Source organism: Lygodium microphyllum, chromosome 7, assembly GCF_053477565.2.
Source record: "Lygodium microphyllum isolate KBCC chromosome 7, Lygodium_microphyllum_v1.1.10, whole genome shotgun sequence".
Lineage (NCBI taxonomy): Eukaryota > Viridiplantae > Streptophyta > Polypodiopsida > Schizaeales > Lygodiaceae > Lygodium > Lygodium microphyllum.
The window spans coordinates 105,551,898-105,623,986 of NC_141141.1; positions in this window are offsets into that span (position 1 = coordinate 105,551,898).

Below are 72,089 nucleotides of genomic sequence, written 5' to 3' on the forward strand. Positions count from 1 at the left end.
CCACCTATCGAAGCTGCGCAGTTTAATGTCATGCTAGCAAACGGTATGCGAGTGAAGCCATTCGGGGTCTTGAAAAATTGGCTAGTAAAGATTGCAGGAGTCCAGTTCTCTGTCGACTTTATAGTCATGAAGGGAGTGGACTATGATATCCTATTGGGTCGACCCTGGATGCGCAATGCTAGAGTTATCGAAGATTGGGGTAACAGCGTAGATCTGTCCTCACTCAAGGCTTAGCTCACCTTCAAACATCCAACTCTAGCCCTCCATCGATTCGGGAGTGATTCGGTACCATGTCGGACAAGTGTTCACCACCTGATTCTCTTCTTGGTTCTTCCCACATGAATTGCCTCTTGGAAGAGAGAGAGGGAGGAGAGAGAAATACTAAAACTGTATCTCCATGTCCATGTAGCCATTCCACATGCGAAGACTGGAGATGGAGAGCGTGGAAATACTCAAGAACTCTGATGCAATTGTTGGGAGGGGTTGCTTTTCAACCCCCATATCCAATTTTTCCATGGAGGAGGGGGGAGTCGCCGTTTTCCTGCCATGAGCAGAAAAAATGGTCCCCCCTTCCCCCCCCTCCCCCCCACGAAATCAAATTTTTGGTTGGGGGCTCCAAGGGGAGTCCCCCAAAGGTCACACCCCTTTAGCCCAAATCACTTTTACACTTGGCCCTCTTGGTCCATGGCCTCTCACGCATCCCCATTTCCACGTTCGACATCCGAATTACGATTTGAAAATTCATGGGCATCCGTCTCAAAGTTCCCCATTGTGGGACATCTTCAAAAGTCCCATCTGATAGTCAAAAAATTTATGAAAATTTCCCAATCGCCGCTCAGTGGGTCTTTAAAGCACTTTTGGGGCATTGCCACTTAAAATCGTACTGCTTGCAACTGCCACCTTCGACGAAGTCTATTTTTCCCTTGAAATTTAAAATTTTTGGCTATTTTTAAGCACTTCTTGGCATTAAAAAAATCTGTCATTGGCGACCACGGGATAGGGCGACTCAGCCCGTCAAATCCCATGTACAGATCTACACATACACAATCATAAAGAAGCATCAAACTGATCCAAAATAGATACGCATCAAAACACGTCACAGCTCTCACCCTACCCCCTAACAAAACCAAGGCATGAAATCCACAAGGAGTAGGCCTAGCATAATTTGATAAAAAGCCTAGAGCTAGTGACTTACCAACTGTTGCAACATAGCCAAGCTAAAAAGAACTATCAAAGAGGGCATCCTAAGTGGTGGTCTAAACTACCTACCTAATGACAACTTAACTAGGAGCTCCTACTAGGCAAGGACTTCTATAGCCTGATCAACAAATATTATCTTTTAGCACTTTGGTCATTTAGCCTCTTATTTGCCATACTTGGGCATGTAAAAAGGAGGGACCTGAGCGTAGTGACCCAAGGAGAATAAGGCATCAGCCTCAGGTCCTATCTTGGTACCCAAGAACCTACCAAGCCCTTGTGAGATGACACTTAATCCTTTTCTAGCGCTCACTTTTATTTTCTCTCCAACCTTCTCTTGTTCTTATTTTTCCAACTAGATGCCACCCCTAGGAAGACAAGGCAGCAACCCCGGGTCCTGACTTGTCCCTAGGAACCTACCCAGCCTTCACAAGGCGATAAACAACTGCTCAAGGATTTTTCTTTCTTTCCTTTTCTATATTTTGTTTTTATAGGGGTTAGACCCCTTTTTACACACCTCCGTATATTCGTAGATTTTCTCATAGATATTTAGGGTTGTGCTTCTTTATATCATCATTTTAGTAGGCTTCTCTAATTGCCTCACACTAACAAAACCTCCTAGAACGATGGCCTAGTAGGTCAACAAAGCAAGGTCACTAGAACTTCCTTTGAAAATAGGTCTTTCAGTGCCTGCCTTTACAGGAGGCAACGGCTACTTAGGCCTCCCACAGACATACCGAACCTAAACCTGGGACATCATGCCTTGTTGGTCCCCAACAAACAAAAAGAAAGTACCCTCTTACACATGTATTGTTATTTGCTCAAGGGAAAAAACTTGAAAAGGGGGCGAAACCACCTGGAATGGCCACAAGAAGCTTCTCTGCAGCAAAGGCTCCCTCCAGCGACTTCATCAACCTATATGATGCAATCATTAAAACAAGAAACCATTAAACGTACTTGCACCAAACAGACATAGGGCCCTCTTGGCCTAAAGAAATCAAACAAACCAGCTCATATAGATCCCTCCTTAGAAGAAGGCAGATATACGAAAATACGCTCTATTCCAAGGGGAAAAAATAGGACTCTCAGCCCTAAACTAAATGCATCAAGCGTGACCCATACCTCCTGCATATATCAAGAGGCGTACGCATAACATGTCATCTGACCAACCTATGGGTCCAAGATAATAGTGGTAGATGGGTCTCGGCTACTCTTCGCATTACCCATATCAACCATCGCTTGCCATATAACACCTGGTCTGATAACATTCCCCACAAATGACCAGGTCCTGTCTCATTATCAAGAGCAACTCTTAACCCCAACACGAAGAAAGCAAAAGAAAGTGGAAAAGACGCAGGGCAAAGGCGGAAAAAAGGTAGCCCGACTGAAGAAAGAAAAGGAGAAAAGGCCAAAAGCGCAAGGGCAACCTTAAAAGTCCAAGGCAAATACAAAAGGGGAAAGGCGCATTTTTAAATAAAAAGGCGCACCCTAAAATCTTGTAAAAGAGCACCGGGCTCTCACCCGTGCAATTTGTAAATGTAGAGGGGCGGTGAAAAGGAAGCTAGGAAGATAGAAGGACAATGGAAAAAAGGGCCTAGGCTATGGCCGGCCATGTAAAAAGGGGAAAAGGGGATGACCGCCCAAAAGGGATTTAGGGTTTTGTATATAAAGTTGAAAAGTGAATGAGGAGCTCATTCTTTGGTGTGTGGCAAAATGAGTCTTCTTCTTCCTCTCTTCTTCTCTCCTTCTTGCTTGTGTGTGCTCTTGAGAGAGGGAGTGTGAGAGTGTGAGGGAGTGAGGGTGTGTGAGAGTGAGGGATCGAGAGGGTGAAGCTCTTCACCATCTCCTCTCCCCTTCTTCTCTTCTCTTCTCTTCTCTTCTCTTGTGCGCGCGGCTATGGAGGATGGAGCTTGGAGATGGAGGAGGCTTGAGGATGCTTGAGCTAGCATCTAGGATCGTGGAGCTACCGGAGTGCAAGAGAGAGGAGGGTACTCAATCGAGCATCAAGGTAAGCTCACTACACTCGTAGGATCGACAGCGCGTCGGCTAGATGAGAGATAGCCATTAGAGCTCGCTTGGAACGCTTGAACAATAAGCGGTCCGTGGGTCTTGGCGGTTGAGCGAAAGCTTCCACATTTTGGTTCCGTTGCCGGGACATACGGATTCAAGCTTGAGCACTTGCGTGCCTCATATCGAGCATCGAAGTAGGGGATTCATCCCCGAAGCAGAGCTTGAGATAGGTAGAAAGTTGGGTGTTTTTGATCTTCAGAACAGGTAAGTATTTTGGGATATTCTGGTTGTTGATGATTGGAAAACATGGAGAAACTAGTTCAGTGTTTTTCTTTCGATTTATGTTGTGTTTAGGGTAGATTAACAGTAGGAAATCACACACGAAGAGGCAGAGGGTTGCTGTGAAACAGAGGGAAAATCGCAGAAAACAGGGGGAAAAATGGAGTAAATGCGAAGGTAACTGCGTAGGAAACGCCAGGAAAGGGATCTGTAGTGTTCAGGGAAGAACCAACAGGGTATAAACTCTGGGAGGGCAAGAGAACCCCCATTTCCAACCAACGGAGAGTGAGAGAGAGAGAGTGAGAAAGAGAGCGAGCTTGGCAACCGTCCGATCGACCAGGGCACGGAGGACATTGCGTTCGGCGATCCCCAGGTAACCGATCTCCCCCTCACCACTCCAACTCCATCGTTGGTGAATTTCGTGGTCAATAGTAATAGACATCTGGAGATATTTGGGCGAATCCGTGTGCGCAAGCCCATCAGATCGGCGGACTCGGACGTCCGACCCAGTGTTCGATTCCCAGAATCGGACACTCGGACACTCGAACTACTAGAAATCGGACCAACCCGTTCGACTCGGACGCTTTGAATCGGATCCACCCTGTCCAATCGGACGAATTAATACACGTCACCAATTGGACCACCTGCCCAATCCGATTCCCAGAATCGGACCCGCCCACAATCGGACCACTAGGATCGGACACTCGGACCAGTCTGCCCGATTCTAGAAATCGGACCACCCTGTCCGATTGGACCATTCGGATGAATCGCACCACCCAAAATCGGACCAGCCCAGAATCGGACCCCCCTTGTCCGATTCATCTTGCCTGTCCGATTTTTGAGAATCGGACACTCAGACCTTAAGACTGCCACTCAGCCCTGATACACCTGGTCCGATTCCCAAAATCGGACCATTGGTAAATCGGACCACTGGTAAATCGGACGTCCGATTCCCAGAGTCAAACCAAAACAAAACCTGACCCATCCAGGGACACACTGGGGCACTCCCTAGCGACCCACCCCCGCGAGAATAGCAGGAAGCAGCACAAGACCCTAGAACCCGTTAGAACGGCTAGGACTGGAGTAGCAAGCCTATTAGGCCCGAAATGAGCAAGAGTGAGTGAGACATCGGGGAATCGCTCGCAGCACTCATGTTGAATTTCCGCACTTGAAGTACACTTAGGAAAGCTGAAAGCCTGATTGAGCACAAGTGTACGAGGAACAACACGCACTCACGAGTGACCATAAGTTGAGCACTGCATTCAAAGTTAAAGAAACTCACTCAGATAAATCGCCAAAAAAAAAACCCACCACTAGGAGAAGACCCAAGGTATAGGCAAACGCGCGAAGCGCAGGGTAGGATCAAGCAAGGAGCGTCAACGATAAGGATCTGACTCACGACCGAGCGCAAGAATTCAACCATGACAAAGGGAGGCTTAGACCATTGGTTTACAGGGGAGCTCGATGTGAGCGCATTCCCAAACGCTATACAGCAGATGGTGAGCAGTTACGATGCGCATGCCCGGTACGAGCACCGTGGCAGGACGACAGATGCAATCATTGTAGACTTAGAGGAGGAGAGAAGGCTAGCCCGCAAGGCATTGCAGGGCATAACCGAGTATAATAGGGACCAACAAGCCAGGAGCCTAAGGCAAAGCCTGAGCTGCATGAGGTGCAGCGAGTGCTGAACTTGGCTGGCCGGAACCGACAGACCAGGAAAGAGCAGTAGAGGAAGACCTGACGTTGGGCGAGCTCCTCATGAAACGGCTGCTCGATAACACCACGGTAGAACAGAGTGCCACTGCGCTAGCAACATCGCTACTTCAGGGCTGGGGGCAAACCAGGGCTCAAAGAGCCAAGCCAAAATACCTATTGTTGCCAAGCAACTCGACAAGTACCAGCCACTTGACGACCCGTACAGCTTCGTCGAGCAGTTTGAGCAAGTCTGCGAGGCCAATGGCCTCAACAACCAGGCTCAACGTTCGCAAGCATTCGGACTTTTCTTAAGCGATAAGGGTAGGACGTGGTATACAAGCCTGGACACCATAGAACGAGCCAACTTCAATAACCTCAAGGACCTTTTTGTCAAGAGGTTTGCCGAACCCGGATACTCTGACAACCTGCTAGTACGCCTGATGAACGTCAAGCAGAAGGAGAAGGAGGGCATCCGCGACTATGTGACCCACGTGAGAAGCCTCCTTAAAAGAATCCCCTTAGGCGAGAGACCGACTCACAGGGCAGTATCGACCGTATTCATCAGCGGGATTCGAGATGAGGAATTGTACAAGGCACTGGCAGGCAACTCAAGCTTGCAACGAGACGGGTTTTTGAGGAAGCCATCAGGGTCGATGACCAGCTGAAAGAGCGGAGCTCCAGGAGCTCAAACCTAGAAGAAACCAACCCACGGAGTTTAGAGCAAACGTCAACCTCTAGCGAGCGATCAAACCCATCATCCCAAGATAAGGGAAAGACCACCGAGACGGACCACGGCTTGGCCGAGGTTAAGATGGAATTGGCCAAAATACAAGACATGTTGAGGCAACCGACGCATCCGCACGTCCAGTGCGTGTACTGTGGAGGAAACCACCTGCCAGCAGAGTGTCAAGACCCTAGGTCAAGACCCTGCGCTAACTGCGGTAGGTTCGGCCACGATGCCACACACTGTAGACTACCACGAAGACTACCATACGCGCAACCCTACGGCCAGCCTTATCCGGCTAACAGGCCGCAGGCATTCTTCGGACGGGGAGCCCCGCTAGCCCTACCTGTGCCTAACGATATGAAACCAGCTGTCCCTAGGCTGGACATAAATCCCACTGGCATTCCAAGGCCGCTTGGTCCCTATGTGACCCACCCATCGAGCGACACTCCCGTACACTATGTAGAGGAGCTCAGTGATGAAGAAACCTACCTATACCCTTACGTCTCGCATGACGACGAGGGCAATGCGGTCCTCATGGATTACTGACATGTGCCGGTGATGGCATTAGGACGAGGACGGGGTAGAGGCCTAAGAGGGCAGCCACAGGATCCGGTCACCTGTTGGACTTGTGGACATCCCGGTCATGTCTCATCACGCTGCCCCAAAAGAGAGCAGCAAAACAGTGACAAAGCTGACCAAAGGTGCGCAGAGTGCGAAATCACCCATCTTTTCATAGACTACCCAAAACGGAAGTCGCCCTCCAGTTCAGCTAATTTGCTATCCATCCCATTAGGGCTGTTTGGTGTTGAAAACCCCGATGGGGAGACCACACCTATTTCCTTGCGAGTTATGACCCGAGCACAAATGAAGCAAGCTGGCATCTCTTTGCCAGGACCTAGCAATCTTGACGCAACCTCAGTAGAAAAGAAAAGCCGTAGGCGGAAGAAGAAGAGACCGGAGGCTAAGGTCGCACTAAAAACTGACAGTATTACGACCTTACCTCAGGGGAAGAAAGTCTCAGACGCTGAGGCAGAGGCTTCAGCCCCCCCTAAAACAGCCCAAAGGGGAAGCGCTAAGGTAGGGGAATACCCACACCCCAAGCGGCAATTAGAGGCCATAGAGAAGGTGAAGGAATGGGTGAGGGAGGCTCAACAACACCTCAAGGATATTGAACCCATCATGGAGGACGAGATCGATGATCTCTCCAGCATAAGCACGCCAATATCACCACCTCAACCTAAGATGGCCGAGGCTACTATGCCACAAGCAGTGCCATTGAGGCCAAGCCTAGACGCAATAGAGCCGCAGATCAGCCGCGGCAATTGGCCCGGACAGTCTAGACTAAAGGAAGGACGAGTGTTTAGCAATCTCCTGACCACGCTAGTGACCACCCCGGTGACGTTTGGCCTGGGAGATCTGCTTAAGCATCACCCTACCCTATGGCAAGACCTCAAGCAGTGGGTCGAGGGACCTCAAGAGCTGGCCCCGACAGATCCTCAAGGCCAGGGTGCGGAAACACAATTGCCGAGTCTGATGCTACACTCCGGGCCTAAATCCTTGCACATCAACGCCTTCTGGGAGGGCTCGGAGATGCATGCAGTCCTGCCGGTCCTAGCCCTGGGAGACGCAACGAGGAAGGGAATTGTAGACACAAGAGCTGGGGTTAGTGTGCTTAGCCACACAGTGCTGCAGACATGGGGAAACCCACCTATCGAAGCTGCGCAGTTTAATGTCATGCTAGCAAACGGTATGCGAGTGAAGCCATTCGGGGTCTTGAAAAATTGGCCAGTAAAGATTGCAGGAGTCCAGTTCTCTGTCGACTTTATAGTCATGAAGGGAGTGGACTATGATATCCTATTGGGTCGACCCTGGATGCGCAATGCTAGAGTTATCGAAGATTGGGGTAACAGCGTGATCTTCCTTGGCAACCGAACTGAAACCGCTCGTCCTCTGGGCATGGGATACACTTGGAAGACCTCACCAGTTGATATACTTAGTTAAGGACAAGGAACCCTATGGGTCCTTAACTAAGTATATCCCATGCCCAGAGGACGAGCGGGATTGGATGCACGTTCTCGCCTGCCATTCTCAGACCATGAGGCATACGAGCAGGCAGTCAAAACCATTGGCAAGCCAAAAGAAACACTCCCTACACCTGTCTACATGATGGCAGCAAGCCTCCATGAAGGGCCTAAGCCTGTCATCCTCCAAGTGCCCACCAACAAGAGGGAACTCCAGGGAATACTGGAGCACTTAACGGACCGACTGGCGGGCAACGCAGCTGCCAATCTCAAGCCACTCTAGGACCTCTTGGAAGAGTCCGAGTGGAAGTGGACTAGGGTACATGAACTGAACCTCAGGTATAACTGGGCTTTGGTTCCCGACCAACAAGACGAGGCAGAGCAGGCCTTGGGGGACGATGAGCAGTCGAGCGATAAAGATTCCTGTGATGAATACGAAGATTTCCAATCCTTCGATGATGAAAGTGAGGGTGAGGTAGATATCATAGAATACGACACCAAAGGGCGAGAAATTGAGCAAATTCGGGCAGATGCTAAGCCATAGAAGAGACAGGCCCTTAGAGTGGACCAAGGAGTTATGTGTACGAAATGTAATCGTGCTTGGTTGGAACGGATGGGAGCAGTAGACCTTGAGCAAGCCGGCCTAGCCCAACCAGGAACGACAGCACTGCTTAGAACCGAATTGCCATCTGAACTACGGCCGCTAGGGGAGACCACCTCCTCTAGTGAAAATGGGGGGTTTAACTCTGAGTCGGAAGTTACTTCGGATAGTGACCCAGAAATCCCTAGGCCACCCATGACTAGACGCACCAAAGGGGACTTACCTGTCCACCTGAGGCACAGACGGTTGCGGAAGGATGAGGCTAAGCGTCCTAAGGATGCACGATCAGAGGAACAAAGGAAGCTGCAAGACCTCCCTAAACGCTTTTCTAAATTCAAAAGAGGGGACAGGGTAGTGGTTCTGCTAAGTGCCAAGCGCCAAGGGCAAACCAGCAAACCAATTGAAGGGCCAGCCAAGGTCAAGGAGGTAAACCTAGCCCTGGAAGGGGAAGTACCCTGACCAGGGTTCATTGCTGAGGACTTGACCACTGAAGAAGAGTCCAGTCTTGTCACTCTTTTGCGGGAGTACATGGACGTATTTGCTTGGTCCTTAGATGAGCTACGAGGGGTAGATCCGAGTGTTGTGACTCACAACATACCCATGACAACGGATGCAACGCCAGTCAAGCAGCGACCGTACCCCATGAATCCAAAGCACGCTCATGCTGTCAAGGAGGAAATCGACAAGCTAATGAGAGCTGGATTCATTTACGAAATTGAGCACACAGACTGGGTGTCACCCATAGTCATTGTGATGAAGAAAAACGGCAAGATTCGAGTGTGAGTCAATTACAAGAAGGTGAACGCCGCTACAAAGAGAGACAACTACCCCTTATTGTACACCGAGCACATGCTTGAGAGAGTGGCAGGTAAGGAAGCCTACAGTTTCCTGGATGGCTTCTTGGGGTACAATCAGGTGCAAGTGCATCCTGCAGAGAGGCACAAGACCGCCTTCACCACTGAGTGGGGCGTCTTTGCGTACGTAGTCATGCCCTTCGGGTTAACCAATGCCCCCGCCACCTTTCAACGCCTCATGTGCACCACATTCAAGGACATGCTTCGCAAGGAGTTAGAGGTCTTTGTCGATGACCTGTGTGTCCATTCGACCTGGATCAAACATCTAGACAAACTCCGCGCGGTCTTTGAACGGTGTCGCTTATACCGTCTCTCCCTGAACCCCTTGAAATGTCAGTTTTGGGTGAAGCACGGATGCATCTTAGGACACGTGGTGTCAAAGAATGGCATTGCCACGGACTTCTCAAAGGTCAAAGTTATCGTGGACCTTCCACCCCCAGGTAATTACAGGGGAGTTCAATGCTTCTTAGGTCACACAGGATACTATCGGCGGTTTGTACTGAACTACGCGCTGATCGCTAGGCCATTGTACAAACTGCTAATTGTCTTCGAGTGGACTGAAGCATGCCAACGGGCGTACGAAGAATTGAAAAATGCTCTAACAACGGCACCTATTCTACGAGCCCCAGACTGGACCATTACTTTCCACGTACACATTGACGCCTCTAAGTTTGCCATGGGGGCAGTGTTGTGCCAACCTGGTGAGCATAACCTAGATTACCCAGTGAGTTTTGCTAGCAGGCAACTCACTGAGACGGAGATGAATTATTCGACAACGGAAAGGGAGGGATTAGCCATGGTGTTCGCCGTGAAGAAGTTCCGGCATTATCTACTGGCCACCCCCTTCACCTTCTTCGTAGACCATCAAGCTCTGCTCTATTTAGTGAACAAACCTTGTGCTACAGGATGTATAGCTCAATGGCTTCTCCTGCTCCTAGAGTTCGACTTCTCCGTGGTGGTGCGGAAGGGAAAACAACATTACATGGTTGATCATTTGTCCCGTATACCCACAGGAGAAGCCGTTGGACAAGGCATCATGGACGAGTTACCGGACAGCCACTTATTCCATCTGTCCAGCGAGGGAGACCTATTCAGGGCCGATCTGACACCATACTAGGTAGATGACATAGTCCAAGTGCTCGAGCATGGGCTGCCCGAACGACCAATAGAACGGGCACGACTTAGGCGCTTAATCCTGAAAATCCAGCCCTACCAGCTGATTATAGGCCAGCTCTATAGGCTGGGGCAAGACGGATTGCTACGTAGGTGCGTATGTGAGCATGAGATGCACGATGTGCTCTCAGAGCTGCACAATGGTATTGCAGGAGGACACTTTAGTGGAGACATGACAGCACGAAAGGTGCTGCAGTCCCAGCTATGGTGGCCCACACTTTTCCGCGATGCTACACAATTCGTCAAGCATTGTGACGAGTGCCAACGGACAAAAGTCTCGGTTCGTAAAGATCAGATGGAGTTAACCCCGGTTATTGCTCGCCAACCCTTCGAAAAATGGGGGATTGACTTCATAGGACCCATCAGCCCCGCGGCACAATACTCACAAGCCAGGTACATCGTGGTGGCCACGGATTACCTCACCAAGTGGGCGGAGGCGAGAGCCACGCGGAGAAATGATGCTAGGACGACTGCCAAGTTCTTATGGGAGCAAGTAATCTCGCGTTTTGGTTGCCCCATCGAACTAGTTAGCGACTAGGGGACGCACTTCATCAACGAAGTGATAGCCCATCTCCTATCCACCTTTCTCATCATCCATCGCAAATCCTCACCATACTACCCTCTAATGGCCAAGCAGAATCAACCAACAAAATTCTCATCAATGTCCTAACTAAAGTGGTCTCAGTCTCGCGAAGCAACTGGGATAACAAATTGATGGCAGCCTTGTGGGCCTACCGAACAGCTTATAAGACGGCTGTCGGTCAAACACCTTTTAGGCTAACCTATGGGACTGAAGCCATTCTCCCATTAGACTTCTTCGTCCCTAGCCTGAGGATAGCACTCCAAGAACGATGGGAAGGGAAGGAAGCATGGACGCAACGCTTGGTTGAGCTAGAGCGCCTTCTGTCAGAGGTTCGTCTTCTAGCCACCCACGCACTTATCTGCGAGAAAGCCCGACGCAAAAGCTGGTTTGACAAACATGTCAAATAATGGGAGTTCGAGCAGGGTGACCTAGTGCTCCTCTACTCAGTTAAAGGACATAAGAAAAAGATGAAATTCAGAGGTCTCGGACCCTTCAAGGTCCGGGCAATCAGCCAAACTGGTAATGCCGAGCTGGAAACACTGGATGGTGAAGGGATGGGCTTCTTCAATGGCAGCCGGGTCAAGAAGTACTATCCGCCCACTCATCCCTTGCATGAGCCACCAATGGTAGAACCACCCATCAAAATACGAGTAGCTACAATTATGAAAATCTACGAGAATGAGGAGGAACCTGTAGAACCCACCTACCTCCGTGTCACGGTCACTGCCAAGCAGACGTGCTCCTTCGACGCCCTGATTGATGAGGGGGCGGATTTTAACGTTTTAATGCACAAGCATTGGATCCAGCTTGGCGCCCCAATACTTCATCCCACAACAGCCAAATTAAGCCCATACGGGGCTCAATCCTACCCGATCCTCGGCACATGCCGAGTCGCCGTTTCTATCGAGTCTAAAACTATCCCCATGCTGTTTTACGTGTTGCCAAGTACCATGGATGCATGCACAGAGTCATTGCTCGGGCAAACCTTTAAAAAGCAGACCCACTGCAATGTTGATTATGAGTCGCAACGCATCCACTTAACGATCGGCAACGTGCATATTGTCACGACTTTCAGCAAGGGCCTCGTAACCCTATCACCGCTCACAGGGCCACCGATAGAAACAACCGTAGCTAGGACTAAGGAGGGGGGCCATGCATATCTACCACACCCAGATCCCCATAAACCGCGGCCCGCAGCACCCAAAGCAAAACCCCAACAGCCTCACTTGCAATGGGTACCTAAGCAGCCTCGAGAACCGCCTAGAACTAGATGCGCATGCCTGCAGAAGACCTACAAATCTAAACCTAGGAAACCAAGACGCCATCATCGCAAGTGCCGTGTGATTAAACAAATATGGGTCCCTAAAATCCTCCTGCATGCACAAGGCTACTATGAGGGGAATGCCTCGCTGTGGATCCCTAAAATCCCAACTGTCAAACGCACTAGTTCTACGTCGACCTCAAGTCTAATCAGTCCTTGTCCCCCGATGCCTCAAGACCATGAATCGCAGGGCTCACCCCACTCATCCGACCCCTCTACGTGTCAACCCAAGAGTGCCACACACGCCTATCGGCCCAAACAACGGCCATCACCACAAGTGGCATCATCCAACCAACTCAACCCGCCGCTTCGTAACCTAGCTGACTGCAGCAGCATAGCCCCTGAGATCAAACCCGACCCATCCATCTTGCCAACACCCAGGTTGCCGACTCAAACTGTCAGAACCTCTAGCTCCAGCCAACCCCAACCACCCGCCGGCCTTAAGCCCTCCTATGAATGAAAGTCATTTCTAACACTGGCCGCTAACCTCACAGAGGACACTGGAGATGATGTGGTGGACTGCATCAAATAGCTCGATGCCACCTTTGTTGCACTGGCCCTCAGCTATGATCGCCTGGACTTGGGACTATTAGCAGAACCCTTTGCAACAGACGTGCGCAATATGCCTTGCTCTTGGGAGACTTTTGAATTCGCCTTTGCACAGGCTTCTCGCTCTGCCGCCGAGTTGCTCGCTAGCGAGGTCTCCAAAGAGCAAGCCATTAATAAACGCCTCATCACATCATTTGACACACGAACAACATCTACCATCACTGACCAAGAGCACGCAAGGTTGTCCCACCTGGCGGATACGGGATCACCCTTCTTGAAGCAGTGGTACGCTCTTAGGTTGAAATGGGAAGTCGACGGATGCCGCATAATGACCAATGCCGAACAACGCCGAGCCATCAAAACGGCCAAGTATGATCCCACCTACGTCGCGCCTACCTCATATAGAGTGTTAACCACTCTTCGGGGTATCTCAGGGCACCCCTATCTCGACCGCCTCTTAACAGAGGAAGAGCTCCACATCCCAAGTCGGGTCGACTCCGGTGATTTGCTCACAGATGTCCTCACGTACATCACACATGTAGGCATTCGACCCTGTGACCTGGACTGCGCTGCACACCTGGAATATAACCCCAACTTCTACGTTTGGCTCCTACACAAATAAACATGAATGCCTTGGCCCCACAACCTCCAATCCTGGGATGGATTCTTCTCTTCCAAAAGGGGGAAGGGGCAGTAAGGGGATAAACGGAGTTAAATCTAAAAAGTAAACCAAGTGTGAAAAGCTCAAAATTGAAATGCCATATAAAAGGAGGTGATAGAAGTCTGAAAGGAAAAGTTAGGGCTATGAACAATAAAATCTGCTATGTTTGTGGTCGTCCAGCAAATTGGTTGCCAAAAAATACTAAAAAGGGAATTGGCTAAATGTACAGGTGGTGACCATGGCAAGCCAAGACAAAGCAGGCAAGCTCCCCTTCTCGGAGGAAGAACAAGTGAAGTACGGCCTCACGGTGGAAACAAGAGCGTTCAACCAGCTGAAGTTCCGCCACATATTCAACCTGGAAGACGTGGTCATCGAGGAACCGGTGGTACGACAAATTATAGAGCAATGCCACCTACAGAGGTACCTGGACGCAGTGGGCCAGAGGATAAACTACACCCTGTGCGCCGAGTTCTTGCGCACCTTCAACAGAAACAGGGGCACCATCACGGTGCGGGACAGGGAAGCTACCAGACAAGTGCAGGTCGAACTGACCCCTGAACTAATAGAAAGGGCACTAGGGCTCCCAAACAAGGTGGAGAGGAAACCAAAAAGAGACGTCTATGCCATGTTGGGGATGGACAAAGTGAAGGTCCACACCAACGACAGAATTAGCCTAGCAGACATCCCCAATCAAGAGATTCAGCTGCAGGCGAAGATGATACATGCCCTGTTCTCGAGCCAGCGGTACAACAACATTATGTCCAGAATCAATGTACCTCTGCTCGAAAGCATCGCTGCGCAATCGCTGGACGAGGTGAACCTCAATGGGTTCGTAAGGAAGATAATTGAGGCTTCGGCAAAGGCCCTGGCGATAGGAGGAAGAGCTGTGGCAGGAGAATCCCCTTCACCCCGATCGACTCACAAAGCCTCATCCTCCAAGGCCTCCCCCATAGGGTTTGGAGGTGCCCTTACCGCAATCATCCACGAAGCGATAGGGCAGGGACAAGCAGGAGAAGACAAACAGGGAGGTGACGAGAAAAGTGGCGAATTGCCGTCGCAGTCCCAGCCTCATGAGGAAGAGCAGTCTGATGAAATAGAAACGGACACCGACGAGGAGGGAGAACCCCAGGCTACACAAAAAAGAAAGGCGGAACAACGGACTAAGGCCCTACACGGAAAAAGAGAGGAGCGAAGGAGGAAAGAGAAGGAAGAGCTCGAATGGGCCTAGAGGGAGTCGGTAAGGGAAGAGGAGGAAAGAAAAAAGAGGGTCGAGGAGGAGCTGAGAAGGAGGGAAGAAGAAGATTTGGAGCTGGCAACCCGTCGCTCCATCGAGGAACAGCAAAGAAGAGACGTGGAAGGAGTAGGGGTCCGTACCAACCTGAGGCACCCGATCCCAGCACTGGTGTGTCGGAAATTGTGCACCTGCCTCCTGCAGAAGGAAAAGGAAAGGACCCAATCAGGCCAGCCTCCCCTCTCCTCATGCCACCCATGCAAGCCACCCCTATCATGGTGACACCCCCTGCCACTACCACCCAGGGGCACACCCCAAAAATCGATGAGAGCAACATGGTCACCTGGCTGCACTTTCTGGTGGAAAGGGAGCTGGCAAGGGAAGCGGCCGTGGCCACCCCAGCTTCAGGTGCCAAAAGGGCAGCCACGGCTGAACTGGAGCCAGGGTTGGAAGTGAAAAGACAAAAATTAGAAGAGGTTGCCACCACTACAACCATGCCCCACCCCCCACCTCCAGCAGGCCACTACGACAAGTATGTGAAGGAGCTGCTCGCACAGTTGCAAAGAGCCAGGCAGGAAAGGAGGATAGCCATGGAGGAACTGGCAGCGGAACACGAATCACAAGCCGCCCTCCAGCTCGACAGAGTGAAGCAGATAACAGAATATCAAAGGAAAATTGCTATGCTCAGGGAGGAGGCCAACACTAAGGAGGCAGAAGAACTAAGAGCCCTGAAGGAACGCGACGCTGCCTGGGAGGGAAGAAGGAAAATGCTGATGGAGCACCTCAACGGGGAGAGGGAAACGAATGCCCACCTTCAGCGCAAGAATGATCAGTTATCTGCAGCCAACCTGGAAGCGCAAAGCCAGCTTGACAAAATCAGATAGGAGGCTGCAGAGCTGGATCAATTAAGGGCAGAACAGGTGCAAAGGATGCAGGTGAATCTGGACCAGCTCAATGCGCAAATCGCAGAGGAACACCAGGAGCAGTCTCGCCTGCACCGTGAGCTCGAGGCCCATCAGCAACAACTCATGGCAATGACCCTCCATCAGGGGGAGAGCCTGGAAGATATGGAGAGAAGGGCAAAAGAATGGTCTGATCATAACGAGCATAGAGTACGGGACTTAGCACGCCGGCTAGCGAAGGCCGAAGGAGACAGGGTGCTGGCTGAGAATCAGGCAGAAGCAGCCCAGCTCTCCATGATAGCTCAGCATCACACCTTCCTCAATACATTGCTCCATGCCACCAGACCAGAAGGAGATGAAGCCAATGATCAGCTGCAAAGGAAACTAACCATTGCACGCAGAGCTCTCATAGTAGGCCTGCACGTGCCACTACAGCTAGGAGGCCCGCCGCAGAGCCTAGAAGAGCAGAGAAGATATCTTGCACAGGTAGGCCTGACGGCATAGGAGATAGACGACCTCGGTTTCACTGAGGAGAAAACACAAGAAGACGAGCAAGCAGAAGGGGGTGAACCGGAGCTCGATCTGGGACCTCAGGAGGAGGAATATGTCCCACCACCCCCTCAACCACAACAAGCCAAAGTACAGCCCCCTGATACATCTGCCAAGCGAAGAGCGGCCCAAACCAACCGTAGGAAAGAGATGGTGGAGAAGGCAAGAAGAAAGCTGAAGGCCAGACCTGTCCAGAGACAGCCTGCCCCTCTCCTACTGCGCACCCAAGATTCCCCTACTGAATTCTGTGCCGAAATGATTATCTGGGAATAGTAGGAGTACAACCGCGACCCCTTCGACCTGCGCTTTGAGTTTCCCACTGCCTTGAATAGGGTGCTACCCATTCAGCTGGTGGAAGATGTCATTGCCATGGGGGCCAAGCTTAAAGCCAAATGGTTAGCGGAGCGTGAGGCTCACCCAACTACTTGGGGAGCCGAGGACCGCGAGTTTTGGCAAGATAAAGTCCTCCAGGTGCCTCGATTAGTGGAAGGCTATAATTGCCAACCCACCTGGAGGAGACGCATTTTTGACGTCAACCTGGAAGCGTGGATGGCATTTTGCAACACCCTCCCTTCAAAGAGAAACGACCCCACTTTTATGCCGTATCCTCGGAGGGTAGGAGTGGACTTCAACCCGTCCATCCATGGCAAGTTCGATTTCCCCATCATCTATAATACCAATAGCACCTCCCATAGAAACGCCCTCCTTTTCACCCTCCCCGACTTGTATAGCTCTATAGATAAATTTCTTAGCGAATTCACCTCTTGCCCCGACCCCGCATTCATCACCACTTGTAATTATCTTAGGCTAATTAGGATCCTAGTCCACCAAGAACCCGCACCCCAAGAATGCCACCTCCCACCCCTCTATTTTGACCCCAACGCCATAGACAGCAACACCATGACTCGCCTCATGATGCGTGCTTCCCTTTTGCCATCTTTCTGTGGTGCACTACTCGAAGACATGAACGACAGCAAATTCACCCAGTGTAACCACCCCTTTCTTTCTACCACCACCCTCAAAACCCGCCTCCACATCAAAGGCTACTTGTTGAGTCGAAAATTCCTTAACAAGGCCCCCCGCCCTCCACCAACCCTTACCCACTATTCAGATGACGAGGAGTAAAACTCCTATCATGCCCTTGTACCGTTGCCTCCATGTATGTGCCTCCTCATGCTATTATATATATATATATATATTTTTTTAAAGAAAGAAAGAAAGAAAGAAAGAAAAAGCACACACGATCACAGCATCGCACCTAGGGGTCCTCAAATTAGGTATGACTAGTGACCTTGGTCAGCTGGCTCCGTCCTTAATCCCCTAGCCCTTTCATACATCCCCCACAATTTTTGAGGGCACATTAAGGGCGGGACATACCTAGGGAGATCGCCTCGCCCATGATATTCCTTTGCACTCATCTCAACGCCCTTATAACCCACCGAGGTAAGCAAGGCTTGAAAGACAATGGAAAGCCCATAATGACGTCTCCAGCAATCTTCAAGTGTACTCCACGTCTTCATTGACACATTTTTCCATCAACTTAGCCCCTTGCTATACAAGGAACCAGGCCGACAGTCTTCTAACTAAGTAATATCTAAGTATGCACAAGCACTCACATAATGCCTACACTGAAGTATATTCATAGTTTGGGTCCTCAAGTGCAGGACAATACTCTCAGCTTGCTTAGAGTTCGACCTGTCTCCCAAACTAATTAAATATATCTTGTGCACAATAGGGAAGACTAGCACTACCCTTAGGGAGAGACCACCTGAAAGGTTTTCAATTGCAGGTGTTGAAGACCACAACAGACGTGTCATTCGTTCTTCATCAACACCCAACTCTGACTGCTCACTCCTCACCATCCGACAAGCCCGGAAAGAATAGTCCTGTGCAGAATCCCCAACAAACCAACATGCGTGCCGGCCACCAATGCAAACCCCACGAAAACGACAGGCGTCCTTGTCACCCACGTCTTCGGTGCATGCTACCATTTGCTACCTACGACAATGAGTGCCATGGGACTGGCACTCGTCTAGGAGGGGGTAATGTTAACCCCAACATGAAGAAAGCAAAAGAAAGTGGAAAAGACGCAGGGCAAAGGCGGAAAAAAGGTAGCCCGATTGAAGAAAGAAAAGGAGAAAAGGCCAAAAGCGCAAGGGCAACCTTAAAATTCCAAGGCAAATACAAAAGGGGAAAGGCGCATTTTTAAATAAAAAGGCGCACCCTAAAATCTTGTAAAAGAGCGCCGGGCTCTCACCCGTGCAATTTGTAAATGTAGAGGGGTGGTGAAAAGGAAGCTAGAAGATAGAAGGACAATGGAAAAAAGGGCCTAGGCTATGGCCGGCCATGTAAAAAGGGGAAAAGGGGATGACCGCCCAAAAGGGATTTAGGGTTTTGTATATAAAGTTGAAAAGTGAATGAGGAGCTCATTCTTTGGTGTGTGGCAAAAGGAGTTTTCTTCTTCCTCTCTTCTTCTCTCCTTCTTGCTTGTGTGTGCTCTTGAGAGAGGGAGTGTGAGAGTGTGAGGGTGTGTGAGAGTGAGGGATCGAGAGGGTGAAGCTCTTCACCATCTCCTCTCCCCTTCTTCTCTTCTCTTCTCTTCTCTTCTCTTCTCTTGCGCGCGCGGCTATGGAGGATGGAGCTTGGAGATGGAGGAGGCTTGAGGATGCTTGAGTTAGCATCTAGGATCGTGGAGCTACCGGAGTGCAAGAGAGAGGAGGGTACTCGATCGAGCATCAAGGTAAGCTCACTACACTCGTAGGATGGACGGCGCGTCGGCTAGGTGAGAGATAGCCATTAGAGCTCGCTTGGAATGCTTGAACAATAAGCGGTCTGTGGGTCTTGGCGGTTGAGCGAAATCTCCCACAGCAACATTCGGACTAGGACCACAGTTGAAGAAGAGGTCCTTTTCATAAGCAAAATTGGCTAGTGAATCCGCAAACTGATTCCAAGAATGTGGAATCAAGTGAAGAGATACGCTCTCAAATTCATCAAGTAGGATTATAGCACTTCGATGATACATACGAAGGATAGGGTTTCGGACTGTATATGTCTTATAGAGTTGATTTAAGATCAGCTGGGAATCCCTTTTTACTAACAACTGTCGAATACCACCTTTCTTGGAAATATTCAGTCCCATAATCAAGGCTTTAAACTCCGCCATGTTGTTAGTGAATCCTACCTCAAGATAAGCAGCTAGTTTCATTGTAACTCTAAAACATCTACCCCTTGCCGATACAACGTGCCTGCGATTAGTGTGAATTTTAAAGCCTGTTGCTTGATCTTTCACTTTTCTGACTTTGATAGACCACCTTCAGTCTCTCCCATCGACAAATAATGCATTATCGTCGCATACCAAGAGGGAATAGATGCCGTGTCAATCTTGAACAATGAGTCCTAGTCATTGCCTTCAGCCAAAGCTTCCTTTGGCTCCCCAAAGTCCACAAGGCGCTCTACGATACCCTACAACACCTGGGTGGCTTACTCTTAACCTCATAGTCAAAATCCTGCAAAAGTGATTAACCACTTTGCCAAATGGTTGGGCGGTTGTAGCTTATTCATCAGCAGTCGTAGCCCTTTCGCCTTCGTATAAAGGACAACCTTCTCATAAAGGATGTAGTGCTTGAACTTTTTAGTAGCAAAGACCATCACAAGGCACAAATTTTCCATATAAGTATAGTTAATTTTGGATACACCCAGCTTCCAACTAGCAAAAGCAATCGTGTGATACCACTTCTCTTTTCACATCTGTGCTAAACAACAACTAATGCTATGCATGGTAGCTACTGAAAAGATATAAAAAAATTTGGCCCTCTTCGGTGCTTTCAACATAGGTGCTCTTGTGAGTTCCTGCTTTACATCCTTGAAAGCCACCTTACAAGGGTCACTCCACATAAACAAATAGTTGAAGGATAATGTATTTGTCAATGGCAATGTTCTTTATGCCAAAGCATTTATGAACCGTCGATAATATCCAAATGATGACAAAAAGCTATGAACTTCTTTGGGGGTGCGTGGCAGACTCATGGTGACTATAGCTTTGATCTTTTCAAGATCCGTCACAATCCCTACCGAGCTAACTACATGGCCCAGCAAGAGCCCATAAGGTACGCCAAAAACACACTTCCTCGGATTGAGAGCTATGCAAAATTGTCTGCATCACTCAAAACATTTTTGTAAAATAATCAACTGCCTTTCTCTTATGGTGGCTGCCCCTAAATCGTCAATAAATACCTTCAGCTCCTTAGGGGAAATGTCACCAAAGGTCTTATCGGCAGTTCGTTGCCAAGAACCAGGCACATTGCATAGACCAAATGCCATCACATGATATGCAAAGGTCCGAAGATTGTTATCAATGTCCTTTTGAGCTTATCCTCTTCTGCAATCACCATCTAATTATAGCCTACAAAATAGTCCATGAATGAATATATCTCCCTACCCGCCAACTGATCCAGAATCTGGTCGATAAAGGGCAGTGGGTAGTAATCCTTAACTTTTTGTTTGTTCAACTCTCGAAAGTCCACACACAACCGGATTTGATTATTTTTCTTATTCCTGATCACAACTGGTGAACACCATTCAGTGTGCTGCACAAGGAAGATCAAACCCACTTTCTGTAATTTCTGTAACTCCTCAAGCAGCCCATCCCGCAACTCAAACGGCATATGCCTGACTTTCTGTCGCACAGGACGGCCTCTTTCCTTCAACGGAATTGTATGGATAGCGAGGTTGGGAGGAATTCCCCTAAGTTCATCGTAACTCCAAGTAAAAATATCACGAAAATCTTAGATCAGAGTGACATAATCCTCCCATTCCTCTACACCAAGCATGGACCCTAGCTTTATTGGCCGCTCATCATGTGGCATACCAAGATCTAGCTCGATAACATCTGCGTCCCTTATTCTATCTTGAGCTTCTAATGGCTTGTTCAATGTTACTTGATAGACATCTTTTGTGGTCGATCCCTCTTTGGATTCGTTAGTCGATGATGTCTCACTTGCAGACACATCTTCCATTGTCTCTAACTTTGTAAAAGACAGGGGATCTCGCTCACTTTGAGGTGATTCAGGATATGCATCGATACCACACGTCTAGCACCTTTGCCAAATATCAATCTACCAGCAGGTATATCTACTTGACAGTCTGCTTGCAAAATCCAAGGTTGACCAAGCAATACTTGGTAACTCGAATGCCCTGCAAACCGGATTACCCTTGATGCCAGGAGGCATATTCCATGGTGGATTCCGTGAGGTTTTGCGGTGGATTCCGTAAAATTTTATTATTACCGGGGCTCATAGACAAAGTGGATTCTTTGTGCGAAAAGTCGATGGGGACGCCTATCCTTTTCGGGTGTTTTGTTAATTTAATGTGTAAGTGGGTGATTCCATAGCGGGTGGTTCCATAAAATACATATTTAAATTAATAAAAGTTTATGAGTTTAGAGTGCGCACTCGTAATAAATTAAGGTTAGGATTGATTTTTAACCAATTTATTTTTGTAGCTGAAGACTGCTAGGTATTCACTTTTGTCGGTTTAATTGTATTATTTTTCTAACAATTGTGAATGCTTCAGTTGATGTGTAGAGCAAGCAACGGTGGCAGTGGGAAGCATTGGATGATAGCGTGTATCCAAATTATCATCAATTTTTGATGGGCGTGTATCTTAGGCATGGCACCTATATTTTGTCACGCTTATTTATTAAAGCGCTTGATATTTATTTATTATTTTTGTATGCGCATGGACGCACGATTTAAATATTTGTATTGGACATTGTATTTGGGTACCGCCTGACTTCTTGGGCGCCCAATAGCTTTAATTCTTTAATGACACAAAAGCTAAAGCATACTATTTTGTAAATTGGACTATTATTTGAGCTTGAAGATGAATAATATATAAAATATATGCTTTGTGAAGTGCTCACACAAGGCATGGGGGGAGATTGCACCCAATTGGTCTCTTGTTCATGTCACGCAAGCTTTCTTCATTGGTTTTTGTGTAAAAAGTAGAGTTTTTTTGTTCTTGGGGACCTTCTGACGCTCACTATGGCGACCGATCTCTGTGCACCAGTGGTATCAGAGCGAAGCTGAGATTGAGAGCTTCCAATCGCTTACCATCTCGTGCAAAGGCGGAGCTCCTGGAACGATCGAGCTCTACAGTCAGTCTCATGGCGAACGGTCGATATCAGTGTGTTCTTGGCAGTCAAGAACCCCCTACTGTACACTCAGATCGCAAGGGATAGGCCTCTGTAGCAGGCGAAGGACCACGTGGATAGTTCCTTCATCAAGTGGTTGATTACAGATAAGAGATTCTCCTCTATAGCTTCAAAGCTTTCAAAGTTTTAAGGATAAGCTTATTAAGCTTTACGAAGCATATTAAAAAGCTTCATTAATCGAATTTCTGCGTCCGCGGCGGCAGCATGAACTCGTTGTCGTCAAATCGGTCGAAAACATCCTCTAGTCCACGAAAATTAAGCTTAGTCACTAAAGTTTAAGCTCTAAGTTCTCCAAGTTCCTCAAGTCTCCAAGGTCATCAAAGTCATCTTCACTAACTACCATAGAGGCAGTTCATACTCAGCAATACACGATTCACTGTACTACTCTCAAGAAGTCCTTGTTCACACTTGCAGTCTTGCTGAACCAGTTTCAGCAAAAGCAGAAGTTTACACGCAGTCTATATGCAAAGTTATTTCCTTGGAAGATGATTGTGACATCGAATTTCGCAATCGTAAAGGAGAAATACTATAAAAGCCAAACAAAAAATATACAAGCCTTGTAAACCCGCCTTTGAGCTATGCTCATCCCACTAACAAGGCTTCGAGTGTGTGAGGTCTTTTGAAATTTTGCAGGATGACCGATCAAAACATGGACGATCTTATGTGGCTAAAGGTGATTTACCTGAACCAACAATGGAGCAAAAGTTGGATTTGATTATTATGCAGCTTCAAGAAGAATGAAGAGTACGACAAGCTTTGCAAGCTCAATTGGCCAATCTGCAATGATCTACCACCGACCAAGATGGATCGCAACCTAAAGATCTTATACGATGTACCATCGATGCAACACTTGAAGCTCAATCTCTTTGCAAAGAAACAAAGATAAGTAAAAGAAACTTCAAATTTCATACTTTCAATGGATCACGCGATGGAAAAACTGTTCTTGCTTTTATCAGTCAATTTGATGATTATTTCCATGAAGAAACATATGCTGAGAAAGATAAAATTAAATGTGTCACTAACCATTTAGTTGACTGAGCATCCTTATGGTGGACTGTGGTTCACAAAAGCGTTGATTATCCCACTACTTGGGAGACTTTCCAAAAGAAATTTTTGTAGAATTTCCTTCCTCCTTAATTCCACGAAAAAGCAATCAAGCAATGGGATCTTTTACAACAAAGGGATCGCGAACCTATTTCCCAATACACTGAACATTTCTAGAATTATCTAGTGCAACTACGTATGCTCGATGATGTACCTGAAGCAACTCATAAACGCAAGTTTATGTTTGGCCTACTTGGACATTTCTATGCGAAAGTCAATATATTCAAGCCAAAAACCCTTGAAGATGCAATTTCCTTGGCCCATGACACTGAAGATAAAATTCGCGGATGAGACAAGCGACCACAACAATTTCCAACTAATGGTAACTATGGTTCCAAACAATTCAATTCAAATTTTCGAAGATTCAATCAAAGTCTTTTTCTTCCATCTTCATTTCGTAAATCTTGGACATGACCACCTGCCTTGCCATCAAACACAAATCCAAACCCTAAGCCATCCCCACAGTCAAATCCCAACATTCCTAAACTTCCTGCCATTACCAATCATGTATCTAAAGAAAAACCCATAGTTTGTTACAAATGCCATCAACCTGGACATCTAGCAGCCAATTGTCAATCTAAAAAGCCATCCATCCATATCACTTATCTGGGAGCAATAGAAGATGAAGAACGTGAAGAAATGCCGGACTTTACGGAAAACGATGACGACATTGGTACTACTTCTGATACTTTGCCAGGTATGCCAACTCCCCATTCTTTATTAACAATGAAATGTTTTGTGCATGGTAAAGAAAAGACTATTTTACATGATGATGGGAGCACACATGATTTTATTTCTACAAAATTAGTCAAAGAATTGAATTTACACACTATTTCTACACATTATCGCATCAAGGCTGCATTCTTAGGTACGAGGTATAATGGAACACAAGAGGTGCATAATTTAGAAATTAAAATTGGTGAATATATTGAACGAAGAAATTTTTTAGTTGTACCTTTGCAGTCTACTGACATTATCTTAGGAATGCCCTGGCGTCATCATTACAATCCTGATATAGATTATTCTACGCATTCAATTAAAATTTATTTTCAAGGAAAACAAATCACACTGCATGGTATGCACGCTTCCAATAATTTTCCATTGCTTACTCATACTCACGCTAAACGTGCATTACGTAAAACTAGTAAATCCTATTTAATATGGGTGAATGAACTTCAAGCTAAAGAAAAACAGATGCATCCTAGGCATACACAATTTCTTGCCCAATTTCAAGATTGTTTTGCTGCTGATTTACCACCTGGATTACCACCTTCATGACCTGAAGATCATAAGATAGATTTCATTCCTGGAACACAACCACCATGTAAAGCACCATATAGACATAACCAAATTGAACAAAAAGAAATTCAAAACCAAATAGAAGAATTGCTTAACAGAGGATTAATTAGACCTAGTAGTTCTCCATTTGGAGCACCTGTCTTATTAGTGAAAAAGAAAAATAATGCATATCACATGTGCATTGATTATTGTGCCCTAAATAAAATTACTGTTAAGAATAGATACCCGATACCTAGGGTAGATGATCTTATGGATAAACTACAAGGATCTGCCATATTCAGTAAGATATATCTTAAATCTGGATATCATCAAGTAAGATTGGACAAATCTAATATATTTAAAACTGCATTTAGAACACAATTTGGACACTATGAATTTCTGGTTATGCCTTTCGGTTTAACTAATGCACCAGCCACATTCAGTTGTATGATGAATCGCATATTTTTGAAACATCAGTATTGTGTCATTGTTTTCTTTGATGACATATTAGTTTTCAGTAAAAATGAGAATGAGCACTATGAACATTTGTATTTAGTTTTTAAGTTGTTAAAAGACAATCAATTATATGCTAATCCAGAAAAGAGTGAATTCTTCCAAACAGAAATTGAATATCTAGGACATATTATTTCATCAAAAGGTATTAAAGTCAACCCTAAAAAGATAGAAGCAATTTTAAATTGGCCCATATCCAAAAATGTGCATGAATTACGTTCTTTTCTAGGTCTTGCTAGCTTTTACAGAAAATTTGTGAGGAATTTCTCATTACTTGCATTACCTTTGACAAAACTCTTAAAGAAGGGTATCATATATAATTGGTCTGACAATCAACAAAAGTCCTTTGATTTGCTGAAACATGCTTTAACTCATGCTCCTGTATTACAATTACCTGACTTCAATAGATCATTCTTCTTAGTAGTTACTGACGCTAATGGATTTGGAATAGGAGCAGTCCTTATGCAAGATTCTCATCCCATAGCTTACTCTAGTTGCAAACTCAAACCATCTGAACTTAAATATTCTACCTATGCTAAGGAATTGTTAGCCGTAGTACAAGCCTTACGTCAATGGAAACATTATTTAATGGGATCTGAATTCATGATCAAAACTGACCAACAAAGCATTAGACGTCTCCTTAGTCAACCACAAATATCTGACCGACACATTAAATGTGCAGCTTTTATTCAAAGTTTTCATCCCCTTATACAATATCAACCTAGAAAAGAGAATGTTGTAGCTAATGCTTTGAGTAGAAGACCGACAATTCAAAATATTTCTGTGATATCATTTGATTCCCTTATTCCTATGAAATATACTTATCATCAGGATCCTACTTTTCAAGCTGATTGGAATAAACTAGTTGCAAATAATTGGATTCCTATTGATTCATTGTCTTACACTAGTGGATTTATGTTTTATGAAAAAAGATTATGTGTGACAGTTCCATTTCGATCATTTGTTTTGTATGAAATTCATTGTCTCCCATATCAAGGTCATAGAGGAATTATATCTACTTTGCGTACATTGATTGAAGATTTTTATTGGCCACATATGGACACTAGTGTATCTAACTTTGTATCTGAATGCTTAATTTGCCAACGAGTTAAAATTCACCATGGTAAACAATATGGTTTACTAATGCCATTATCCATTCCATCACAATCATGGGAACAGATTTCAATGGATTTTATCACTAGTCTACCTAACACTAAAGCTAATCATGATATGATTTGGACTGTTGTGGACAGGTTTAGCAAACAAGCATATTTTATTCCATGCAAGAAAACTTTAAGTGCATCTCAAGCTGCTCAATTGTTTTTGAAAACTGTTTTCACTAATCATGGTTTACCAAAATTCATTATTTATGATCGTGATTCTAGATTCTACAATAATTTTTGGATTACTTTGTTTGCTAACTTAGGAACAAAGATTGATTTTTCATCTGCATTTCATCCTGAAACAAATGGTCAAACAGAAGCTACTAACAGTACTATTTTAGATCTTTTGCATGCTTACACCATTTCAAAACCACACACATGGGATACATATCTACATTTACTTTACTTTGCATATAATAACACACCACATACAGCTACAAAGAAAGCACCATTTGAAGTTATTTATGGATATCGATTGCCTACACCTGTTACATCATTGTCAAACAAAATTCAAACTGCTGATGATATTGCTAACATGCATGCTACTATTTTTGATGAAGTTAAAGATATGATCGCCAAAGCCCAGCAATCATATACAAAACAAGCAAACAAGAAAAGACAGGCTATGAATTTTAAAGTTGATGATTACGTTTGGTTACGAATTAAAAAACGAAGATCACAAAGTGTAGATAAACACTCTGTTGTCAAATTAGCACCTAGATTTTATGGACCATTCAAGATCATACATAAAATCAATGACAATGCATTTAAACTAGAATTACCACAACATTGAAAAATCCACAACACCTTCCATATCAGTTTATTATGACCTTTTAGAGGACAATTACCTGTATACACTGTCTATGAAAACCCATCTTTACTAGATGATGAAACTGAAATCCTTGAGCGTGAAACTATTATAGATACTGACTTTATGACAACTAGAACTGGCTGTAGATATTCTAGATATTTGGTCAAGTTTAAAAATCATCCTGTTGAAGAGGCCCAATGGATGCACGCTAGAGATCTAAGTGCTTTACCCACACTGTTAGCTCCACATTGAGCTAATAGCAATTGAGGACAATTGCTATCCCATCCCAGGGGGTATGATGCCAGGAGATATATTCCACAGTGGATTCCGTGAGGTTTTGCGGTAGATTCCGTAAAATTTTATTATTACCAGGGCTCATACACAAAGTGGATTCTTTGTGCGAAAAGTCGATGGGGACGCCTATCCTTTTCGGGTGTTTTGTTAATTTAATGTGTAAGTTGGTGATTCCATAGCGGGTGATTCTGTAAAATACATATTTAAATTAATAAACGTTTATGAGTTTAGAGTGCGCACTTGTAATAAATTAAGGTTAGGATTGATTTCTAACCAATTTATTTTTGTAGCTGAAGACTGCTAGGTATTCACTTTTGTCAGTTTAATTGTATTATTTTTCTAACAATTGTGAATGCTTCAGTTAATGTGTAGAGCAAGCAGCGGTGGCAGTGGGAAGCATTAGAGGATAGTGTGTGTTCAAATTATCATCAATTTTTGATGGGCGCGTATCTTAGGCATGACACCTATATTTTGTCGCGCTTATTTATTAAAGCACTTGATATTTATTTATTATTTTTGTATGCACATGGACGCACGATTTAAATATTTGTATTGGACATTGTATTTGGGTACCGCTTGACTTCTTGGGCGCCCAAGAGCTTTAATTCTTTAGTGGCACAAAAGCTAAAGCATGCTATTTTGTAAATTGGGCTATTATTTGAGCTTGAAGATGAATAATATATAAAATACATGCTTTGTGGAGCGCTCACACAAGGCATGGGGGGAGATTGCACCCAATTGGTCTCGTGTTCATGTCGTGCAAGCTCTCTTAATTGGTTTTTGTGTAAAAAGTAGAGTTCTTTTGTTCTTGGGGACCTTTTGACGCTCACTACGCGCGCATACGGTGACTGATCTGTGCACCAACCCTAAAGTCCAGCAGGCATTCTACATTGGCAACTGTCACGTGGACTTTAGTAATGCAGCCCTCCGGTTATCTCAGACTATCGTCAGTCATTCTAAGGATTGTGGAGGCATCTTTTTGAATTGCAAGATCCAACCTCTCCATCAATTCAGAACTCATGATATTAATCGAGGATCCTGTGTCGATGATAGCATTATCCACTAGAATCCCATCAACATAGGTTGCAACCCTTGGTCAGTGCTTTTCGGCATGTTCAAACCAGTGATCCCCTACCCATGCTATTCCCAAGGGCTCTACGATATAACCAGTACATAAGATCTTTTTAAATTCTTTGTGTACTCTTGGTGACAGCTTGATTAGCTGCAAGAGATTCACGTCTGGTTTAACATCGCAAAGGGAGCTATCAAATTCGTGATAATTCGCTAAAGCTTGCTTCTCGTGCCAAACCATTCGCTCTTTAGGACGCTGCACCGGCTTTATTGCCTCTTTTTTAACTCTCACCTTCTTTCTCGACACCTCTTTATCTCTCTTGGAGTCATCCTTACTCTCTACGGGCTTCAGAGGTCCCCCTTCCTCGTCAGGATTTAGAACTTACATTCCTTTATCATCATTCATAGGGTTTCCGTGTCTCGACAGGTTTTATATTATCTTTATTGCATTCTCTATTTTTTTGGCCTCTTATTACGGCATGTAGGCTAGAAGCTTTAGTGCCAGTAACTTGCAGAGCCTCAATGAGGCTCACCCCATTGCCGCTTGGTAGTTCTTCGATAGTAGACTTACCCCTTCGGAGTATTTGTTTCAGCCCATCATCTTGCTGAAAATTGCTTCCTTGCGCATGATGATTAACAAGCCCTGGTTGCCGACTGCCTTGTTGAAGGGAACTGATCTTGTTCCAACACGTGGCTGCTAAATGGCCGGACTTCCTGCAAATGTCACACTTGCGATTTGGGCAATTATGTCAATAACGTTGCCCACCACACCATTTGCAGCTGAATCTAGAGGGTGCACCCTCTTCGCGGTGTCAACTCCCTATCAGATTCTGTTGTTTCTTTAAGAAATTAACATCAACGGCTATTTGCTGATATTGTTAAGAGATCATATCCTTGTAGTGCTTCATCATGCCCTTGACTTCACTAAGGAGATTTGACAAACTTGACTCATAGCCCTGATTGTCTACTCGTCGGTCCCTTGGTTAAGCAATTTGATTAGGCATTGGTTGCTAACCGAGAGGAACGATGTTAGGGTTTGCTGCTTGGCCTCCCACATTTCGAGGCATCTGACTAGCCATAGGCATAGTCACACTAGGCGGAGCTGGCAATAAAAGCACATTCAATGCCATGTTCCCTCTCTCGTTAGGGTTGGCCATCCCTATCCCTTGGCTTCCATTGCCATTGATCGGTTTTGCGAATTATTTCCCAATGCTAGACCCGTATTGGGATTGGTTCGAGAAGCATAGGCCACTTGCAGTCGGGATTGTATTTATTGCGCTTGTCTAATGGCAGTGTCTATATCCGCCAAGGTGACACTACTCAACTGCACCTGGATGTTAAAATCAAGACTATGCAAGAAGTATTGTAACTAGGTAGCAGGTGGGATAGGGACAGAGGCATCCAATTTATGAAAAACCTCTTTAATCTTCTTGGCATATGCTCGTATATCTTCATGCAATTCTTGGTGTGTCGAATTCGCGCAGCCAATATTGGCCACCCCTCTTAGGGGAAAACTCCCTTCGGAAGGCTTCATAAAATAAGTCCACGGTGGTTATGGTTTCGACCTCAAGGCTGTGATACCATATAGCTGCCCTTCCCTTCAGGGTCATGTTGAAGAACATCATTAGATGCCCTTCCTCTTGGATGCAGCAGTTAAACATATGCTTTTGGAACTCCCTTATATGAAGCTCCGCATCCTCTTCCACTAACCCATTAAAAATGGGTAGGGGGAAACTTAAGCCTAGCAAATCCGCTATTCTCGTAGGAATTGCGATAGGTTGCGCCATGGCAACGATCAAATTTGCTAATGGAATCACGACATAAAAAGTTGTCACACCACTCGAAATGGGAAGATTAATTGGGAGGGGGGAAGTACTAGAACTTCCACCTCCTGACGGACTTTGATTCAGGCTAAGGTTACTAAAACCCCTCCCTTGAATAGGTTCAGGACTACTCCTTTTAGAAGAATAACGCCTATTGATTTTGGCCCTCCGTCTAGCCCTCTCGGCTCTCTCGTGTTTTTGGAGTTTGGCTTGACGGATCTCTTCAAAGGACATCAACTAACAAATAGGTTCCAAGAGATCCTAGATTTGAAAACCACCACTTTGAGGCGGCTCTTGGCAGACACACCACTGATGGGACCGAAAATGGGCCAGCACTGGCTATGGCACTAGTCAGTGTTGAGAGATCGAGCTCCACTCGCGATATGCCAGGGTGACCGTTGTGCATTTATGTCACCGACTTGTCAGTTTGCAGATGCGGTTGGTACACCGCCCATGAATAATAGCTAAACGATAGCTATCCTTATCTACTCTAGTTCGTGGCTCAGTTAGTATGCCACCTTAGTTAGTTGTCTTTGGTTTGAGACCCATATATAGGGTTCTTCTATTTCTTTGTATGAGAGTTCTTTTTGGCTCACACAACTAAGAAGAGGAAAACTGTTTTCAGCCTCCACCCTTGTGTGTATTCCCCTATTTGTGCAAGCAAGAAAGCTACAAGTGAGACTCCTTCCTTCTCTCCCACAATCTTGACATGGTATCAGATCCTTATTCGTGGTAAGGAGCTCAAGAAAGCGAGCCAAGCTCGCGGTGTTCTGGTAAGAGGAGCACTGTTGCTTTCATTTTCTGTTTTGGGAGCAGATCTCTGCAGGTAGCATAGCCGGAAATTGCAAGAGAGCTCAAGCAAGGTTGAGACGCCCTTCGCGGTGAAGCAAGAGGGCAGTACAAGAGGTTAAGACGACCTTGTTTTTTTTATTTGAGGCCATTTCGGGGCCTGTTTTGGAGGCGGAAGTTTTCTGCACGCACTCAAGAAAAAGCCCTGTTTTATGCTGTGCGACCACTGTTCTACAGGTCAGTGAAAAGTTACCACAGATATTGCATCGTATGCTCGTGTGCAGAGACATTGGGAGTTACAGAATCATCCTTGGTTCCTGTATATGCAAAATCGTCACTAGGAAGTGACTGTGTGGTTAAATACCACTTTCGTCAGTTTTGCAGATTTGCCCTTGTGAGGCTGAAGCTATGTTCTCTGCAGTGACAGAATTTTTTGCAGGATTCTGTAATGGCGTCTGATTCTCTTTCACAGATTGTAACTGAAAAGCTTGACAAGAACAACTTCCAAGCATGGAAGTTTAGAATGACGAATTTCCTTATGGAAAAAGGATATTGGGAATTTGTTGCAGGAAATGAAGAAGAACCAGTTCTTCCTGATGTTCCCAATCAACAGCAAATGCAGGCATTCAAAGCATGGCATGAGAGAGCCAGGAAAGTTATGTACTGGCTGTCTATCAGTATTTTAGACTCTATGATTGTGCATATTCAGGATGTAAGTACGCCAAAGGAGGCATGGGATACTTTGTCAAAAATGTACAGCACAAATACTCAAGCCAGGAAAATGCAGCTCAAGCAAGAGTTGCATAATGTGCAAAGAGAAAATATGAGCATCAATGACTACCACATGAAGGTGAAGAAGATTGAAGATGCACTTGCTTCCATTGGGGCGCCAGTGGAAGGTGATGATTTAGTTTCTGTGACCTTGAATGGTCTAGGAAAGGATTATGCACAGTTTCGGACATCCATTTCAGTTCGTGAAAGATTTCCTGATTTTGAGGAGTTGATTGCTCTTCTAATTTCTGAGGAGCAGAGAAATGGTGGTGCATCTTCTTCAGGAGGAACTTCAAACGAAACTGTCTTCTACTCAAATGCTGGAAGAGGTAGAGGCAGAGGTAGAGGAGGCCGATTTGGAGGCCGTGGCAGAAATCAGAATATGCAGCAAACTCGAGAAAACCAGTCCTATGGAGGAGGACGTGGTAACTCTAGAGGTAGGGGGAGCCAAAGAGGTCGTGGTGGATGGCAAAGAGGCCAAAATGCAAACAATAATGTTGAATGCTACTACTGTGGCAAAATGGGTCATATGGCTAAAGACTGCTATAAAAAGCAGAATGACATCATGAATGGAAAACTGCAACAAGGGAATTATGCATCTTCTAGTAGATAGGGTGATGATAGAAATGAGCATTTGTTCATGGTGCAGCACATGAACAATTCTGTGACAAGTGCAGAAGAAAGCAACAATGTATGGTATGTTGACTCAGGTGCATCAAACCACATGACAGGTCATGCAGAATGGATGGAGGATGCAAGGAAAATGGAAAAACCAGGATTTGTGGAACTGGTGATGATACTGCACATCCTATTGTGCAGATTGGAAAAATTCCTTTGTCTATGCAGGATGGGAAAAAGAAATACCTGTCCGATGTATTTCATGTTCCGAATATCACCAAGAATCTGGTTTCTGTTGGTCAAATGGTTGAGCAGGGCTTGCAGGTCAGATTTAATCCTCATGGATGCTTTGTTGAGGATATGAAAAATAAAGGTCGCTTGATAGCAAAAGGAAAGAAGAAGGGCAGAATGTTTACATTGGATGCAGACATGTCTGAATTGAGTGCAGCAATGTTTGCACATGGGACCGGTGTAGTTGCAGATATTGATATCTGGCATAAACGCATTGGTCATGTTAATGTACAGCGACTTAAATCAATGCAGGCCCAAAATATTGTTGCAGGATTGCCTAAATTCAAGGTTGCAGAAATGCATAAGGTATGTGAAGCTTGTCAGTTTGGAAAACAGGCAAGGAAACCATTTCCTAGACATGTTCAAGAGAGTAAGAAGCGATTGGAATTAATCCACTCTGATGTGTGGACTACTAAAGCTGCATCTCTTGGAGGCTGTCATTATTTTGTCACTTTTATTGATGACTATAGCAGAAAAATTTAGGTGTATTTTATGAAAAAGAAAAGTGAAGTTTTTGGGCATTTCAAAACTCTTAAAACTATGGTTGAAAAAGAAGCAGGCCTGCAAATAAAATGCCTAAGGTCAGATGGAGGGGAAGAGTACCTCTCAAATGAGTTTGCAAGGTTCTTGCAGGAGCATGGCATAAAGCAGCAATATTCATGCAGTCATATCCCACAGCAAAATGGAATTGCAGAAAGAAAAAACAGGCATATTGGAGAGGTATCTCGTGCCATGCTTAATGAAAAAGACCTGCCAGATTTTTATTGGGCTGAAGCAGTTGCTACAGCAGTCTATATAATGAACAGGACTCCCACTGCAGCAATACATGAAATGACTCCAGAGGAGAGGTATACTGGTAGGAAACCAGATATTTCTCATTTGAAAATTTTTGGCTGCATTGCCTATGTACATGTGCCAGATGAGTTGAGATCCAAGTTGGATCCAAAAGCTGAGAAGTGCATCTTTATTGGTTACTCTCTGCAGTAAAAAGGGTATAGATGCTATAACCCTTCTACTCGTAAGTTTACAGTGAGCAGAGATGTTGTTTTTGATGAGATGAGTAGCTGGTATAAACCAGTTAATGTGATTGATGATGTAGATGCACAAAATGGTAATGCTGCACAGAATTCACAGCAGCAGTCACAAAATATTAGTGGACCTGGAGCGTCCTCTAGCAGTGGTTCACATTCTTCGCCATGGACAGGCAGATTGAGATCAGGAGAATCTTCTCAAAGCAATGCAGATAGTGGTATGCAGGTATCACGAAAAGGAAAAGAGAAGGTTGATCAGCCCATGTTTGATGTGAATGCAGGTCACTCTTATGTGGATGGTGAATCCAGTGGCTCAGAACAGAGCATTGATGATGAGTTGGGTATTCCTTCTATTGTTACACCTGGAGTAAGGAAGACCAGGGATGTTTTGAGAGCACCTGGGAGTGAACCTACTTTGCGCAGGTCTACGAGAGCTAGGTATCCTGTGGATAGGCTGAAATATGATGGATTTACAGCCATTCACTATGCATATATGGTCAAAGTGATACAGGAACCAGAACCCACTTCTTTTGAGCAAGCCATGGGAAAAGAAAAATGGGAGAAAGCCATGAACGAAGAAATGGATGCCTTGGAAGCAAATGCTACATGGGAATTGGTACCTTTGCCTAAAGGTAAGAATGCAATTGGCTGTAAGTGGGTTTATAAGGTGAAGCACAATGCAGATGGTTCTTGAACAGATACAAGGCAAGATTAGTAGTCAAGGGGTATGCATAAACATATGGCATTGACTATGAAGAAACATTCAATCCGGTTGCAAGGATGGCAACCGTAAGAGCAGTCATTGCTATGGCTGCATCAAAGGGATGGTCTTTACATCAAATGGATGTAAAGAATGCCTTCTTGCATGGTGATTTGCAAGAAGAGGTCTATATGGAGCAGCCACCAGGTTATGTGCATGCTGTTCATCCTGAGTTTGTTTGCAGGTTGAAGAAAGCTTTGTATGGCTTGAAGCAAGCACCTAGAGCATGGTCTGACAAGATAGGACAGTATCTTGTCACTATTGGCTTTCAGATTTCCAAGGCAGATTTCTCACTTTATGTGAGAAAAATAGAGAAATATATTATGCTACTTGTCATTTATGTTGATGATTTGATTATGACAGGTGACAGTGATGAAGATATCCTTCATGTGAAAATGCTATTGAAGCAGAAGTTTGAGATGAAGGATTTGGGAGAGCTGCGCTCTTGCAGAGGCAGTATGGATTAGACATGCTGTCCAAATATGGGATGACAGGCTGTAAGCCTATTTCAGTTCCTTTGGAGCAGAATGTGAAGCTGAGCGCAGATGCAGGTGAGCTTCTGGAAAACCCTACTATGTACAGACGCATAGTAGGAAGCTTGATTTATATGACTATTACCAGGCCAGATTTGAGCTATGCTGTTGGATTGGTAAGTCAGTTTATGCAGGCTCCAAGGAAATCGCATTTGGATGCGGCTAGACGCATACTCAGGTATGTGAAGTCCACATTGCAGCATGGACTATTTTATGAGACTGGGGTTCAGATACAGTTGCATGGATACACTGATGCTGATTGCGCTGGTAGCATTTCTGATAGACGATCTACCAGTGGATATGTGTTCTCTTTTGGGAGTGCTGCAGTCACTTGGAGCAGCAAGAAACAGCCTACAGTTGCCTTGTCGAGCACAGAGGCCGAGTACAGGGGTGCAGCAATGGCTGCATGTGAGGTAGCTTGGTTGCATAAGCTACTTTATGATATCCATCAGCCTACAGATGGGCCAGTTGTCATTTATTGTGACAACATGAGTAGTATACACTTGGCAAATAACCCAGTCTATCATGCTAGAACAAAGCACATTGAGGTGCATTATCACTATGTGCGAGAGAGGGTTTTACTAGGTCTTATTGATCTAGTTTATGTCAGCATAGAGGATCAGCTAGCTGACATATTTACGAAGGCATTGGGCGCAGAGAAGCTGCGCAAGTTCAGAGACCTGCTTGGTGTGCAGGAATTGGGATTGAGCTCGAGGGGGAGTGTTGAGAGATCGAGCTCCACTCGCGATATGCCAGGGTGACCGTTGTGCATTTATGTCACCGACTTGTCAGTTGTTGCAGATGCGGTTGGTACACCGCCCATGAATAATAGCTAGACGACAGCTATCCTTATCTACTCTAGTTCGTGGCTCAGTTAGTATGCCACCTTAGTTAGTTGTCTTTGGTTTGAGACCCATATATAGGGTTCTTCTATTTCTTTGTATGAGAGTTCTTTTTGGCTTACACAACTAAGAAGAGGAAAACTGTTTTCAGCCTCCACCCTTGTGTGTATTCCCCCATTTGTGCAAGCAAGAAAGCTACAAGTGAGACTCCTTCCTTCTCTCCCATAATCTTGACAGTCAGACCTCATGCACACAACTCATGTACACAATAGTCAACTCCACCACCACACGGTCTCATGGGCCAGGAGCGTCTGTAATAACTAAATGCACACTAGATACATCTAATATTGTGTTTGTAGCTGGATAAGAGTCCAATGCCACTTTCCCCAAAACCCCTCAAAGGGGGTATCCCACACATATTCGCAATAAGTGCCACGTATCACAAACATAGGAGGCAGCCCATCGGCTGATTGATGTGGCCCCACTGCAGTTCTCCTACACCTTGGGGATTGGCCCCTCGATGCGCTGCTTTTACATATAAACACATTCGCACAAGACTCCTCTCTTTTTAGCGAGATCCAGGAGATACCATGTTTCCTCACTAATAATTTTCCCCAAGAAACGAATGGCTAACTTATGGCAAGGGGAATCTCACCCTCTCAAGCGTGGGTCAACTATAATTCAAACAATTGCTATGCATTTCCAGGAGTTGATACCATATATATATGATCAATGCAATAGTGGATGTTTCATCATGCACAAACAGTTATGTTTCAAAATTAGCCTATGTGCTAGTATGCAAACAGTCTTTTCATGAATTCCAACTAATACATATATGCTTTGTTGTAAGAATCTAGCACGAAGGTGAACCTTGTGCTGCTAGGTCCCTTATTTCGAAATAGGTCATTTGGTAAATGCTATGTATAGAAAAAAAAATCAAAATTTGTATTATTTCAGCCCTCAAACTATTGCACAAAATCCTCCTCACTGTTTAAGTTTTGCTTCGTTGCATAGGTATATAAAGGTTGTTTTGTCATGATTTAATGTATAAAAAGAAATAAATCACACACTGTGATAAAAATATAGGGCAAACAAACCTCATGCTTTGCCACTACCATACATCCACAACCACTTATTATATTTTTCCTTTTTTAAAGGTGTATTCCTATTTTTCTCTTATTTTTCCACATTTTACTCTATTTTTCTAATAGAAAATTGATATATTTTCAAAGTTGTGGCTCTTGATTCTTAGAACAGTAGAAATATAGGTTTTATTGGCATTTTATCCCATGTGTGTTGCTTTATCCCACCCGAAAACACCAAAAACCCCATTTTTCGCATAAAAACCGTATTTTGCGGGTTTCTAAAAATTATTTCCAGCATTTTGACTTTATGTTTTCTAATTTTTTCACTATGCGAGCATAGAACAAATAGTAAATGACATGTCTACCAATTTTCACTCCATAAGAACAACATTAGCTCAGTCAAATATAAAAAACAAGCAATTTTCCTTTGTAAAATAGAATTACCGATTTTTTCCTTCTTTGCCGGTTTTAAACTCTAATGCAGGACTATAGATCAGCCCTCATTCAAGGCTTAGTTCACCTCCAAACACCCAACTCTAGCCCTCCCGATTCGGGAGTGATCCGGTGTACCAGCGTTCACCACCCGATTCTCTTCTTGGTTTTTCCCACATGAATTGCCTCTTGGAAGAGAGAGAGAGAGGAGAGAGAAAGACTAAAACTGTATCTCCATGTCTAGACAGCCATTGCACGAGCAAAGACGGGAGATGGAGAGCATGGAAATACTCAAGAACTCTGATGCAATTGCTGGGGGGGTTGCTTTTCAACCCCCATATCCAATTTTTCCATGGAGGAGAGGGGAGTCACCGTTTTTCTGTCATGAGCAGAACAAAATGGCCCCCCCCCCACGAAATTAAATTTTTGATTGGGGGCTCCAAGCGGAGCCCCCAAAGGTCACACCCCTTTGGCCTAAATCACTTTTACACTTGGCCCTCTTGGTCCTTGGCCTCCCAAGTATCCCCATTTCCACGTCCGGCATTCGAATTACGATCTGAAAGTTCCTGGGCATCCGTCTCGAAGTCCCCCACCATCAGGCATCTCCAAAAGTCCGGTCCGATAGAAAATTTATGAAAACTTCCCAACCGCCGCTCGATGGGTCTTCAAAGCACTTTTGGGGCATTGCCACTTAAAATCGTATTGATTGTAGTAGTTGCCTTCGATGAAGTCTATTTCTCCCCTAAAATTCAGAATTTTTGGCTATTTTTAAGCACTTCTCGGTGTCAAAAATCATCTATCACACCGAGATTAGATTTGATCAAGTAGTGGGGGCCTTCAATGTCAGTGGTGCTTGATCACCATTGTTGAGTATACTTGGAAAAAGAAAAAGGAAGTGCACTACCTGGAGGTGTATCCACATCACTATGCAGTGTGTGCATGGTGTCCATGCTAGTAAAACTGGGAGTTGGGTCGGAACCTCAGGGGAGCCTGTGGTGTTGTCCTACACTTGAGGACCTTGTTTGTGTATAGGGGAGGTGATGTGGGTGTCACTTAGGGAGACAGATCTAACCATAGGCGAGCACAAACTCCCTAGGTGTGTCCTGCCCTTCATATGCCCTAAGTGTCAAGTGGGGGGACATGAAGGGCTGGGGGGTTAGGCATAGAGCCGGTTGACTAAGACCATCGGTCATGCCTAACCTGAGGACCCCTAGGTTCAATGTTTCTAGCACTTTGATATACATGGAAAAGCCCATTGTTTCTTTCCTTTTTCTTTGTGCGAGTCTTTGTTTGTTTGCTCTTTTTTCTTTCTTTCTTTCTCTTTTTTTAGTTTCTCCTTTTTTTTTTGTTGGAAATGCATTGGGAGAGGACATGTGAGACATCATCCTAATTCTCTACAGCAGTTACGTTCCGAGGGGGCCTAAGAGATTTACCAAGGAATGCATGGCTTGGCATGGAGCCCTTTTCTCTTCTGACTATACTTGTTGTGGCCACAGAGGGGCTTTGTTCCTACACTCGTTCTTTCTTTTGTTGATCTGATTCAGAGTCATGCCCTTCTTCATGGACCAACTCCAGTAGCCCCTATTGAGGCGGCTACATTTGCTGTTTTGGCTCCCCACATCGCTACCAAGGAGAGTTCCTGTGAGGTTCATCTAGTTGAGATTAGGGCATTGCTCCTCTACTCCTAAGAGAGTGTTAGTCTTAGGCGTCATGGCATGGAGTCCATGTTGCAACGATGTGCTAGCTTGTAGGCTAAATATTTAATTCCATCTTCATTAGAGTAATCTCCTCCTCCCTTTTTGCCTTATTTTTTCTTCCTCCTCTTTTGGTGTTTTCTTGCGCTCTTCTTCTAATCTCTTCGATTCCTCCTCCACCCTTTGCAGCTCTTTGGAGGTGGATCAAGTTCTTCTTATGGGGATTTTGAGAGTGTGATCTTTCCTTTCCACTTGACTTGACAATTTTTTAGCCTTGCTGCTCACGAATTTTCCTTTTGCTCTCTTGCTATTGAGATGGTTTGTCATTCTCCTTTTCATTAGTAACTCTCTCTATGTTGTCCTGTTGTTCCTTGTGGACTTCATCTCCCTCTTGTTCTCAAATTGGTGAAGGCTCACCCCCAACACATCCCTCCTTGGACATTTATTAGTCTTGCTACTAGCTAAACCCATGGTCTTCTCCACCATCGCAGGGCTCCACTCTGCCTCTACTTGATGAGCTTATTCTCCTCTTCTTACCATCACCATGCCACAGTTTCTTTCGACATTGAAGCTCCTCAGAAATTCTACGCACTGGCTATAATCAATAGCATGGAGAATTTTATCAATCAGAGAGTTTTCTTGGCTAGTTTTGGCTAAGTCCATATCCCGAACGACAGTCAGTACTCGAAAGGAAGTTGGTGCCACATAGGTCGGGGGTCTCTTTGAGACTGCCATTTGGCCAATTGCTCCTCTGAGACCGTCGAGCTCCTAGTTCAGCTACTGTAACGTTGTTTTCAAACCAACGTTTCAATTTGAATTCAACCCTTTGACTGTAGCTTTAGTTGATCTATCTCTATGAGATTTAGTTGGCAAAGCGCTTCATTGAATGTCATAGTTAAGCATAGTTTGTCAGCCTCCTCGTCAGAGATGAGTTGCATGCGCTTATGTAGCGTGTCATAGTGGTCGTTAAGATATTCTTGCTCTTCCTAGGATAGAAGACCTGGCAAGTATTCTTCAAGATGCTCCCTAGGGAATGTGCCCATGTCTCTAAGGACGTAGACGCGTGCGAATAATTTAAGTTTATGTCCAAATCAATCAAGCACTCTGTGACACTACTATGTTCTATGAAGGCTTGCTCGGTTGCTATCTCATGCAGGGTTCTAGGAGTTTCTCTAGGCTTTAGCATAGCTAGGGGGTCGGGCCTAGATGAGCAAGATTGGTCAATGCTAGGATTGCCTATATCCTTGGGGTTTTCATGTTTTTCCTAAGGCTTTACTACTATTGTGTCATGGTTGTCCTCAGATGTGACTGGTATAGTCTTGTCACCCTGTTTTGAGAATGTTGTGTCCACTCGCGATTGGTCAATGCGAGCTCTGTTGTCAGTGGATTGAGTGTTGCAAGAAATTGTTGATGGTAATAGTTGCTTTGATTTTTCATAACACATGGATGTGTCTGAGGTTTCACCACTATTAGGAGAGATGGCAATGGATTCATTGGTGGATGGACTCAATGCTTTATTCCTCATCTCTTCAGCGCTATTGGTCTCAATATTCTTGGTGTCTACAACCACTAGCAACTACCATTGTTTTTGTTGTTTTCTCCTCTTTTTCTTGGACAATTGCAATGTATCCCTTAAGGACTCAAGACCTTGAACTAGGTTAGATGTTGATGTGCTTGGTTGGTGGGCCTCAGCCTTCTCTTCTTCTGGCATGTCCTTATGGGACATAGGTGCGGCTTGTTGAACAAACTCGTGAGGTTGTGAGGGTATAACTACCTCTCTTCTTGGAGAGTCTAGCTCTTCAGCTAATTCTCCTGCATTTAACCCCTCACCCAATTGTATTGACAGTTGCTCCTGGTCGAGCGTTTGCTCTAGACTCCTGTCCTTACCCATTGGGGCATGCCTCCATTGCTTCTTATCAAAGCGGGTGTTGTATTTAGAGTTGTCTTTCTCTTACTTTGGAGGTTCGGGTTGCTCTAGTATAGAACCAAGATTGGATGGAGATAGAGATTGGGAGCAATTTCTCCTGGTTGATCGTTTGCTCTAGACTCATGTCCTTACACATTGGGACATGCGTGCATTGCTTCTTATCAGAGTGGGTGTTGTATTTAGAGATGTCTTTCTCTTGCTTTGGAGGTTCGGGTGGCTCTAGTGTAGAACCAAGATCAGATGGAGATAGAGATTGGGACTGAGTAGCCGCACTTGATGACTATTGTTGTGCTTCCTGTGCTCATTTAGGGAAAGAGGGTGTAGGAGATTTGGGAATGCTAGGTGGACTTGGTGCTGGCTAGAAGATTTTCTCATGGCTGTTAGATGATTCTGCAATTTGTTTTGTTGAGCAAATTAGCCTTATCATGAGCAACATTGCGCTAGTGGTGCTCATTATCCCCTTGGGAAGTCAAAGGATCCTTGGGCACTAGTGGCTTTTGTGCACACTCAATGATTACATTTGATATCCACTTGTTAAGCATGCTAGGCTGAGGATCTACCCTTGGAATAGTCTCGTTTGGTTTCTTGATTTCAATCGTGAGGGGCTCGGTCACTCCAATGTTTGACTCGAGACTTGTTTTTTCATTTAGATTTCCTCCTATGCTTCTTCACTTTTGATACGTCCTGGCCTTCAGCTAACATAGGTGGTTTAGCAGGGGTTTTGGTACCCAAATCCATTGATGACTTGCGTAATACCTGAGCACGTAGCAACGCTTTGGATATCCATCGCGACATTGTACTGGCTCTCCATCTATACCTTCGTCTATAAGGCTTGGGCTTTTTTGGTGGTCTTCTATGATATTTGTAAGTCCAAATCCAGTCCTTGGCATTGTCTCTTGACCTTCTTATTTCAAGCATGGCCTCACTCATTGGTTTTCTCTGTTCAACATGCACTTGTATCAACTCTTTGAACAAGTCCTTGCTCTCATTACTAGGCTTGCCTAGCATGTAAGAATGTTCCTTGTCTTTCCCTTGAGGTTTGATGAGGTCACCCTTACTAAAGGTTGTGATTATCCTTACACCCAGTAGTGTCAAGTGTATCCTCTGTGCTACATAGTCAACCTCGCACTTTGTTGCCCTTTTGAAAGGTCTTCCTAGAGGGTTTCCTTTCCACAATCAACACTATTTGGAGGAACATGGAATAGGATAGGAAAGCTTGTAGTTTCAATAGTTATAAGGATTTTGCACTTCTCTATAAGTGCTTGTGGGTGTCCCCCGTAAGGACTAAGAGTTGCATTAGCCAGTGTGAGCTCTGGTTGGCCTAGTAGGGTCCATGCTTCATAGGTCAAGATATTAAAATTTTCTCCTTCATCAATGAGAGAATCAACACTATGCTCTCTTTTTGCAGTGAGTTTGACCCTAAGATAAGGAGGCGGTACTATTCTTCATCTTCCGAGTCTTGGCTTATAAATTTAAGCCTTCTAATACATGCCTTTGAGTCTCCAACTGCACAAATAGATGTGGATTCTCCACTGATGTCTTGGGTTGTTTATGCAGTGCCATTCAAGATGCATTTATCGTTAGGATTATCATGTCTAGTCATCCTCGCAGTCGTAGCTTGATGTTGTTTTGTTCCGCTTTGACTAGATGTAGTCCGAATGCAACATATACATTTTTTTGTGGTGTGGCCTTTTTTCCCTTGTTGGCTAGATTGGCCCATTGAGGTTCTAGGGTCTCTGTTTGTCTTTGTTTGGGTATGGACTTTTGGCTGTTGTTTTGCAAGTAAAAATCTATGCTGGTGCAGAGCCATTACTACACACTTGGGTCCAATTTGGAGGACCTATCACAATGCGTGTTTTCTCTCCAACCTACTTGGAGGAGGTGGGGAGAAGGTAGAGCCCCCTCTACGAGGGTCTGGGAAGGGGGGAGCCTAGTCTCCCCTAGCCCACAGGGCCGTCACGGTAAATACCATGCACGGTTTGAAGGACAGTTCGTTGCCAAGTTTTGAACTACTTGCTCTAGATTTCAGCCGAGTGATAGATCTATGATGTGGTTTCTGCTCTATATGGTCTTTGGGTCAGTTTCAGGGTCTATGGGTTAAAAATTAAAAAAAAAACAAAATTCGGCCTAACGGGTCTAATTTTCAAGGGTTGAATGTTTGATTCGGCTCGTCCAAATGACCGAGGGAAGATGAGGAAATGGCCAAATGCAACTAGGTCGAATGTCCAATTCGGCCAGTTCGAATCGGTCGAAAACATCCTCTAGTCCACGAAAATTAAGCTTAGTCACTAAAGTTTAAGCTCCAAGTTCTCCAAGTTCCTCAAGTCTCCAAGGTCATCAAAGTCATCTTCACTAACTACCATAGAGGCAGTTCATACTCAGCAATACACGATTCACTGTACTACTCTCAAGAAGTCCTTGTTCACACTTGCAGTCTTGCTGAACCAGTTTCAGCAAAAGCAGAAGTTTACACGCAGTCTATATGCAAAGTTATTTCCTTGGAAGATGATTGTGACATCGAATTTCGCAATCGTAAAGGAGAAATACTATAAAAGCCAAACAAAAAATATACAAGCCTTGTAAACCCGCCTTTGAGCTATGCTCATCCCACTAACAAGGCTTCGAGTGTGTGAGGTCTTTTGAAATTTTGCAGGATGACCGATCAAAACATGGACGATCTTATGTGGCTGAAGGTGATTTACCTGAACCAACAATGGAGCAAAAGTTGGATTTGATTATTATGCAGCTTCAAGAAGAATGAAGAGTACGACAAGCTTTGCAAGCTCAATTGGCCAATCTGCAATGATCTACCACCGACCAAGATGGATCGCAACCTAAAGATCTTATACGATGTACCATCGATGCAACACTTGAAGCTCAATCTCTTTGCAAAGAAACAAAGATAAGTAAAAGAAACTTCAAATTTCATACTTTCAATGGATCACGCGATGGAAAAACTGTTCTTGCTTTTATCAGTCAATTTGATGATTATTTCCATGAAGAAACATATGCTGAGAAAGATAAAATTAAATGTGTCACTAACCATTTAGTTGACTGAGCATCCTTATGGTGGACTGTGGTTCACAAAAGCGTTGATTATCCCACTACTTGGGAGACTTTCCAAAAGAAATTTTTGTAGAATTTCCTTCCTCCTTAATTCCACGAAAAAGCAATCAAGCAATGGGATCTTTTACAACAAAGGGATCGCGAACCTATTTCCCAATACACTGAACATTTCTAGAATTATCTAGTGCAACTACGTATGCTCGATGATGTACCTGAAGCAACTCATAAACGCAAGTTTATGTTTGGCCTACTTGGACATTTCTATGCGAAAGTCAATATATTCAAGCCAAAAACCCTTGAAGATGCAATTTCCTTGGCCCATGACACTGAAGATAAAATTCGCGGATGAGACAAGCGACCACAACAATTTCCAACTAATGGTAACTATGGTTCCAAACAATTCAATTCAAATTTTCGAAGATTCAATCAAAGTCTTTTTCTTCCATCTTCATTTCGTAAATCTTGGACATGACCACCTGCCTTGCCATCAAACACAAATCCAAACCCTAAGCCATCCCCACAGTCAAATCCCAACATTCCTAAACTTCCTGCCATTACCAATCATGTATCTAAAGAAAAACCCATAGTTTGTTACAAATGCCATCAACCTGGACATCTAGCAGCCAATTGTCAATCTAAAAAGCCATCCATCCATATCACTTATCTGGGAGCAATAGAAGATGAAGAACGTGAAGAAATGCCGGACTTTACGGAAAACGATGACGACATTGGTACTACTTCTGATACTTTGCCAGGTATGCCAACTCCCCATTCTTTATTAACAATGAAATGTTTTGTGCATGGTAAAGAAAAGACTATTTTACATGATGATGGGAGCACACATGATTTTATTTCTACAAAATTAGTCAAAGAATTGAATTTACACACTATTTCTACACATTATCGCATCAAGGCTGCATTCTTAGGTACGAGGTATAATGTAACACAAGAGGTGCATAATTTAGAAATTAAAATTGGTGAATATATTGAACGAAGAAATTTTTTAGTTGTACCTTTGCAGTCTACTGACATTATCTTAGGAATGCCCTGGCGTCATCATTACAATCCTGATATAGATTATTCTACGCATTCAATTAAAATTTATTTTCAAGGAAAACAAATCACACTGCATGGTATGCACGCTTCCAATAATTTTCCATTGCTTACTCATACTCACGCTAAACGTGCATTACGTAAAACTAGTAAATCCTATTTAATATGGGTGAATGAACTTCAAGCTAAAGAAAAACAGATGCATCCTAGGCATACACAATTTCTTGCCCAATTTCAAGATTGTTTTGCTGCTGATTTACCACCTGGATTACCACCTTCATGACCTGAAGATCATAAGATAGATTTCATTCCTGGAACACAACCACCATGTAAAGCACCATATAGACATAACCAAATTGAACAAAAAGAAATTCAAAACCAAATAGAAGAATTGCTTAACAGAGGATTAATTAGACCTAGTAGTTCTCCATTTGGAGCACCTGTCTTATTAGTGAAAAAGAAAAATAATGCATATCACATGTGCATTGATTATTGTGCCCTAAATAAAATTACTGTTAAGAATAGATACCCGATACCTAGGGTAGATGATCTTATGGATAAACTACAAGGATCTGCCATATTCAGTAAGATATATCTTAAATCTGGATATCATCAAGTAAGATTGGACAAATCTAATATATTTAAAACTGCATTTAGAACACAATTTGGACACTATGAATTTCTGGTTATGCCTTTCGGTTTAACTAATGCACCAGCCACATTCAGTTGTATGATGAATCGCATATTTTTGAAACATCAGTATTGTGTCATTGTTTTCTTTGATGACATATTAGTTTTCAGTAAAAATGAGAATGAGCACTATGAACATTTGTATTTAGTTTTTAAGTTGTTAAAAGACAATCAATTATATGCTAATCCAGAAAAGAGTGAATTCTTCCAAACAGAAATTGAATATCTAGGACATATTATTTCATCAAAAGGTATTAAAGTCAACCCTAAAAAGATAGAAGCAATTTTAAATTGGCCCATATCCAAAAATGTGCATGAATTACGTTCTTTTCTAGGTCTTGCTAGCTTTTACAGAAAATTTGTGAGGAATTTCTCATTACTTGCATTACCTTTGACAAAACTCTTAAAGAAGGGTATCATATATAATTGGTCTGACAATCAACAAAAGTCCTTTGATTTGCTGAAACATGCTTTAACTCATGCTCCTGTATTACAATTACCTGACTTCAATAGATCATTCTTCTTAGTAGTTACTGACGCTAATGGATTTGGAATAGGAGCAGTCCTTATGCAAGATTCTCATCCCATAGCTTACTCTAGTTGCAAACTCAAACCATCTGAACTTAAATATTCTACCTATGCTAAGGAATTGTTAGCCGTAGTACAAGCCTTACGTCAATGGAAACATTATTTAATGGGATCTGAATTCATGATCAAAACTGACCAACAAAGCATTAGACGTCTCCTTAGTCAACCACAAATATCTGACCGACACATTAAATGTGCAGCTTTTATTCAAAGTTTTCATCCCCTTATACAATATCAACCTAGAAAAGAGAATGTTGTAGCTAATGCTTTGAGTAGAAGACCGACAATTCAAAATATTTCTGTGATATCATTTGATTCCCTTATTCCTATGAAATATACTTATCATCAGGATCCTACTTTTCAAGCTGATTGGAATAAACTAGTTGCAAATAATTGGATTCCTATTGATTCATTGTCTTACACTAGTGGATTTATGTTTTATGAAAAAAGATTATGTGTGACAGTTCCATTTCGATCATTTGTTTTGTATGAAATTCATTGTCTCCCATATCAAGGTCATAGAGGAATTATATCTACTTTGCGTACATTGATTGAAGATTTTTATTGGCCACATATGGACACTAGTGTATCTAACTTTGTATCTGAATGCTTAATTTGCCAACGAGTTAAAATTCACCATGGTAAACAATATGGTTTACTAATGCCATTATCCATTCCATCACAATCATGGGAACAGATTTCAATGGATTTTATCACTAGTCTACCTAACACTAAATCTAATCATGATATGATTTGGACTGTTGTGGACAGGTTTAGCAAACAAGCATATTTTATTCCATGCAAGAAAACTTTAAGTGCATCTCAAGCTGCTCAATTGTTTTTGAAAACTGTTTTCACTAATCATGGTTTACCAAAATTCATTATTTATGATCGTGATTCTAGATTCTACAATAATTTTTGGATTACTTTGTTTGCTAACTTAGGAACAAAGATTGATTTTTCATCTGCATTTCATCCTGAAACAAATGGTCAAACAGAAGCTACTAACAGTACTATTTTAGATCTTTTGCATGCTTACACCATTTCAAAACCACACACATGGGATACATATCTACATTTACTTTACTTTGCATATAATAACACACCACATACAGCTACAAAGAAAGCACCATTTGAAGTTATTTATGGATATCGATTGCCTACACCTGTTACATCATTGTCAAACAAAATTCAAACTGCTGATGATATTGCTAACATGCATGCTACTATTTTTGATGAAGTTAAAGATATGATCGCCAAAGCCCAGCAATCATATACAAAACAAGCAAACAAGAAAAGACAGGCTATGAATTTTAAAGTTGATGATTACGTTTGGTTACGAATTAAAAAACGAAGATCACAAAGTGTAGATAAACACTCTGTTGTCAAATTAGCACCTAGATTTTATGGACCATTCAAGATCATACATAAAATCAATGACAATGCATTTAAACTAGAATTACCACAACATTGAAAAATCCACAACACCTTCCATATCAGTTTATTATGACCTTTTAGAGGACAATTACCTGTATACACTGTCTATGAAAACCCATCTTTACTAGATGATGAAACTGAAATCCTTGAGCGTGAAACTATTATAGATACTGACTTTATGACAACTAGAACTGGCTGTAGATATTCTAGATATTTGGTCAAGTTTAAAAATCATCCTGTTGAAGAGGCCCAATGGATGCACGCTAGAGATCTAAGTGCTTTCCCCACACTGTTAGCTCCACATTGAGCTAATAGCAATTGAGGACAATTGCTATCCCATCCCAGGGGGTATGATGCCAGGAGACATATTCCACAGTGGATTCCGTGAGGTTTTGCGGTGGATTCCGTAAAATTTTATTATTACCAGGGCTCATACACAAAGTGGATTCTTTGTGCGAAAAGTCGATGGGGACGCCTATCCTTTTCGGGTGTTTTGTTAATTTAATGTGTAAGTTGGTGATTCCATAGCGGGTGATTCTGTAAAATACATATTTAAATTAATAAACGTTTATGAGTTTAGAGTGCGCACTTGTAATAAATTAAGGTTAGGATTGATTTCTAACCAATTTATTTTTGTAGCTGAAGACTGCTAGGTATTCACTTTTGTCAGTTTAATTGTATTATTTTTCTAACAATTGTGAATGCTTCAGTTAATGTGTAGAGCAAGCAGCGGTGGCAGTGGGAAGCATTAGAGGATAGTGTGTGTTCAAATTATCATCAATTTTTGATGGGCGCGTATCTTAGGCATGACACCTATATTTTGTCGCGCTTATTTATTAAAGCACTTGATATTTATTTATTATTTTTGTATGCACATGGACGCACGATTTAAATATTTGTATTGGACATTGTATTTGGGTACCGCTTGACTTCTTGGGCGCCCAAGAGCTTTAATTCTTTAGTGGCACAAAAGCTAAAGCATGCTATTTTGTAAATTGGGCTATTATTTGAGCTTGAAGATGAATAATATATAAAATACATGCTTTGTGGAGCGCTCACACAAGGCATGGGGGGAGATTGCACCCAATTGGTCTCGTGTTCATGTCGTGCAAGCTCTCTTCATTGGTTTTTGTGTAAAAAGTAGAGTTCTTTTGTTCTTGGGGACCTTTTGACGCTCACTACGCGCGCATACGGCGACTGATCTGTGCACCAACCCTAAAGTCCAGCAGGCATTCTACATTGGCAACTGTCACGTGGACTTTAGTAATGCAGCCCTCCGGTTATCTCAGACTATCGTCAGTCATTCTAAGGATTGTGGAGGCATCTTTTTGAATTGCAAGATCCAACCTCTCCATCAATTCAGAACTCATGATATTAATCGAGGATCCTGTGTCGATGATAGCATTATCCACTAGAATCCCATCAACATAGGTTGCAACCCTTGGTCAGTGCTTTTCGGCATGTTCAAACCAGTGATCCCCTACCCATGCTATTCCCAAGGGCTCTACGATATAACCAGTACATAAGATCTTTTTAAATTCTTTGTGTACTCTTGGTGACAGCTTGATTAGCTGCAAGAGATTCACGTCTGGTTTAACATCGCAAAGGGAGCTATCAAATTCGTGATAATTCGCTAAAGCTTGCTTCTCGTGCCAAACCATTCGCTCTTTAGGACGCTGCACCGGCTTTATTGCCTCTTTTTTAACTCTCACCTTCTTTCTCGACACCTCTTTATCTCTCTTGGAGTCATCCTTACTCTCTACGGGCTTCAGAGGTCCCCCTTCCTCGTCAGGATTTAGAACTTACATTCCTTTATCATCATTCATAGGGTTTCCGTGTCTCGACAGGTTTTATATTATCTTTATTGCATTCTCTATTTTTTTGGCCTCTTATTACGGCATGTAGGCTAGAAGCTTTAGTGCCAGTAACTTGCAGAGCCTCAATGAGGCTCACCCCATTGCCGCTTGGTAGTTCTTCGATAGTAGACTTACCCCTTCGGAGTATTTGTTTCAGCCCATCATCTTGCTGAAAATTGCTTCCTTGCGCATGATGATTAACAAGCCCTGGTTGCCGACTGCCTTGTTGAAGGGAACTGATCTTGTTCCAACACGTGGCTGCTAAATGGCCGGACTTCCTGCAAATGTCACACTTGCGATTTGGGCAATTATGTCAATAACGTTGCCCACCACACCATTTGCAGCTGAATCTAGAGGGTGCACCCTCTTCGCGGTGTCAACTCCCTATCAGATTCTGTTGTTTCTTTAAGAAATTAACATCAACGGCTATTTGCTGATATTGTTAAGAGATCATATCCTTGTAGTGCTTCATCATGCCCTTGACTTCACTAAGGAGATTTGACAAACTTGACTCATAGCCCTGATTGTCTACTCGTCGGTCCCTTGGTTAAGCAATTTGATTAGGCATTGGTTGCTAACCGAGAGGAACGATGTTAGGGTTTGCTGCTTGGCCTCCCACATTTCGAGGCATCTGACTAGCCATAGGCATAGTCACACTAGGCGGAGCTGGCAATAAAAGCACATTCAATGCCATGTTCCCTCTCTCGTTAGGGTTGGCCATCCCTATCCCTTGGCTTCCATTGCCATTGATCGGTTTTGCGAATTATTTCCCAATGCTAGACCCGTATTGGGATTGGTTCGAGAAGCATAGGCCACTTGCAGTCGGGATTGTATTTATTGCGCTTGTCTAATGGCAGTGTCTATATCCGCCAAGGTGACACTACTCAACTGCACCTGGATGTTAAAATCAAGACTATGCAAGAAGTATTGTAACTAGGTAGCAGGTGGGATAGGGACAGAGGCATCCAATTTATGAAAAACCTCTTTAATCTTCTTGGCATATGCTCGTATATCTTCATGCAATTCTTGGTGTGTCGAATTCGCGCAGCCAATATTGGCCACCCCTCTTAGGGGAAAACTCCCTTCGGAAGGCTTCATAAAATAAGTCCACGGTGGTTATGGTTTCGACCTCAAGGCTGTGATACCATATAGCTGCCCTTCCCTTCAGGGTCATGTTGAAGAACATCATTAGATGCCCTTCCTCTTGGATGCAGCAGTTAAACATATGCTTTTGGAACTCCCTTATATGAAGCTCCGCATCCTCTTCCACTAACCCATTAAAAATGGGTAGGGGGAAACTTAAGCCTAGCAAATCCGCTATTCTCGTAGGAATTGCGATAGGTTGCGCCATGGCAACGATCAAATTTGCTAATGGAATCACGACATAAAAAGTTGTCACACCACTCGAAATGGGAAGATTAATTGGGAGGGGGGAAGTACTAGAACTTCCACCTCCTGACGGACTTTGATTCAGGCTAAGGTTACTAAAACCCCTCCCTTGAATAGGTTCAGGACTACTCCTTTTAGAAGAATAACGCCTATTGATTTTGGCCCTCCGTCTAGCCCTCTCGGCTCTCTCGTGTTTTTGGAGTTTGGCTTGACGGATCTCTTCAAAGGACATCAACTAACAAATAGGTTCCAAGAGATCCTAGATTTGAAAACCACCACTTTGAGGCGGCTCTTGGCAGACACACCACTGATGGGACCGAAAATGGGCCAGCACTGGCTATGGCACTAGTCAGTGTTGAGAGATCGAGCTCCACTCGCGATATGCCAGGGTGACCGTTGTGCATTTATGTCACCGACTTGTCAGTTTGCAGATGCGGTTGGTACACCGCCCATGAATAATAGCTAAACGATAGCTATCCTTATCTACTCTAGTTCGTGGCTCAGTTAGTATGCCACCTTAGTTAGTTGTCTTTGGTTTGAGACCCATATATAGGGTTCTTCTATTTCTTTGTATGAGAGTTCTTTTTGGCTCACACAACTAAGAAGAGGAAAACTGTTTTCAGCCTCCACCCTTGTGTGTATTCCCCTATTTGTGCAAGCAAGAAAGCTACAAGTGAGACTCCTTCCTTCTCTCCCACAATCTTGACATGGTATCAGATCCTTATTCGTGGTAAGGAGCTCAAGAAAGCGAGCCAAGCTCGCGGTGTTCTGGTAAGAGGAGCACTGTTGCTTTCATTTTCTGTTTTGGGAGCAGATCTCTGCAGGTAGCATAGCCGGAAATTGCAAGAGAGCTCAAGCAAGGTTGAGACGCCCTTCGCGGTGAAGCAAGAGGGCAGTACAAGAGGTTAAGACGACCTTGTTTTTTTTATTTGAGGCCATTTCGGGGCCTGTTTTGGAGGCGGAAGTTTTCTGCACGCACTCAAGAAAAAGCCCTGTTTTATGCTGTGCGACCACTGTTCTACAGGTCAGTGAAAAGTTACCACAGATATTGCATCGTATGCTCGTGTGCAGAGACATTGGGAGTTACAGAATCATCCTTGGTTCCTGTATATGCAAAATCGTCACTAGGAAGTGACTGTGTGGTTAAATACCACTTTCGTCAGTTTTGCAGATTTGCCCTTGTGAGGCTGAAGCTGTGTTCTCTGCAGTGACAGAATTTTTTGCAGGATTCTGTAATGGCGTCTGATTCTCTTTCACAGATTGTAACTGAAAAGCTTGACAAGAACAACTTCCAAGCATGGAAGTTTAGAATGACGAATTTCCTTATGGAAAAAGGATATTGGGAATTTGTTGCAGGAAATGAAGAAGAACCAGTTCTTCCTGATGTTCCCAATCAACAGCAAATGCAGGCATTCAAAGCATGGCATGAGAGAGCCAGGAAAGTTATGTACTGGCTGTCTATCAGTATTTTAGACTCTATGATTGTGCATATTCAGGATGTAAGTACGCCAAAGGAGGCATGGGATACTTTGTCAAAAATGTACAGCACAAATACTCAAGCCAGGAAAATGCAGCTCAAGCAAGAGTTGCATAATGTGCAAAGAGAAAATATGAGCATCAATGACTACCACATGAAGGTGAAGAAGATTGAAGATGCACTTGCTTCCATTGGGGCGCCAGTGGAAGGTGATGATTTAGTTTCTGTGACCTTGAATGGTCTAGGAAAGGATTATGCACAGTTTCGGACATCCATTTCAGTTCGTGAAAGATTTCCTGATTTTGAGGAGTTGATTGCTCTTCTAATTTCTGAGGAGCAGAGAAATGGTGGTGCATCTTCTTCAGGAGGAACTTCAAACGAAACTGTCTTCTACTCAAATGCTGGAAGAGGTAGAGGCAGAGGTAGAGGAGGCCGATTTGGAGGCCGTGGCAGAAATCAGAATATGCAGCAAACTCGAGAAAACCAGTCCTATGGAGGAGGACGTGGTAACTCTAGAGGTAGGGGGAGCCAAAGAGGTCGTGGTGGATGGCAAAGAGGCCAAAATGCAAACAATAATGTTGAATGCTACTACTGTGGCAAAATGGGTCATATGGCTAAAGACTGCTATAAAAAGCAGAATGACATCATGAATGGAAAACTGCAACAAGGGAATTATGCATCTTCTAGTAGATAGGGTGATGATAGAAATGAGCATTTGTTCATGGTGCAGCACATGAACAATTCTGTGACAAGTGCAGAAGAAAGCAACAATGTATGGTATGTTGACTCAGGTGCATCAAACCACATGACAGGTCATGCAGAATGGATGGAGGATGCAAGGAAAATGGAAAAACCAGGATTTGTGGAACTGGTGATGATACTGCACATCCTATTGTGCAGATTGGAAAAATTCCTTTGTCTATGCAGGATGGGAAAAAGAAATACCTGTCCGATGTATTTCATGTTCCGAATATCACCAAGAATCTGGTTTCTGTTGGTCAAATGGTTGAGCAGGGCTTGCAGGTCAGATTTAATCCTCATGGATGCTTTGTTGAGGATATGAAAAATAAAGGTCGCTTGATAGCAAAAGGAAAGAAGAAGGGCAGAATGTTTACATTGGATGCAGACATGTCTGAATTGAGTGCAGCAATGTTTGCACATGGGACCGGTGTAGTTGCAGATATTGATATCTGGCATAAACGCATTGGTCATGTTAATGTACAGCGACTTAAATCAATGCAGGCCCAAAATATTGTTGCAGGATTGCCTAAATTCAAGGTTGCAGAAATGCATAAGGTATGTGAAGCTTGTCAGTTTGGAAAACAGGCAAGGAAACCATTTCCTAGACATGTTCAAGAGAGTAAGAAGCGATTGGAATTAATCCACTCTGATGTGTGGACTACTAAAGCTGCATCTCTTGGAGGCACATCATTATTTTGTCACTTTTATTGATGACTATAGCAGAAAAATTTAGGTGTATTTTATGAAAAAGAAAAGTGAAGTTTTTGGGCATTTCAAAACTCTTAAAACTATGGTTGAAAAAGAAGCAGGCCTGCAAATAAAATGCCTAAGGTCAGATGGAGGGGAAGAGTACCTCTCAAATGAGTTTGCAAGGTTCTTGCAGGAGCATGGCATAAAGCAGCAATATTCATGCAGTCATATCCCACAGCAAAATGGAATTGCAGAAAGAAAAAACAGGCATATTGGAGAGGTATCTCGTGCCATGCTTAATGAAAAAGACCTGCCAGATTTTTATTGGGCTGAAGCAGTTGCTACAACAGTCTATATAATGAACAGGACTCCCACTGCAGCAATACATGGAATGACTCCAGAGGAGAGGTATACTGGTAGGAAACCAGATATTTCTCATTTGAAAATTTTTGGCTGCATTGCCTATGTACATGTGCCAGATGAGTTGAGATCCAAGTTGGATCCAAAAGCTGAGAAGTGCATCTTTATTGGTTACTCTCTGCAGTAAAAAGGGTATAGATGCTATAACCCTTCTACTCGTAAGTTTACAGTGAGCAGAGATGTTGTTTTTGATGAGATGAGTAGCTGGTATAAACCAGTTAATGTGATTGATGAAGTAGATGCACAAAATGGTAATGCTGCACAGAATTCACAGCAGCAGTCACAAAATATTAGTGGACCTGGAGCGTCCTCTAGCAGTGGTTCACATTCTTCGCCATGGACAGGCAGATTGAGATCAGGAGAATCTTCTCAAAGCAATGCAGATAGTGGTATGCAGGTATCACGAAAAGGAAAAGAGAAGGTTGATCAGCCCATGTTTGATGTGAATGCAGGTCACTCTTATGTGGATGGTGAATCCAGTGGCTCAGAACAGAGCATTGATGATGAGTTGGGTATTCCTTCTATTGTTACACCTGGAGTAAGGAAGACCAGGGATGTTTTGAGAGCACCTGGGAGTGAACCTACTTTGCGCAGGTCTACGAGAGCTAGGTATCCTGTGGATAGGCTGAAATATGATGGATTTACAGCCATTCACTATGCATATATGGTCAAAGTGATACAGGAACCAGAACCCACTTCTTTTGAGCAAGCCATGGGAAAAGAAAAATGGGAGAAAGCCATGGACGAAGAAATGGATGCCTTGGAAGCAAATGCTACATGGGAATTGGTACCTTTGCCTAAAGGTAAGAATGCAATTGGCTGTAAGTGGGTTTATAAGGTGAAGCACAATGCAGATGGTTCTTGAACAGATACAAGGCAAGATTAGTAGTCAAGGGGTATGCATAAACATATGGCATTGACTATGAAGAAACATTCAATCCGGTTGCAAGGATGGCAACCGTAAGAGCAGTCATTACTATGGCTGCATCAAAGGGATGGTCTTTACATCAAATGGATGTAAAGAATGCCTTCTTGCATGGTGATTTGCAAGAAGAGGTCTATATGGAGCAGCCACCAGGTTATGTGCATGCTGTTCATCCTGAGTTTGTTTACAGGTTGAAGAAAGCTTTGTATGGCTTGAAGCAAGCACCTAGAGCATGGTCTGACAAGATAGGACAGTATCTTGTCACTATTGGCTTTCAGATTTCCAAGGCAGATTTCTCACTTTATGTGAGAAAAATAGAGAAATATATTATGCTACTTGTCATTTATGTTGATGATTTGATTATGACAGGTGACAGTGATGAAGATATCCTTCATGTGAAAATGCTATTGAAGCAGAAGTTTGAGATGAAGGATTTGGGAGAGCTGCATTATTTCTTGGGCATTGAGGTGATTAGATCACCAAGTGGGATACAGCTCTTGCAGAGGCAGTATGGATTAGACATGCTGTCCAAATATGGGATGACAGGCTGTAAGCCTATTTCAGTTCCTTTGGAGCAGAATGTGAAGCTAAGCGCAGATGCAGGTGAGCTTCTGGAAAACCCTACTATGTACAGACGCATAGTAGGAAGCTTGATTTATATGACTATTACCAGGCCAGATTTGAGCTATGCTGTTGGATTGGTAAGTCAGTTTATGCAGGCTCCAAGGAAATCGCATTTGGATGCGGCTAGACGCATACTCAGGTATGTGAAGTCCACATTGCAGCATGGACTATTTTATGAGACTGGGGTTCAGATACAGTTGCATGGATACACTGATGCTGATTGCGCTGGTAGCATTTCTGATAGACGATCTACCAGTGGATATGTGTTCTCTTTTGGGAGTGCTGCAGTCACTTGGAGCAGCAAGAAACAGCCTACAGTTGCCTTGTCGAGCACAGAGGCCGAGTACAGGGGTGCAGCAATGGCTGCATGTGAGGTAGCTTGGTTGCATAAGCTACTTTATGATATCCATCAGCCTACAGATGGGCCAGTTGTCATTTATTGTGACAACATGAGTAGTATACACTTGGCAAATAACCCAGTCTATCATGCTAGAACAAAGCACATTGAGGTGCATTATCACTATGTGCGAGAGAGGGTTTTACTAGGTCTTATTGATCTAGTTTATGTCAGCATAGAGGATCAGCTAGCTGACATATTTACGAAGGCATTGGGCGCAGAGAAGCTGCGCAAGTTCAGAGACCTGCTTGGTGTGCAGGAATTGGGATTGAGCTCGAGGGGGAGTGTTGAGAGATCGAGCTCCACTCGCGATATGCCAGGGTGATCGTTGTGCATTTATGTCACCGACTTGTCAGTTGTTGCAGATGCGGTTGGTACACCGCCCATGAATAATAGCTAGACGACAGCTATCCTTATCTACTCTAGTTCGTGGCTCAGTTAGTATGCCACCTTAGTTAGTTGTCTTTGGTTTGAGACCCATATATAGGGTTCTTCTATTTCTTTGTATGAGAGTTCTTTTTGGCTTACACAACTAAGAAGAGGAAAACTGTTTTCAGCCTCCACCCTTGTGTGTATTCCCCCATTTGTGCAAGCAAGAAAGCTACAAGTGAGACTCCTTCCTTCTCTCCCATAATCTTGACAGTCAGACCTCATGCACACAACTCATGTACACAATAGTCAACTCCACCACCACACGGTCTCATGGGCCAGGAGCGTCTGTAATAACTAAATGCACACTAGATACATCTAATATTGTGTTTGTAGCTGGATAAGAGTCCAATGCCACTTTCCCCAAAACCCCTCAAAGGGGGTATCCCACACATATTCGCAATAAGTGCCACGTATCACAAACATAGGAGGCAGCCCATCGGCTGATTGATGTGGCCCCACTGCAGTTCTCCTACACCTTGGGGATTGGCCCCTCGATGCGCTGCTTTTACATATAAACACATTCGCACAAGACTCCTCTCTTTTTAGCGAGATCCAGGAGATACCATGTTTCCTCACTAATAATTTTCCCCAAGAAACGAATGGCTAACTTATGGCAAGGGGAATCTCACCCTCTCAAGCGTGGGTCAACTATAATTCAAACAATTGCTATGCATTTCCAGGAGTTGATACCATATATATATGATCAATGCAATAGTGGATGTTTCATCATGCACAAACAGTTATGTTTCAAAATTAGCCTATGTGCTAGTATGCAAACAGTCTTTTCATGAATTCCAACTAATACATATATGCTTTGTTGTAAGAATCTAGCACGAAGGTGAACCTTGTGCTGCTAGGTCCCTTATTTCGAAATAGGTCATTTGGTAAATGCTATGTATAGAAAAAAAAATCAAAATTTGTATTATTTCAGCCCTCAAACTATTGCACAAAATCCTCCTCACTGTTTAAGTTTTGCTTCGTTGCATAGGTATATAAAGGTTGTTTTGTCATGATTTAATGTATAAAAAGAAATAAATCACACACTGTGATAAAAATATAGGGCAAACAAACCTCATGCTTTGCCACTACCATACATCCACAACCACTTATTATATTTTTCCTTTTTTAAAGGTGTATTCCTATTTTTCTCTTATTTTTCCACATTTTACTCTATTTTTCTAATAGAAAATTGATATATTTTCAAAGTTGTGGCTCTTGATTCTTAGAACAGTAGAAATATAGGTTTTATTGGCATTTTATCCCATGTGTGTTGCTTTATCCCACCCGAAAACACCAAAAACCCCATTTTTCGCATAAAAACCGTATTTTGCGGGTTTCTAAAAATTATTTACAGCATTTTGACTTTATGTTTTCTAATTTTTTCACTATGCGAGCATAGAACAAATAGTAAATGACATGTCTACCAATTTTCACTCCATAAGAACAACATTAGCTCAGTCAAATATAAAAAACAAGCAATTTTCCTTTGTAAAATAGAATTACTGGTTTTTTCCTTCTTTGCCGGTTTTAAACTCTAATGCAGGACTATAGATCAGCCCTCATTCAAGGCTTAGTTCACCTCCGAACACCCAACTCTAGCCCTCCCGATTCGGGAGTGATCCGGTGTACCAGCGTTCACCACCCGATTCTCTTCTTGGTTTTTCCCACATGAATTGCCTCTTGGAAGAGAGAGAGAGAGGAGAGAGAAAGACTAAAACTGTATCTCCATGTCTAGACAACCATTGCACGAGCAAAGACGGGAGATGGAGAGCATGGAAATACTCAAGAACTCTGATGCAATTGCTGGGGGGGTTGCTTTTCAACCCCCATATCCAATTTTTCCATGGAGGAGAGGGGAGTCACCGTTTTTCTGTCATGAGCAGAACAAAATGGTCCCCCCCCCACGAAATTAAATTTTTGATTGGGGGCTCCAAGCGGAGCCCCCAAAGGTCACACCCCTTTGGCCTAAATCACTTTTACACTTGGCCCTCTTGGTCCTTGGCCTCCCAAGTATCCCCATTTCCACGTCCGGCATTCGAATTACGATCTGAAAGTTCCTGGGCATCCGTCTCGAAGTCCCCCACCATCAGGCATCTCCAAAAGTCCGGTCCGATAGAAAATTTATGAAAACTTCCCAACCGCCGCTCGATGGGTCTTCAAAGCACTTTTGGGGCATTGCCACTTAAAATCGTATTGATTGTAGTAGTTGCCTTCGATGAAGTCTATTTCTCCCCTAAAATTCAGAATTTTTGGCTATTTTTAAGCACTTCTCGGTGTCAAAAATCATCTATCACACCGAGATTAGATTTGATCAAGTAGTGGGGGCCTTCAATGTCAGTGGTGCTTGATCACCATTGTTGAGTATACTTGGAAAAAGAAAAAGGAAGTGCACTACCTGGAGGTGTATCCACATCACTATGCAGTGTGTGCATGGTGTCCATGCTAGTAAAACTGGGAGTTGGGTCGGAACCTCAGGGGAGCGTGTGGTGTTGTCCTACACTTGAGGACCTTGTTTGTGTATAGGGGAGGTGATGTGGGTGTCACTTAGGGAGACAGATCTAACCATAGGCGAGCACAAACTCCCTAGGTGTGTCCTGCCCTTCATGTGCCCTAAGTGTCAAGTGGGGGGACATGAAGGGCTGGGGGGTTAGGCATAGAGCCGGTTGACTAAGACCATCGGTCATGCCTAACCTGAGGACCCCTAGGTTCAATGTTTCTAGCACTTTGATATACATGGAAAAGCCCATTGTTTCTTTCCTTTTTCTTTGTGCGAGTCTTTGTTTGTTTGCTCTTTTTTCTTTCTTTCTTTCTCTTTTTTTAGTTTCTCCTTTTTTTTTTGTTGGAAATGCATTGGGAGAGGACATGTGAGACATCATCCTAATTCTCTACAGCAGTTACGTTCCGAGGGGGCCTAAGAGATTTACCAAGGAATGCATGGCTTGGCATGGAGCCCTTTTCTCTTCTGACTATACTTGTTGTGGCCACAGAGGGGCTTTGTTCCTACACTCGTTCTTTCTTTTGTTGATCTGATTCAGAGTCATGCCCTTCTTCATGGACCAACTCCAGTAGCCCCTATTGAGGCGGCTACATTTGCTGTTTTGGCTCCCCACATCGCTACCAAGGAGAGTTCCTGTGAGGTTCATCTAGTTGAGATTAGGGCATTGCTCCTCTACTCCTAAGAGAGTGTTAGTCTTAGGCGTCATGGCATGGAGTCCATGTTGCAACGATGTGCTAGCTTGTAGGCTAAATATTTAATTCCATCTTCATTAGAGTAATCTCCTCCTCCCTTTTTGCCTTATTTTTTCTTCCTCCTCTTTTGGTGTTTTCTTGCGCTCTTCTTCTAATCTCTTCGATTCCTCCTCCACCCTTTGCAGCTCTTTGGAGGTGGATCAAGTTCTTCTTATGGGGATTTTGAGAGTGTGATCTTTCCTTTCCACTTGACTTGACAATTTTTTAGCCTTGCTGCTCACGAATTTTCCTTTTGCTCTCTTGCTATTGAGATGGTTTGTCATTCTCCTTTTCATTAGTAACTCTCTCTATGTTGTCCTGTTGTTCCTTGTGGACTTCATCTCCCTCTTGTTCTCAAATTGGTGAAGGCTCACCCCCAACACATCCCTCCTTGGACATTTATTAGTCTTGCTACTAGCTAAACCCATGGTCTTCTCCACCATCGCAGGGCTCCACTCTGCCTCTACTTGATGAGCTTATTCTCCTCTTCTTACCATCACCATGCCACAGTTTCTTTCGACATTGAAGCTCCTCAGAAATTCTACGCACTGGCTATAATCAATAGCATGGAGAATTTTATCAATCAGAGAGTTTTCTTGGCTAGTTTTGGCTAAGTCCATATCCCGAACGACAGTCAGTACTCGAAAGGAAGTTGGTGCCACATAGGTCGGGGGTCTCTTTGAGACTGCCATTTGGCCAATTGCTCCTCTGAGACCGTCGAGCTCCTAGTTCAGCTACTGTAACGTTGTTTTCAAACCAACGTTTCAATTTGAATTCAACCCTTTGACTGTAGCTTTAGTTGATCTATCTCTATGAGATTTAGTTGGCAAAGCGCTTCATTGAATGTCACAGTTAAGCATAGTTTGTCAGCCTCCTCGTCAGAGATGAGTTGCATGCGCTTATGTAGCGTGTCATAGTGGTCGTTAAGATATTCTTGCTCTTCCTAGGATAGAAGACCTGGCAAGTATTCTTCAAGATGCTCCCTAGGGAATGTGCCCATGTCTCTAAGGACGTAGACGCGTGCGAATAATTTAAGTTTATGTCCAAATCAATCAAGCACTCTGTGACACTACTATGTTCTATGAAGGCTTGCTCGGTTGCTATCTCATGCAGGGTTCTAGGAGTTTCTCTAGGCTTTAGCATAGCTAGGGGGTCGGGCCTAGATGAGCAAGATTGGTCAATGCTAGGATTGCCTATATCCTTGGGGTTTTCATGTTTTTCCTAAGGCTTTACTACTATTGTGTCATGGTTGTCCTCAGATGTGACTGGTATAGTCTTGTCACCCTGTTTTGAGAATGTTGTGTCCACTCGCGATTGGTCAATGCGAGCTCTGTTGTCAGTGGATTGAGTGTTGCAAGAAATTGTTGATGGTAATAGTTGCTTTGATTTTTCATAACACATGGATGTGTCTGAGGTTTCACCACTATTAGGAGAGATGGCAATGGATTCATTGGTGGATGGACTCAATGCTTTATTCCTCATCTCTTCAGCGCTATTGGTCTCAATATTCTTGGTGTCTACAACCACTAGCAACTACCATTGTTTTTGTTGTTTTCTCCTCTTTTTCTTGGACAATTGCAATGTATCCCTTAAGGACTCAAGACCTTGAACTAGGTTAGATGTTGATGTGCTTGGTTGGTGGGCCTCAGCCTTCTCTTCTTCTGGCATGTCCTTATGGGACATAGGTGCGGCTTGTTGAACAAACTCGTGAGGTTGTGAGGGTATAACTACCTCTCTTCTTGGAGAGTCTAGCTCTTCAGCTAATTCTCCTGCATTTAACCCCTCACCCAATTGTATTGACAGTTGCTCCTGGTCGAGCGTTTGCTCTAGACTCCTGTCCTTACCCATTGGGGCATGCCTCCATTGCTTCTTATCAAAGCGGGTGTTGTATTTAGAGTTGTCTTTCTCTTACTTTGGAGGTTCGGGTTGCTCTAGTATAGAACCAAGATTGGATGGAGATAGAGATTGGGAGCAATTTCTCCTGGTTGATCGTTTGCTCTAGACTCATGTCCTTACACATTGGGACATGCGTGCATTGCTTCTTATCAGAGTGGGTGTTGTATTTAGAGATGTCTTTCTCTTGCTTTGGAGGTTCGGGTGGCTCTAGTGTAGAACCAAGATCAGATGGAGATAGAGATTGGGACTGAGTAGCCGCACTTGATGACTATTGTTGTGCTTCCTGTGCTCATTTAGGGAAAGAGGGTGTAGGAGATTTGGGAATGCTAGGTGGACTTGGTGCTGGCTAGAAGATTTTCTCATGGCTGTTAGATGATTCTGCAATTTGTTTTGTTGAGCAAATTAGCCTTATCATGAGCAACATTGCGCTAGTGGTGCTCATTATCCCCTTGGGAAGTCAAAGGATCCTTGGGCACTAGTGGCTTTTGTGCACACTCAATGATTACATTTGATATCCACTTGTTAAGCATGCTAGGCTGAGGATCTACCCTTGGAATAGTCTCGTTTGGTTTCTTGATTTCAATCGTGAGGGGCTCGGTCACTCCAATGTTTGACTCGAGACTTGTTTTTTCATTTAGATTTCCTCCTATGCTTCTTCACTTTTGATACGTCCTGGCCTTCAGCTAACATAGGTGGTTTAGCAGGGGTTTTGGTACCCAAATCCATTGATGACTTGCGTAATACCTGAGCACGTAGCAACGCTTTGGATATCCATCGCGACATTGTACTGGCTCTCCATCTATACCTTCGTCTATAAGGCTTGGGCTTTTTTGGTGGTCTTCTATGATATTTGTAAGTCCAAATCCAGTCCTTGGCATTGTCTCTTGACCTTCTTATTTCAAGCATGGCCTCACTCATTGGTTTTCTCTGTTCAACATGCACTTGTATCAACTCTTTGAACAAGTCCTTGCTCTCATTACTAGGCTTGCCTAGCATGTAAGAATGTTCCTTGTCTTTCCCTTGAGGTTTGATGAGGTCACCCTTACTAAAGGTTGTGATTATCCTTACACCCAGTAGTGTCAAGTGTATCCTCTGTGCTACATAGTCAACCTCGCACTTTGTTGCCCTTTTGAAAGGTCTTCCTAGAGGGTTTCCTTTCCACAATCAACACTATTTGGAGGAACATGGAATAGGATAGGAAAGCTTGTAGTTTCAATAGTTATAAGGATTTTGCACTTCTCTATAAGTGCTTGTGGGTGTCCCCCGTAAGGACTAAGAGTTGCATTAGCCAGTGTGAGCTCTGGTTGGCCTAGTAGGGTCCATGCTTCATAGGTCAAGATATTAAAATTTTCTCCTTCATCAATGAGAGAATCAACACTATGCTCTCTTTTTGCAGTGAGTTTGACCCTAAGATAAGGAGGCGGTACTATTCTTCATCTTCCGAGTCTTGGCTTATAAATTTAAGCCTTCTAATACATGCCTTTGAGTCTCCAACTGCACAAATAGATGTGGATTCTCCACTGATGTCTTGGGTTGTTTATGCAGTGCCATTCAAGATGCATTTATCGTTAGGATTATCATGTCTAGTCATCCTCGCAGTCGTAGCTTGATGTTGTTTTGTTCCGCTTTGACTAGATGTAGTCCGAATGCAACATATACATTTTTTTGTGGTGTGGCCTTTTTTCCCTTGTTGGCTAGATTGGCCCATTGAGGTTCTAGGGTCTCTGTTTGTCTTTGTTTGGGTATGGACTTTTGGCTGTTGTTTTGCAAGTAAAAATCTATGTTGGTGCAGAGCCATTACTACACACTTGGGTCCAATTTGGAGGACCTATCACAATGCGTGTTTTCTCTCCAACCTACTTGGAGGAGGTGGGGAGAAGGTAGAGCCCCCTCTACGAGGGTCTGGGAAGGGGGGAGCCTAGTCTCCCCTAGCCCACAGGGCCGTCACGGTAAATACCATGCACGGTTTGAAGGACAGTTCGTTGCCAAGTTTTGAACTACTTGCTCTAGATTTCAGCCGAGTGATAGATCTATGATGTGGTTTCTGCTCTATATGGTCTTTGGGTCAGTTTCAGGGTCTATGGGTTAAAAATTAAAAAAAAAACAAAATTCGGCCTAACAGGTCTGATTTTCAAGGGTTGAATGTTTGATTCGGCTCGTCCAAATGACCGAGGGAAGATGAGGAAATGGCCAAATGCAACTAGGTCGAATGTCCAATTCGGCCAGTTCGAATGTGGTTGTCCGAGGGCCAAGTGGCCAAGTGGATGAGGGCCGAGTCAAGTGGGCCAAATTGATCGGGCCGAGGGCTGAGTTAGGTGGGCCGAATGCAAAGTTGGTCCGAACGGTGAATTCTGCCAAGCCTAATATCAACTTGTCCAAGTGAGTTTGGGCCGAATATCAAGTTGGTCCGAATGGTTGATTCGGACGGGTCGAGTGGTAGTGGGCCGAGTGGCCGCATACAACAGGAGGGTCGAGAGCCGATTCTGGGACTTGGCCCAGAATTGTCGTCAGCTGAATGCGATGTGTTTTTGGTAGACACAATAATAAATTGCTCGAATCATACGATTTAGGTCATGGCCTACTGCACGCACCTCCAGATCAAAGCTATGGGTAGAGGGGAAGAGTTGTATATACCTGGAATAGCAAATATATCCCAAAATGCAAATCAACAAACAAATCAAACCCTCTTGCCCTATTATGGCAGTAGCTACCCTGATGCCAAATTTTTTACTTTTTCTTTGTTTTTTCCTACCCTAATGCATCCAAATCACAAAGAAAACACCTACGCTACTCCAACTTACCTTTCCAAATCCAAAAAACCAAAAACCTACCCTAATGTATTCACCTATGTTGGAGGTGTTGTCTCTTGGATATCTAGGGTTTGAAAGTGTACGGCTCTCTCTACCATTGATGAGGTCGAGTATGTTGCAGCTGAGGCTTGCAAGGAGGCCATATGGTTGGACCGTTTTGTTCATAACCTTGGGATTGATGCTATATCTACGCTACATTCGGATTCTATGAGTGCTATTCAGCTAGCCAAGAATCCAATCTTCCATGCGAAGAAAAAACACATTGAGGTGAGGTATCACTTCATACGTAGGGTTGTGGAGGACAGGTCTGTTGACCTTGTCAAGATCTCCACTGATGAAAATCCTATAGATCTGCTCACAAAAAAGCCTCACTACTGAGTGCTCTGCCTTCCTAAAGAGATTGATGGGCATTGGATGAGATGATGTTTTTCCTCATCCTATTGTACATATGTACATCCTCACCGGGGAAGATTTGCCTTTAAGTGGGAGGTTGTTGGGGGTAAAGGTACCTTTGACTAGCCACCCATGTATTACTACACTAACAGTACTACCCACCATTGCACATTGCAGGTGACGGGCGTCTGTCATCGTCACTTTATTCTTTATTCTTTTAGTGACAATTTGAATAAAGGAAGGCCCGGTCACACATTGTGAATGTTGGAGTTCCCATTTTGTGTCTCTCTCTTTCTTGCTCTTATGCTCCCGCCATAGCTCTTCCAAGAAAGCTCTGGTCCTTCTCACCTTTCATTAACCACCATCCAGTCACCCAAACAACAATATCATAGACCAACAATGTCCTTCATATCCCTTATAAATATCAATACTATATAAACATGAAACAAGCATGGTTAACTTGATTGTAGTGAGCTTTGCATCCTTAGGCAAAAAAAGTTCTTAGCTTCCTTTGGTTTGGAAGAAAGTCAAATATGTCAAAGAAAAGACTAATGTCGTCCACACATTAGTATGCTAGAAATATTTGTCAACAAATTATTACTATTCCCTTTTTTCTGCCAGTCCCATAATCATGCTAAGGTAGATGACTTGTAACTGAAGCTTCTTTCTTGCATAAGTTGCCCCTTTAAACTCAACAAAGTCCCCCTTTTTGCTTAACAAATTGTTAAAGAAGTAGAAGAGGGTTGCCTTATCAAAAAGCAAAAATTATTTGTTGCTATATTAATGACTTTCGAACATATGCTACCTCTACATTACACAAGGAACTTTTAAGCATTACCTACATAGGAAAAAAAGGAGAATTCCCTAGTAAAAAATACACATAAGTAGAAAAAGTAAATCATAGGGAAAATGGAACATTTCTTGGTTGGAGAAACTAGGGAATCACATAGGAAATTTCCTACATAGGAAAATTTTTCTACATAGGGAAAAATGTAATTTCCCTACATAGAGAATATGTGATTTCCTCATTTCTCTAATTAGTAGGAAACTAGGAAATGTTCCATTTTGCCTATGATTTACTTTACCTACTTATATGTGTGTTTAACTAGGAAATTAATAGGGAATTCAATTTTTTTCTTCCTATGCAATAAAATTTTCATATGTGGGGATTTTCAAACATAGGAGATATTTACTATCTCCCTATATAGGAAAATTTTCCTACATATGATAGTTTTTCTATATATGAAATTCCTTATGTAATTCTATTTTTTCTCTAACTTGGAGTTGTTCCTTCTTTGATCATACTTACTTTTGTCTATTTTTAAGTACAAAATTATATTAAAAATTCTAAACTAGAAAATTATATAGAGATTATTTAGTTAATTTCAAATAGGGCATATTACACATCTAACTTATCAATATAAACTCAACAAGTGAAGACACCAATAGTATATAGTGCCAATAAAAGAGATAAAAATACAAATTTTCTAAAGTAGTAACGAGTTCATAAATGAGGAGCGTATGATAGCATTATGCTACAATCTTTAAATCATCTAAACTAATCATATTATTGCTTATGGCTATTACAATCTTGTCATTCTCTAGAAGCTAATGAACAATCTCATGTATCATATTATCACTTGTTGACTTGTTTGTATCCTTAGGAAAAACCCGAAAGCTAATATCGGTCTTTCTAATATTCACACATGTACTTTTCAATGAAAAGTACATATCATGAATTGTATGCACATCGAGATACTTTAAACGTATCATCTTCATATTTTCTTTTGTCATATCAACCTACGTTAAAAAAGTAAATCACATAATATTTAACTAATATAATTTATTTTAAACTAAGTGAATCATGATACATATTTATATGATTATAGTTTTAAACAGATACCATGTACAAACAAAAAATAAATCACTGGAAAGTTATCCTTTGAATGTTACCAAAAATATCAATTTCAATGCTTGGGCTTGGAAGATCCTTAAGTTCCTAATCCAAATGAAATAATCAAATAAGATCATTCTTCTAATGTAAAACTTTAAAAAAAAAAATTCATGTATAATACCTTCAATCTCTTTTCTTTGGTGTTTTTACCTCCTTTTTGGCTTCTTTGTTGCAAACGATTTACCATTTTCCTATTTGGTTGAAATAAATATATAGATAATTAAATACTAAATTATATTTTTACTTTTACTATTTTATGTAAATATTATCATCACATAAATATTAATATTTATCTTTTTCTTTCTCAAATTTTTTTGCAATACTTCATAATTTTTCTTATCTACATGAATCTATATTTGAAAATAAACTTAGTAATCAAATTTAAGAACATATAACTATAAGAAAATAAAACGTATACCTTGTCTCTGCTTGAGTTGTTGATATTTTGTTGTGTGGTTTCTTTAGAATGCACTCTTTTTGTTAAACCATGTAAAAACAACTTTGAAAAGCTTACACAGCTTTCCACATCAAGATCCTCATCTTCGTTTTCAATATCCTTTAGTAATAACACATATTAAAAAAGTAAATAATAAAATAAAATATTAAGAATCCAAACATGTAATCAAAATAAATTTTAACATAGATATCAAAACCAGATTTGTTGTATAATCTTGAAATTCTTGAAAGCTTTCTTCTCCTTCGACAAACATATTCATCTAAGACAAATAATTCTTCATATATAAACATACACAAAATATATATTATCCAAGAAAAATATAAAAACTTTAAATGAAATCATTACTTATAATGATAAATCTATTTCTTTATCTTTTTGCATACCTTCAAAGATTTTTTCTTCTCCAGAGGCTAAGATAATGCCACACATATATATTAGGGAATAAAAGCATAAAAACCATGCATTAAAAGATAAACACAATTTCATAAGATACATTTTCTAAGGATTGATCAATTGAAATATCATCCATAGTCGAGAGGTATACATTTAGCTTTTGAGAGTTAGGAATAGGAGTATATACTTTACATTACCATCAAAAGGTATGTATATGGCTGTGAAAGAAGTGAAACTAACAAGATAATCATAAAACCAAACATATAAATTATTCTATCTTACCGATGATACTATTGTATTACAAATCACATCTTCAAGTATAGGTTCAACCTTATCTAAAATTTTCACTCCAAGAAAGGCTGTGAACTCTTTCTATATGCCAGAAAATTAATGGATTCACCAACTAAAATTCTTTGTCTCAAATATTAGGAAAGGTAATGAGAAAAAAATTGAATAACTTACCTTCTTTAGAAGGCCGTTTCTCCTCAAACACTTTCTCTCATCTTGCCTTGTAATTTTCCACTAGTCATAAATATCACACTCTCTCCATAAGTACTCATATATGTGAACATTCAATGGTAAAGTTTTCATGGTGATTTTGAGAGATTATTAATTCAATACATTCTTTTTCAGCCTTTTTGTAGAGTAGATCATTTAACTTTGAGGATTCAAAATATATTCGTACTCATCATCGATAATTTTCAAGCATGACTGCATGTTGCCTTTTAAAGCATTTAGTCAAGAGTTTTTTCCCATAAAATCTACAATTTTCTCTCTTTTCCAAGGTGGGTGGTCAAAAGATTTCATCATATGACGATAGGTGGATTATACCTGATGAAACTTAAGATATCAAATATCACTACTTAGATTGTTGTTTATGATAAGTGATCATTATTTACAAAAACAAGATACTTGTTTCTAGACTCCATGAAACATCAAGACAGGTGATCTCCCTATCTTTCTTTCGCGCATTCTCTCTTGTACCATCTTGAATAATATTTTCTTCTATATTTACACATAATTAATCAAATTTTAGACTGATAATGAGATTATAAAAATTTGAGAAATCAAAGAAATGAATAAAAAATGACATATTTGATTGAACCACCTATTACTAAATACTTGGATCACAAAAATTTTATACCTTTCACCTCATTCATCATAGAGTCCATAAGCGAAGGAATTTGGGATTTTCACTCATCATCTTCCTTAAAAGAGCCATCATCTCTATGCTAGAAGTTGACATTTGAAACCTATGTAAATGTGGCAACTATGAGAAAATGTATAATTAATTTTGTTGAAAAAATATTAACCAACATAAAAAATAACTTTAATAGACATACCATAATAAAATTTTTGAGTCATATTCAAGCAAACGCCACATAATAGATATGATTTTTTTTCTTTTATTGATTATCATTGTGAGAGCGGAATTTAGGAGACGGGAAGTGCTTAAAAATAGCTAAAAATTATGAATATCAAGGGAAAAATATTCAATGTCAAAGGCGGCAGCTCGATCTAGGACGATTTTAAGCGTCAAAGTGCTTTAAAGGCGCCCGAGCGACACTTGTTGATTTTTCATAATTTTTCAGACGGTCGTGCGGGTTGACACGAGCTACTGGCCAATGCGAGATGCTAAGCCGGACGCCCAGGATTTTTCAGAGCTCAATTCGGAGTCCGGACGGGGAAATGGCCAAGGAAACGGTCAAGATATGAAAAGGTGGACACTTGGGAGGCCAAATTTGAGCATGCCTTTTGAGTTTGGACCCCCCCCAAAAATTTTATGCACCTTAGGATGCAACAAATCGTGGAGGAGAGAAACGCCAGAATGCGCCCGAAAAATGCGCTTGAAGGGAGGATGATCAATCTCCAGCCTCAATGCAACCTACCCGAGTGATCATTGGCAGTGAATCCCCTCTGTATCCTGACTCTATCGCCGCCCTTCGCTCGCGCAATGATGCCCTCTTTGGAGAATTCTGATTTCAGTCTTTCTCTCTCCTCCCTCTCTCTCTTCTAAAGGCAAGTTCATGTGGGGAGAAGAAGGAAGAAGAAAGAATGGTGGAGGCTTGTCCGGCATGGATCGGATTGCTCCACGGGCTGGAAATGGTGATTGGTGATTGTGCTGGACATGAAGTGCTGCTGGTTTTCAAATTTGCAGCCATGGACACAAAACCCGAAACACGCAAATAAGCGGTAATTTAAAATTTTCAAAGGAAATTTGAGTTTTTATGGCTTTTGATGGATGAAATGGTGTTCATGTGGGATAATAATTGTTCATGATACTGTTTTCTATGAGTTCTTGCTGGTCATGATCAAAAAATCAGAAAAATATGCATTTTGTGGGTCAAAATAATATGCTAAAACACGTAAAACATGAAAAACAAGGGAAAATGAGGGTTTTTGGCATAAAAATGGGGAAGTAAATAGGAACATCAACTAAACTTTCATTTTTCTGCAAGAAGGAACTAAGGGCCACAGCCCATAACCTGTTTTGAATTTTCAGTAATTAAATAATGCATAAAAATAAGGAAAAATACAAGAAAATGGTGGAAAAACCCTAAAAAATAGGGAAAAAATACATTTTGGGTTCCGAAAAATAAGGATAAATAAGAGCAATGCTTGTGAATGTTTGTGGGGACTGAAGCATGAGGATTTGCCTCAGTTCAACCCCACCTTCTTGTTCTAGTGTGTCTTTTTCTGTTTTTTCCACATAAAGTGATGTCAAAATACCCCATACACCTATCCAACGATGCAATATTTAAACGGGGAAGGGCAGAGAAGTTGAAATATGTCTAAATGCCGTGTGAGATGATGGGAAAGTTGCTGATTTCTATGCATAGCATTTAGGACGGATGATAATTAAGATCAAGAGCTTAGTAGCACGAGGATCACCTCGGTGCTAGGCCCATGCCACGAAGCACGAACGGTAGTTGGAAACCATTAAAAGAATGATTTGCACTTGTGCACGATACTGTTTTGCTAAATGTTTGAGCACTAGACATCCACCAAATGCATAGAGCATGAAAAGATTTAAGAGTATCAGTGGTTAGCTCCTGGACATGCATTGCAATTGGTTTTTGGATATGACCTACGTTGAGAGGCAGTGAGATACCCATGCTGTAGGCTAGTCGTGGGATCCTAAAGGGGAAATCAAGTAAGGACAATGGTACATTCCTGGATACGCTTATTTGGTACCTTGAGCGACGTTTGTGCGATGTGTCTATTTGTTGAGCGGCGCACTGAGGGGCCAATCCCCAAGGTGTAGGAGAGTCGCAGAGGGTTGACGGCATTCAGCCGTAGGAGGAACCCCATGTGTATGTGATTCGAGCCTTTTGGCTATGTGAAAGGGACTCCCTCTGAGGAGTAATATTGGGTTAGGATCAGTTGGACTACAACGTATTACAAACGCAATGTTTAGGAAGGCAGAGATTTTGATAGACGCTCCTGGCCGCGAGGCCGAGGGGTTGTCTTGCGCATAGTGACGAGGTCCGACTAGTGCATGAGCCAGTGCCGGCCCGTTTTTAGGTCCATCAGTGGTGCGTCTGCCGGGAGCTGCTTAAAAGTGGCGGTTCTCGAATCCTGGTTGTTTAAGGACCAACTAGCAGTTTATGCCAAAGGAAACTGAGATTGATCCGTTATTTATTGATAAGCATCGTCTAGCGGAAATCCAAAAGCAAGAAAGAGACGAAAGAGCTAGGCGACGTGCTGAAATTTTTAGGAGATATTCCCCTAAGCATAGCGGTGCTGAACCCTTACGAGGGAGTGGATCTAGTGGTCTT